Raw genomic sequence first — 72,089 nt, 5'->3', positions numbered from 1 at the left:
GCGCTCGCACTGAGTTCTTCTCTTCTTGTGCTCCGTTGTTATTGCACAGATTATTTCAAGAACATGTATCATATCCCACTTGGCCACCTCTCTACAATACAACCTTATTACATCCTTGTGCTACTGTTGCTTAAACAGAGGCTGTCAGCAGATATTGAAGTAAACATGATAATTCGTTGCATCTCAACGCTTCTTTTCTATAATCAGTGTTCTCTGGCTGCATAACCTGCGCTCTAACCTTGTATCATGAAAGCGTGCGAATGGAGATTCCCGTTTGCAAACTTATGCAAGACTTTTATAACACATTTTGGGCTTGTTTTACTGAGACCACTGCATTAAGACCCTACAGGTGAGCAAGAAACATCTTAAGCACTTTTATAGTGTGTCACATCTTAACCCAGAAATGTCATCTTAGCTAATGTATTATTTTTGACCCACGATATGGTAATGATGCCTAGTGTATGACCTTAAATACAGATACAAAAAGGTGCCGTTGTAAGATTTTTTTATAATTAAATGCAAACCCAGCTAGTCCCATCTGCAGATGGATTGATAAACATAGCGCATGCTTACTGGATGTGATTCAATACGTCTTTTCCACTTTGTAGGTTTTACTTGGTTCAAACAATATCCAATCGCACCAGATTCAATGCATTTTTGAAAAAGAGTTTGGCTTCTGCATTTCAACTGTTTTACAATAGTTTGATTTTTCAGTACGGCAGATATTTTTTAGTGTTTTAATAGGGGAGCATTAGCGCCAGCAACGCCATCTCAGTTTTCGACAAGCCAGTGGTGCTGAAACAAGCAACCCTGCTTTCGGCCACACAATTTCATTACACTTAATTGTTAATTTTTTTCCGAGCCGAGCTAAGCGTTTCGCGTACGAGAAACTCGTCACTATCTATGCAATACAGTAAGCTAAATAGTCGAGTTTTAGAGACACACAATACATTGATGGAATTTTTATTTTTTGGTTCAAGTCAAGCACGGAATTAGAGCAAGCTTAATTAACTTGCACACAAAGTCACTCACTCTGAAGGAGAGAGCAAGAAAACATTTATGAGCTAAGGGGGAGAAAGCCCTTCATTCCAAGAACCCTCGAGAATTATGTCATACTTGCTCAGAAAAGAAAACATGAGGTAAACAATCTTTGAGCAATTTCTCAAAAAATTTATCTTTCCGACAAAACTAAATCACTCCTTCTTCGGAATGCATTTTGGTCGGTCCTTTCATTTCTTATAACAGCATATACCCCAACGAGCTCTCCACGAGAACATGCATTTGTCGCTAGCATGTATAACACCAACAAAATTCTCTACTGTTTCGTTTTGTTTCTTTTTTCTCAATTTCCAGGTAACCAGCCATGTGGTAGACCGAAGCATTCGTGAACAACTGCCTCGACTGCTCCTGGTTGCACTGGCGCCACAATCACCCCTGGTACTCGAACGACGCCTGCTGGTGTATTGAACTCTGGCTGTGCTATTGGTTGTGTCGATTGTTGTCTCCAAATGGCGGGAAAAATGCAGGCATCAACAAAAATTGACCAAGGAAGAGGCTGTACTTGTTACATAATGCGTAACTGGTGAACTCTATTAGGCAAAGTCGTCCGTGGTAGCTTCTGTGGATTCAAATCATGCACAAAACTTCGAAAATACCATGAACTTCATTGCATCGACTCCCATAGCAAAGAAATAAAGAAATTCATCGCAGACGTTCTGCCACCGTTGACGTATTGTTGTTAACACGCCCTAAGGTTTCGATCTCACCATGGAGTGATTTGGTGAGTGGTCGGGGGAAAAACGAGTAGAGTCCAATGTGGAAGCACAATTAATATTGTACATCTTGTAAGATGACATTCTGAGTGCCATACTATAGTTCCGTGATTCTTACAAGGTAATAGACTTTATATACCTAATTGGGAAAGCAACCAGTCACAGTTAACGCACTATTTTTAGAGTGCAGCGCCTACGCACCCGTTCCTGCCTTGAAGGCCGTCACGGTTGTCGTTGTAAACAATAGCATGACCGCCCTATCGGAAAAATTGCCATGGTGGATACTGGAAAACATGTTGGGCGTAGTGGAAATAATAGTGGGCATGGCGGAAATTATGATGGATATGGTGAGATGTAGTGGAAAATATGGTGGTTATGCCGGGACATACTGGGTGGTATAGTGTACAGATGACGGGTAAAGTGGAAATGATGGTGGAAAGCAGAGGCTAGATAGTGGGCAATAATGGGACACTCTGCCCACCATTGCGATAACGCTGGGAAGCCCTAAGCATATAGTGGGTAGTGCTTATTATGGTGGGCCACATGGTGTACCAAGCTGAGAAACTCTTCCCACCATTGCGATAATGCTGGGAAGCACTAAGCAGATGATGGGTGCTGCTTGTTATGGTGGGCCGCATGGTGTACCAAGCTGAGAAGCTCAGCCCACCATTGCGATAATGCTGGGAAGCAGTAAGCAGATGATGGGTGGGCTTATAATGGCGGGCAATTTATATAGTGTACAAGCTGGGATTTGTAGACTACATGTTCTACCACCATGATTTCCACCAAAGGTTAGGTCTACCGACCGAGCCCGTACAATTGTGTTATCCGTGCTTCCGGGTTTCAGAATATATGATTTCGACGATTAAGAATGACAATACAGCACAGCCATGGTATCAATTAACCTAAATGAAGCATTTCTCATTGTGTACGGTGTCCGCTAGACAAACAAAAAACATCGATGCGACGCGATTCAAGCACTCCCAGAGAACGTACGTCTCTTCTCACCGACAGCCGCCGGTCGCACTCGCCGGCACTTCTCTAGCTTTTGTGCGAGAACTCAGACGTGGCAATTCGTATGCTTGGGGAACCAATATGATAGCGTAATGTTTCCAGCACACCACATTCGTTTTGGCCGAGCCGTTATGTAGCTGTTGCTTTAGTGAAAGAGCCACAGCATTTCGCTGGCACGACCGCCCTCTAGATTGCGCGAAAAGCATCCCAATACTCAATCAAATAAATTAGGCGGGCGTATCTATGGAATGAGCCTAGAAGCGTCACAAACCGTGAGCAGATGTCGCCCTTTAGAACGAGCGCGAAGCGGATGATAAACTTGGCAGACCCCACCGGTAAACTGCAGCTGCTCCCCAGTTCACTTGGTTTTTTCTTGCAGTTATGAATTGTAAAACAATAGCACTGGTGCCATTAACACAATGGCAATCGTTACAGGCAGCAGTTGCTTGTGTTTAATAAATGTGCAACTTTTAGTAGCAGGTGCAGATCTCGCCTATGTTGTGTACACGACAAACATAACTGAAGTTGAACCGTAAATTTGTATGACAACTAACTATTTCACACAAAACTAACCTCATGTTGGTATGGCGCAGTGGTTAGTGTCTTCGGGTAGGAATCAGCAGGTTGCACGTTCGATTCTCCACGGCACGTTGTTTTTTTACGGGACGAGGGTTTTTTTATACCGTTTTTACAGAATTCTTTTTTATTTTTTGTGGCAGCTTGTCACGGTGATTCTCACGCCATTTTGCGCTCAAGCGTTGCCGGCACTGCAGCACCCACGATACCCACCATGCGCCGTGGTGGGCGTTTCCCACCATTCACCCACTACATTAATCCACTATAATGGTGGGTGGTGGTTTACACCATGCCCACCATTCGTTTTTTTCCGATAGGGCGAGGACGAAAGAGAGCAAAACTAAGACTCGCATAAGGAGTTTTCTCATCTAAGGGCCTGCAATGACTTATGCATGCTATTCTGACAGCATGCCTTTCACGCATGGGGCTGAGGGATTAAGTTCACCTGCGAGGGAACTGCGTGGTTGAAGCGAAACAGTGTGTGTGGAACACTCCAGCGGACTTTCAAGGACCCCTTATAGTCCGGCGAAGCGTTCACATCAGAAAGCATCGGCGTTAGTGGGTGCAGGCCAGGCTCCCCACGTTATGTTTACGCGAAAGCCGAGCATTCTATACTCCCACTAGCGCCGCGCCTCGTTGCCGTCAGGCTTGCACATTTTCTCAGATTATTGCAAACCAAAATCAGTTAACGGGCGGTGCATAGCTCTCGGAATTGGGCAGAATCGTTATTGTCGCAATTTTCTTTCTTCGATGTGTTTGAAAACAAACACACACAGTTTCGTAAATGTTGATGAAAACGACAACGTCAAAATAATATTTTTCACTCACACGACATCTGGCAACTTGGCGCAGTGTATATGTCGTATTTTTATGCTTAAGAACTTGCTCCAACTATAATAAAAGGATTCTAAATTTATCAGCCGAAATTGCACCTTTTCTGTACACTTTTTCAACCTCTTCCTTTAGAGGGACTGTGAAGCTATGGTACAACTGTCCAGCTTTTCTCAGAGCAGTGAAATCATTTACATCCGTTTTCACTGCAGTAAACAGGTGACCCAGGCAACAATGGTTTGGGCTTTGTGTGCCACTACCTTTTTTGTGCGACTCTTGTACAGAAATGGTGAGAAAAAATTGTTGAAATTAGCGAAAGTAATGGCGTTACCTATATTTATTGTTTCAAGTACAGTCATCGTAACATGATACTGAACTCTATTTGAAGCATTGAAGCACTTGTTGAGCAGTTTGCGGCGCAAGCTCATCCTAAACAAGTATTTCGGGAACACTTTTACATAGAATTTTAGCGAAAGTTAAATCCAATTTCGACCTCCGTTGATCTTTACTGCTTGCCGGCTTTCTTTCCATCCTGTGAAAATTCGATTCACGACTCCATTACAACCTGCCTATAACGTGTAATTATTCCGTTACGGCCAAATACCCATCTCTAGGAGAATAAAACTTGTCCATTTCTTCCTTTTACTGTGAAGTTGTCGTGGTATTCAAAATAATAACAGGGTCCTAGTGAAAATGTCCAGCTTGATCTATTTGAAGTCGCACTAAATGAAAAAAAAAACAGCACCCCAGTACAGCTTCCACTGAAAGCCCACTGGTTGATCTCCTATATCTAGTCAGGTGATCAACACCTCTTTGAATATAAGAGTGACGTGTCACGCGTTGAAATGTAAACTCCCGCTGTCGCGCACACTGTACCTTCTATATCTATGAACGTCACCTTCAATTTCGTGACCTCCAAGTTAGTTTCGTCTACTTCCAAATACGCTGCAAGTACGCCGCATGAATGTCTTAGATACTACATTTCATTTCGCTAACCTAAAACGCCTATAGCGCTCCGTGAACACCAAGACAACCACAACGCTCAAGAATTACAGGACTGGCTCATAACCTCAAAAGGTACAATCACTTACGCAAACCTAATTTGGAATCTCCCAGTTTTCATGAAAAAGTACTTGTGAAAGCAGAAAACAATCATTTGTCCTTCCAGATGATGCGACAAGCGTCCGGCAAAAAAAAGCGTTGCCAGTGAGCGTCACTTTTTGTGTATATGTAGTTTGGTATAGAACATCGGCCAAAGAGCGGGAGTTGAATTTCTGTTGTTTCGCTCCAACAAATACAAGTTCTTTTGTAACGTTAGCAATCAAGAGCTAATGAAGGATGTGTGAAATAATTTCCACGCAAAGATGACCATAAAATTTGCTTTTAACACAATCCTTGACGTTCCGATATAGAAAAAGTAATGGTTGCTTTCCTAAGGCAGGTAGTTCTGTTATGCACGGTGTTATATAGAACACCATGAAATGCATGAACACAACTGACGCATGCGCCATGGTCTCCTTGGCCGAAGTCGCTGCGACATTCGTATTCACTGTGCACCTTGGCAAGAGGGAACCCTGAAGCTATAACTGACGAGTTTCCAGAAGAAGACAGGTCAATCGGGATCTTTTTTCAATCACTGTTAGGCACACTTTGAGTGTTCGTCGGCCGATTGAAGTCTCCACAAACTGAGGACGTACAACAGGTACTGGATGCTCATGTCCTTAGCTTGCAAGCCTTCAATAAGCACCATGACTGGACGGTCTACAGCGGAACGTTATACGGGCTTGTCGTGGTGGTCTAGTGACTAAAGTACTCTGCTGCTGACCAGCAGGTCGCGGCATTGAATCCCGGCTGCGACAGCTGCATTTGCGATGGCGGCGAAAATGATCTAGGCACGTGTGCTCAGATTTTGGTGCACGTCAAGAACCCCAGGTGGTCAAAATTTCGTGAGTCGTCCACTTAGGCGTCTCACATATTCATATGGTGGTTTTGGGACGTTAAATTACCCGCATTATTCCTCAATAAAGCATGCCTAAACAAGCGAGGATGAACTCTGCTTGAAGGCGTACTATCTTGATCACAGATGAGAGAGCCATGTGGTAGGGGCTCCTCGTATGTGCCAACAGGCATAACACTTTCTTTGCAAGAACTGCTTCTCATATATAGCAACGTGTTTACTTTTATAATATTACTCATTTGCACGAGTTCTAAGTTTATCGGTAGTTCACCGGAGTGTGTGGTTTGTCTATATAATTTGCCCATGCGTGTGCACGCACTTTTTTATACACACACACTCAATTTGGATGGACAATAGTTATTGTAAAAATTGCGAATATTTCTCGACAGTTTCATTTTATATAAATAACAAGAATATCGACATTTCGCTGCTACAAATTAAATGTGGCGATAACCTAAAATGGGGACCATGCCGGAAGGGGTTATCGGCCACTTTTCCAATACAGTAGAACACTTTTATCTTTACTGGAGTGCCACCACTGTACACGCGTCAGCCCATTGTGGAACAATCCTTTTTTTGTCTCTTTCTCTTCTCTTTCCTCTGTTTTTCTCATCTTTATTCTTCCTCTTTCCATTACCCCAGTGTAAGGTAGCAGACCAGACATGTGCCTGGTTAACTTCCCTGCCTGTTCTCTTGTTGTTCTTGTCCTCCCCTCTCTTCCTTGCAAAGCAGCATGGTAGTCCTAGTATGTCCCAGCCAAAGCGACGACATTGCATGTCTAAGAGATCAATTTCGCTCTGAAGGGTTATTGAAGGTATTTCGACAATTACGTCCACTGATGCCCCAAACAAAGAATAACATACTACGAGTATTCGGTGCCCTATATTCAAGGTAGGGATGCAAGTGACTACGAACTCCAGCTGCAGTGTTACTTAGTTCTGAATGAGCATAGCATTTATTTGAAAGATTGCTAAGTGTTAGCTACTGATACATTATGGTATATTAGGCTATCCAAGTAATAAGGACAACATTCAACTACTCATTCTGGCAATTCACAAGCTCATAGCTTAAGAAAAAAAAGTGGATGGGCATCTGGCCGTTTACATTGAAGCACGCCTCTGTGAATTGTGGTCGTAGAGTTGCCGAGTATTTGCTAAATGTTCTAGCGCACTAACTCACGCAATCAACGAGGCAGCGGCAAGTGGCTGCAGGGGCTAGCAATGCTTATGTGCGACATTGTGTACACCCACAAAGAAAGAGCGAAGCTATCTTAACAGAGCACGGATCCACATTGATTACTGACTAGACCACTGTTTTTTTTTTCATCTGTATTCAAGCTTGTTTCCGTAGTGTAAGTTGTCATTTGATTCCGATATACATAGACTCAATTCTGAAGTAAATAAAACAGCTGTAAACTAACGCCTTGTTTTTCCTTGTTCCTTTTGTTCATATCTCAGATGCGCTGTAATTTACCATAGGTCAGGAACACCTTTATACGTTCACGTATAAAATCGAGGATAATTGCTACGTTACATTTCGACCCTAAACATGTGTTCACTGCCTTGCGCTCAATGGCGGCGATAGACAACGGCAGCAGCGGCAACGGTGCACATCACCCAAATCGGCTGTTGCTTTTGAGCTCATAACTGTTTACACTGCCAAAAAACTATGAGCGATATCGATCATTCATTTTAAAAAGCACGTTTACGCTACTCACCTTTACGAGCCTATTCTGCCGACAACACGCGGTTCAAAATGTCACGTAATATCAGGTGCCATGGCAGACGTTGGTGACAAAGGCTTAATTAAAGGGTGAACTCACGTCACGTTAATTTTTGGGGCATAATTTGGGATTTTTTCACAAACTGGCACATTTTCAGTTGACTCCTCAGTGAACAGCGTGCTATGGGATTGACTATATGCGGCAGAAGACTAAAGCTGTCTTTCTCCCTCAGCTAATAACACAGACCACGGGAAGTGATGCAACGCTTCATCGAAAGTGTCATGCGTATTATTTTACAGTGGCATGGCCAATCTCTTCGCTGTAACTGATGTAGGGGATTTTCCTTCAAATTGGCTGGTATCCGCGTAGATGAGAAATGGCATTTTCGCACGATGGTTTTGCCACGTCACCAGGATCTCAACATGTTCTCTATTGTGAACGGCGCAGTTGGGCACTGGCAAAATTAATTCTAGGGATTTCGAATTAGACCCCTAAATGTATTTGATTGATTTGTAGGGTTTAACGTCCCAAAACCATCATATAACTATGAGAGACGCCGTAGTGGAGGGCTCCGGAAATTTCGACCACCTGGGGTTCTTTAACGTGCACCCAAATCTGAGCACACGGGCCTAAAACATTTCCGCCTCCATCAGAAATGCAGCCGCCGCAGCCGGGATTTGAACCCGCGACCTGCGGGTCAGCAGCCGAGTACCTTAGCCACTACACCACCGCGGCGGGGCTAGACCACTAAATGTAAGTATTTACGGATCTCACATGATACATTAACATCTGCCATAGACTACGGAGACAATTTATCATGGAAGTGAGTGCGCATATGCAGGCGAAAAAGGCCCGAACCAAACGCTTAGTGGGGTAACCCACGTGCTGGCCACATGAAGCAGTTTCATATGTCTGTTACGTCTGGCAGAAATTTTTCCGAGGTCTACCCACGTTGAGTCTACGTCTTTCGAGCGGTTATATCATCGCATTACGCCAGATGAAAGTTTCTCATCAATCACACGACTCCTTGTGACGATAATGACCAGGTCATCCCTCATTTTGACAGCGTGATGTTTTCGTCGAGCAGCTAACACTGGCACCACTCCCACGCTTCATATTCATTTTTGTTGCGTTTTCGTAGTGTGCGATTTCATGTTGACCATTTTAGAAAATAACTTGGGCCCCTTGATCAACTCTTAGGCACTCGAAGCTGTCAACAACAAGGGTGTTATCAATAAGTATTAAGTGCGTTAAAGTTACAATAAAACTGTTCATGGTATTTTTTCGAAATGTGTGATTCGTAAAAGACAGTTGAGCGCAATATTTTTAAGCTTCGAAAAAGATTTTTCAAAGAATTTTCGCCCAGTTTTCTTTGTTCACATTCGCATTACAGTTACTTCTAGTGATATCCCCTATACTTTTCTTGGCATGGTTGCCTGTTAGATCTAATTATTATTATGTCCAAAGAAGAAAAAGAGCCCTTACTTGTACACTTGTTTTTTTTTTCATTCATACCGAAGGTCTTGTTTTAGGAGACCTCGTAGATTCAGGAAGTATAAGAAGCATTATTGGTCAGCGGCCAGCTATTAATAAGTTCTTGTGTTACGTAGTGCCAAACAGGCAAATTAAAAGGGTTCCACACTCGCCATCGTGGCTACTGGCGGCACTGGGTGACACTCTGATATTTATTGCACAAATATACCCCATACAATGGACGGGAAGATAGCCGCCGTTAGCTCAGTTGATAGAGCATCGGACGCGTAATTCGAAGGCCGCAGCTTCGGATCCTACCGATGGAAAATTATCTTCTCGTCCTCTTTTCTTTGTTCACATTCACGTTAAAATTTCTTGTAATAACATCTAATATATACTTTCCCTGCGATTACTGTCCGCTAGTTCTAGTTATTATCGTATCTAACAAATAAAAGAGGCTTTTATATTCAGAATTGCCTTCAATCATAGCCTGGGTCTCGTTCTGGTAGACATCATGCCTTGAGGTGGTATGCAAGGGAATATTGGTCAGCTGCCACCTTTCAAAAAAAACCACGCAATACGTGACGCCAAACAGGTAATAAAGAGTGTTCCACACTCACCGTAATGACAATAGGTGGAGCTGACTGACTCTTCCACGTTTAAAATACTCAAATGCCTCTAAAGTGAACCGAATGATGATCGCCATCGCAGCGCAATAGTAGAGCATCGGACGCGTTATTAGATGGTCTTAGGTACGGATACTGACGGTGGCAAGGTATCTTTTCGGTCTCTTTTTTTTTCTTGACAATTACATTACAAATAATTCTAAAACAACATCCCCTATACCTTCCCTGGCATTTATGTCAGTTGTCATTAATACTATGTCCAACAAAGAAAACGATCCTTGAATCTACTCTTTCCTTGTTCCCTAGCAAGTATTATAAGTTGAGTCGGAAATTCCTGTTTCACTGCTAGCCACTATAAAAATTTCTGATTGAAATTTTTCTGTTAGCTTACTTTGGTTTTCTCGTTTTTTGTGTGTGATCTTCTACTTCGCTTTGGACCTGTTATGGCCTGCTGTATCGAGAAATATATAAATTTTAAAAGTATGACCACTTACTCCTCAAAGAATCCAGCTTGATTTCTTTTTGTCGAGTAAGATGAAAATCATAGTACCACTGGTCCTACCGTCTTCTCGGCCGCCATTCCCAGCGGGTGGCGACTCAGTGCGGTGACTACGTCGGAGAAATGCATCGCGGCGTGTCGAGACCAGCTTCGGATTTGCGGGTGAGGCGAAACGCAAAACCAGCACCACGTGTTCATCCATGCATACGTGTACACATCTAAGGCGCCACGGTATAGTTCCTACGCCGTTGAAGTAATTGTCGAGCACGGCACTATAACCTGCACGCCACCACGAAGACAAGATGGCAAACTGACGAGACCAATGTCACAGCGAGGACGACAGCCGGTTCCCTTGGCAACGGTTGGCACACGGAGCATACTCTGCATGGCTTCCATCTCCGAGTGGTTGGTCTTTTTGCGGACTAACTGGTATGCGCACGCCACACGTACATTCGTGATTTCCTTTTAAAAGGTCCCGTGCGACGATCGGATATTTCATCACGCCTTTCTATTGGGCTCAGTTACTCCACTTCCAGGTAATGTTGGTTTCAAATGTGCGCTAGAAAAAGCGTTCGCAGCTTTAAAAAAAAAAGTCCGCTTGTCGAAACGTCATCTCCAGTGACCCCCATATACAGAAATTGTTGATCTGATCAAGCTTGCGTTTTTCTCCGAAATTCGGCCGTTTCTAGATTACCTAAGAAAAAGGGCACTGGCACATTGATACGCAATAGATGATTCTAAATTCAGTTAAGATTATATAAATGGCCGCCACGAAGAAGCATGGACCACAGACAGTATTATACATTAGCCCGCTGCAACCACTTCAATGAGTAAAAGATAAGAATGAGGTGGTAATCTTAATAACGCCCAAGCTTAGTTGAAGAACACAGACCTAATATCTATGAAGAACGGAAAACTACCATTTAGGTTAAATTTGACTTGTTTGAATGTGGTTGTACGAGTAAGAAGTGTTCGATAAGTATTTCATATCGCTATATGGAAGGAGCACCAAGTACACAGATACATAATACGGGTATGTCTTTGGATGTTGGTCGCCCCTAGAAATTGTAACGTTATCTGAGCGTGATTATGCACCAACTCAATGCCATGAAAGAAAAGTGAGCTACTTTTTATTAGTATGCATTCTTACACTTGCGTAATTCAATCGTAAAAGTAAAATCGTATACTTACGTACTTCGAGCGTACTTTTAAACGACCCAATTGACCGCATATTACAAAAAAAAATGCGACCACGAAGCGAGAACATTTTCGTATCGTTGAAAACAAATGCTCGTTCTTCTTCGTGTACGGCAAGTTATCGAAATTGTCACCATGCGAGCATGTGACCACATTTACTGTAAAACAGCCCTTTACAACAAATCTTGAGTGTTAACATGTACCGAAAAAATCTTGAATAATAAATAGCCGTAGCGTGATTAAGGAGAGTGTCGCGTATCTCATATCCGAGTTGTTTGCATAAAAGTAAATTTTTCCATAATAATCGATTTGTCTTCCTTATTAAAGACATTGCTACGGTCGATGTAAAAAACTAGATGAATTTACAAAACTGACCTTTCCTAGAGTGCTCGGCCGCCGACCCGGAAGTCACGGGCTGGATCCCTGCCGTAGCAATAGTATTTCGATGGCGACGGAATGGCAGAGGCCTGCGTGCTATGCAATGTTAAAGCGCGTTAATGAACTCTGCAGACGGTTGAAATTTCCGGAGCCATCCGCAACCGCATCTGTCATAATCATATCGTGGTTTTGAGACATGAGACCCCAGATAATATATAAACTGTTCTTTTTTCCCATGAAAGGTAGTGACGCTATAATAATGCCTTGAGAAAAGTTGACGTCACTTGCACTTGTTTCTACGCCCACTTTCATCAGCGCCTTCCCGGCCTGTGTGAATCGACCTTGCCCTATATCAGTATGTGCAGCATACGTGCGGTCCTCCAACCAAACACACGCTACTTGTATGGCGCACGCCTTCAGATAAACGGTACTGCACTCCGATCTTTTCTTGCAGCCAGAATACGATCCCGAAGACTACACGCCGCGCGAGGGCTGGCACCAACCTCTCTCCCTCTTGCTGCTAAGTGTGGCTCTCTACGAAACCGGCGCTCACCGGTGAAAACTGGCGATAGCCGTGCTGCAATATCGTGCTCACTCAGGCCACGGCCGGGATGGCCTGAGAGCATCAGATAGAGACTTGCATGCTGACCGGCAGTTGAAACGCCTTATACAAAGCGTAAAGATGCCAGTACTCGCGGCAACAACGCTGAGGTCACTGAGGGTCTAGGGTCAAGTTAAAGAACTAGGGTCAATGCACTAGCTTTTCTTAGGCGTCATGGCTAAATCTGTCGGCCTGCTATCACGAAAGAGTGGCCGTGAGGCCGGCGCCCAAAGTGGTCGAGTGTCACTCTTCACTCGTTCAACGCTGCACACGCATCGACTGTTCACATTCATCAGTAACCGTTAATTAGTTTGGGATAAACCTGCAGCGCCAAAGTAAAAACGCGGACAGAGCAAGCGGCCACGTCACGACACGCCTTATGGCCCATCGTAACTTGCTCTGTCCGTGTTTTCGATTGATTAATGTGTAGGGTGTAACGTCCCAAAACCACCATATGATTATCAGAGATGTCGTAGTGCAGGGCTCCGGAAATTTCAACAACCTGGGGTTCTTTAACGTGCACCCAAATCAAAGCACACAGGCCTACAGCATTTCCGCCTCCATTGGAAATGCCGCAGCCGCAGCCGGGATTCGATCGCGCGACCTGCGGGTGAGCAGCCGAGTACCTTAGCCACAAGACCACCGCGGCAGGGCTCTGGCCATGTTTTCAGTGCGCTAGAAGTATCAACATGTGCCACCACGAGCAAGCCCTCTCTTACAATGTTCTGTGTGAATAAGTTATTTAGAATTACATACAGCATAATGATCCACGAGGAATAGAACAGTTATATTTTTACTTTATTTTCGAATGACACGTAAGCGAAGATGTGGCACTTACGTGTGTTCTTGTGGACACCACGAGAAAGCCAAGCTAATACAAATTAAAAAAGAATTACCGCAAAAGTATTTCCAATACTCTACAACATTTTATAGAAGGACGTTATGGAGCGAAATTGATCTTCATTGATGAAAGGTTTAACGCCTTTTTTTGCGTCAGTCTGCCAATGGCATCTTCGGCGGGCTGCACCGGTGGCGTTTTCTGTGCACTCGTGCCATGTCATACGTTCCTCTGGACACCACGCGTGTGCTGCTGCATATTTGCCTGGGCCGGCCATGACATGAGTGTACGCCACTCGTGTCGTACTATATACTTTCGCAATAAGGTCACCACTAGTATACAGTACTGTGCCTTTACTTTAATAATGCCCACTTTACGGCTTCGTAAAAGCATTCAATGAAATTATCGTCAAGGCTCGATATAGGTGCATCGGCCTCTACGATCTTCATACTGTACGTTTTGTCAAAACTCATTGCGATTCTCGCCACCCTCTCGCAAATGCTATAGCATTGATATATGCTACCAGCGATATGCTTGTGTATTTAAAACCCCATCCCTAGTTTTTCTCTGCTAACTAATGCACGTTAGCATAGAACGTGTTCCTTCTTCAGCAGTGTATAAGCCTCACGTGTCCTCCTAACTTCGCTGAGCCCGATTACATCGCTCTTAACACCTTCTAATTCCTTGAATAGCACTGCTATACTAGCCTCACTAGGTAGCATCTTAGGGTAGAACGTAGCCAAATTCAGATTCCAACGAGATATTCATGAGTATACAGGAAGTAAATGGCAAACGGCCACGACAATCTTCTTCATCTGACGATTTTGCTTTGATGCCCTGCCCTGTGGCAGAGGGCACTGCCAGTTGCTATGGCCGTTGTCAACACACAGAGAATTCGTTTCCACAAATCCTTATAGGCTAAGCTTTTTTGTCGATACAGTCGGCAGTTCTCAAATAATATGCATGTTCACTCTTGATCCCAACTTTCGGGCTCATGAGATGGGGACTCTGGGAAAATACGCAACAGCTGTAGTCTTATGCATGCCGCGACTGAACGCATCTGACAGTGTAACGTGATCAGGTAGTCTGTTGTAAAGTGAGTGCATGTGACAACGTTCAAACAACCTCCTTCTGAAATCACCAATTAGACAATAATGATGCAGCTCGTTGCATAAAAAAGTAACACATCTTACAATCTCACATTTTTCGTTAACCTGACTGGAATGGGGGCTTGCCATCTCTGTTTTAATTGCCTAAATAGCTTTATTAGAGAAGTTGTTAAAACTGCATATCTTAATGATAAATATTTTATTGTACCAGTCATGAAAACTGCAAGGAATATTATCAAGTACTACACTCTGTTAAGCCGTATTACCATCGAAGCTCTTCACTACATGACCCAGAAGTGGCGCAAATTTTTTAAAAACGCTCATTTATAAACCTTGTCTTTAAATCCGAAATATGTGCTCAGCAAATTGTTCTTTGCTTTGACACACGCTCCTTCCCCATTTTTTGATTTAGCAGCATGGAACATGCGTTTTACGAGCGCCTTCTTGCTTTACCGAAGTGCATCGACTTGTAGCATATCGCCCGTGCATTTTAATGAACATGTAGTCAGCAGTGTAGATTACTGAATTTGCGTGATGTATACGTTTTAATGCGATGGCGTTCAAGAGCTTGGTTTGCAGAATATCCAGTAACGGCAGCACTGGCGGTGGTGTCCTTGATTGTGAGCCAAAGGCACCATTGGCCGTGAGAGAAAATTTCAGATAGATGCAAGGAAGTGTGGAGTGGCAGGGTGCTTGCACTTTGGCTTTCGATATTAAGCGCACTTTAGAGTCTCAACCGAAAAGCGAGAAGTGAAAGTTAGCTAGCGTTAAAAAAAGCGATAGTGTATGCGTGCGCGTGTGTTTGTCGCGTAACTGATTGGGTGTGTCTGAATGTGTGCGCCTCAGTACGAATTTTTGTGTGCGTGTGCCCATTTGTGTGTGTGTGTGTGTGTGTGTGTTGTGTATGTGTGTGTTTGTGTGTTTGTGTTAGCGCGCGCCCGGATATCGCTATCGCATTCAACTCTTAAGGGAAACGCCTAAGGATTCCACCATTATTTGTTCAAGTACAGTATGAATACGCAGAGCTTTAGCTATATAGAGGTTTGCTCTCAAGTCCGTGTTGCGGGACACCTTACGACTGAGACCCTAGCATCTGAAGCAAATGCTGGAGCCGGTGGACAGAAGCTGTATGATGTACAGATTTTATGAACAACAATAAATACCTCAGGCAGGCTGAGTAAAATTTTGATAGCAGTACCTATTTTTGCCAAGTGCATCTTGTCAACTTTGGCGTGTTTTAAGCAGGTCCTTGTCGCCGTGGACAAGTATAGGTCCAGCTATCGAGACGTCGACCAGCTTTCTGAGGCCTTTATTGCCGGTCATAGAATATCTATTGCTCACCCTGGTATCTGAATTCACTCGTGTTCAGCACTCCATCTAGTCACTCATTACTCTTGGCAACACTTCTTGACCGTGTTAATGGTGTTTGGCCCTGTGCAGACCCACTCTAACTAAAAAAAAACGTTGTTCACACTCCTACTTATGTGGATCATGACCGCATGGGACCTGGGCCTACTTCCACACATTTATGTATTCGCTGTATATTTTCATTTTATTGTTCTTTTATGTTGCTTTCTGAGATATGAGTTCGATTCGTGACCACGCAGACGAATTCTTATGAAGGCGAAATGGAACATCACCAGTGAACGTAGATACCGCTGAAAACCCCTGGAATGTTTCTGGTATTTTAACTCCGAATCATTCATTTAACTTAAATATGAAATGTCAATTTGTTGGGCTTCCAGCTCAAACTTATATCTGAGAATAAAGATTGATAGCTGAATAACTGACGCATTTGCCGAGTGAATTCATAACTGGCTTTCCACTCCAGTCATTCTTCTGCCACGGATATACTTGCGCAAAAGCCTCCCCTTCCTCGACCTTTCTTACGATTGCGAGGTCGGAAATTAACTTTTATTGGCCTCCAGCCAGCAGAAGCAGTTGTGGGATTCAAGATCTCCTTCATGGCGTCTCGCAATCTCTCCACCATTCGCACTCCATGATAGGCGATTGCCCCTCGCAACATTGGACACCGAGAAAAAAAACGGACCGAAAGCACGCTATCTTTGACACGCGCTCGTGTTAACGAGAAGTGATGTCTCGCAGAGCCGCCGCGGCCAGTTGAAGGAACGTTGGGCCGGGCGTCGCACCACGTAACTACGCTTGGTCCACTGTCATCGGCTAAACGCAATGCGTTTCCGGGATATATAGGAAGATTGTGTTGGTGTGTAGTGTGCGAAGTGTGTTTCCTCGCTATCATATTGCATATCAAGTTCTGCGGCTTCTTTTGTGTGTGTCCCAGTGCAAAACAAGACGTAGTGGAGTTGTTGCCATGGGGTTCTTCGCCCACATCCTGTACGTCCTCGCCTTCGCTTTGGTAGCGTCCTCCAGGCCCGGTGAGTAAGCCTTCACGCTGGACAATTCCAGGCATTCACAGCGTGAAAACGAGTCGCCAGTAGTCTAGATAACGCTTGCAAGATAACGTTGGGGTGCTGAAGCTGACGAAACGTACCATTCTTGGATAAAAATAAGCTAGTGTGAAGTTGTCACTGTTTTCGCCAGCGGGTGCCCCTTTTTCATGTAGTTGCTGGATATATCAGAACGATGTGTGAGCAGCATTTTTGCTTGGTCAGGCAACAGTCGAATAGCTGAAAAGAATATGTATCAACACTCTGACTGAACGCGCCTGTCAAAAAGTTATGGCACAAAAAAACCGTATGCATGAACGGAAGAAGTTTCAGGCCCTAGCATTCAGCATAGATCAAGCAAACATCAGGTAGTTGAGTCACTATGTATTGTGCAGTCCTGTACACCTTGTGGGTGTGTTCAAAAATGAACAATGCTTGAGAACAGCAGCGTTCACATGGAAGATCGTTTTTATTGGTTTACAAACAAATTCTCGAAAGGCAAGGGTTATAACACTTTCGTGAAGAGAAAATTCTATCAATATTCTTACCAATGGGACTGCTTTTCGAAAAATGCTTCTGTTGTTCAAAATATGCGCTTGGGTCAGTCGTGAAACAGATGGTACGTTACCGCATAACCTTGTTGGAGCTGTTAGACGTACACAATTTCAGGCGGAGCAAAGATTAGAGAGTATTTATATGTTGTTCAAGCTTCGGATATAGTTTGGTCTCAACGCGACGATCAATTAAGAATAAAATCTGTTTTGTTGTTTCCTCTGCCCGTCTGTTCAAACCCCAATCAAGTTAGTGGGCAAGCAGCGCAATCTCTGGTACACAGCCAGCCCAAACGGACTAGCACTAGCGCTTCTGGCTGGACTTTTGTTGATGCCCCCTCCCCACCAGCTCGTGCAAGCAATTCACGCAGCTATCACTTCAGTCCTTCTAAGATATACTACATGCCGTTCTGAAGCGTTGAAAGAAAAGGTATTTAAAATATTTCTGTTGTAATTTTTAACAGATCTGCATTTCGAACCGACTGCGTTCAATGCCACGTGCCGCTTTAAACCTGCAGTTGTAGAAAATAACTACGTCTGGTAGAATCAAAATGCCCGCCTTTTGTGCAGTAATATCAATGAACGTAAGAAGCGTAGAGTAATTTGTAATTCACTTTCCTATTACAATGCCCAACATTTCAATAAAGCTGAGAGCTAGCGAAATGTGTAAAAACATTCGTACTCAAAACGAATATAGATTCTATTGAAATATATAGCTGTGTGTAACTGTAGAAGGACAACTTCTGCTGTTGTAATTTCGAAACTATCAATGTGCACACGTATCAGAGTTTATCTTTTGTAATGGGTGACCGAATGTCAATCATACTGTTTCACTTTTTCATTTGCCAATACTTCATATTTGGACCGAGAGCCCACTCTTCAGATTTCTGTTGGTTGTGCACACATGATACAGCCATGATAATTTAAATCAAATTGTCAAGAAATTGGCTTGAAACGGTGGTTACACAACACTAAGCTGCGTTTCGCCACTTCAACCCACACGGAAAACAAGCAGGTGGGAAGGGTGCTGCGTGACTAGTCGAAAAAGTTTGTATCTTGTCTCTCTATTCGAGACCACAGGGAAGGATTCTTCTTGCGCATTTAACGGTAGTGTTCATGCATTTCAATTTGACTGTGCCTCTTGAAGTTGCCCAGCCTACAAGCACGCCGAAGATGACATCAGTGGAGCAAATTCTGAAAACTTACGAGCGTAAAATTGGAGAACCCTTAAGCTTCGCCTTTATGAGCTGATTGTGATAGCGATATTTTATCCTCATTGCGTACTTCAGACACCTAATACAAGGAGATGGTGTCTAAAAATCTATCCCAGTTTCAAGGACTGATGCTGCCATGAAAAATAAGATAAAAAGCTCATGAAGACGTAACATGTCTATGGAATACAGCAAGCTTACAGCACACGAGTTGTGACTGCATAGGCTGGACCCGTCTCGTCGACTTCGCCCTCCATCCGGACTCTCTCGACTTGATACAACGCTGTTTTGTCGACAGTAGCTTGGTGTTGCTCACATCAAATTCTTTTCGCCTTTTGAATTGACATTGAAGACAGTGCTGATTGCGATCACCGCGGCAACGATGGAGCGGTAGAGCATGTTCTGGGTCACACTCGTTACTGCGCACACAGACTAGCGCTAGCAGCTGCGTTAGCGCGCCTTGATGACAGATCCTTGTCGGAACAGTCAGTGCACGAATGCCGAAGCGATCCACTTCACACAAAGTGTCACTAGAAACCCTATTGAAATTTTTGCGTGCCAGTTACCGATTGAATAGGCAATAGCATCTCCGCCCTCTTTTCTCTTTGCTATTCGCTTTCTTTCTCTTCCCCAATCCCACTCTCCTTATTGCATGGTAGCAAACCAAATGCTACAATGCTGGTTGACCCTCTTGCCTTTCTTTTTTCTCTTTCTTTGCCGCTTGAAATATTTTCGAATTTGCTATGCACCCACAACTTGGTCTTAAGAAAATAGGAGCCGTCGTAACATGTGTACCTTTTGAGGTGGCTGGCCAGCTTTAAATCATGAAGGCACTATATATAGCCACACGTTACGACGCGTAATACCAATGTATGCTTCTACAACAGATTATTACTGCAATATTACATGTTGCATTGTGAAGCATGCTTACAGCACGTTAGTAAAGTACGAAAGTTAGTTTCAGTGCATTTTCAAGCAGAGCAAGTTATTTTCAGTTTATTCCCAAGCATAAGCGCGGCTGTGTGGTAGAACACCCTTTTAGCTTTGAATGGGCGGCTTACTTTCAGTGTGATCGCGAGCACGCGTGCGGCTACGTATCAAATTTTTTTGGTAACCACCGTCCTTATGCAGCTCACGATGTTTAAACCAGCCAATAATCATCAGCTTCGCATATGACATGGTAATTTTGATATATTGCGTCATTTACGTCATTAATAGAAAGAGGGGAGAAAGTTTCCTACCTGACTGTGAGAACTCATTATAAATTCCTGGTCGCGCACTGCGCTCTAATGTTCAGTTTGCGGATTCTGAGGAGCCTCGACTACCTATTGGCAGCAATTCCCGACATTGCTGAAAAGGTGTTGCAGGGCCCTCGTCAGTTAGTTTTGCAGCATTCTTGTCCTTTATTCATGTCGGTCTTTTTTTTACGAAGGTTAGCAGTGCAAACGAACACACCCAAATAATTACTGCAAGCACATGTTTTTCTTGTTTACCACTCATTGCACACGCCTATAGCTATAGATTTACTCTTCTCAGCAAGCAGTGTCTAAGCATAATGTCTTGAAACACCACAAATGACAGCAATTTCTATAAAAGCGCCTACTCTTGGTCACATGATGATTTTATTGTGGCCTCTAAGGGGCATCTTAGTTTTTTCTTGTGTTTAACTAAACCTATAGCCAAATATGTAAATGAAATAGCGCTACCTTTCAGCTTGCTCATAATAACTCCATATAGCTCTTAAGACAAGCAACAATGAGAGCATTATGCCCATCCTGATTATAGTTTCAGTTATAGTAAATTTTTCGGCATTGATAGGAAAATGGACAGTCGTAAGCACGCGGTAAATGTGTATTTTTAGGATGCCAGAGAATTTCAGGTCTTCTAATCAAAACATGAAGTATGCTCAACGCTCTTACGTGCGAAAGGCCTACGAGAGCAGCCGCAACTTGGAGCCACCTTTTCACAAAACGCCTGTTTATTGTGTTAATTTCTTGCTGTAGTTGGTATCATGCAAAACGGGGCAATAAATTTGGAGTGGTTACTGCATGCTCCACTCATCAGATCTTATTATCAGAATGACATCGTAACACGCCACTTATTAACCTCATTTTCGAGGAAGGCAACCATACAACCAGGAATACAAAACTGTGCAATATCGGCAGTCTGTCACGATTATTATTTAGTACACGCGATGTGCGAATATCTGATGCACAGCTAATACTAAAGATTAGATTCATGCGTGTTAGGATAATAGGTAAATGAAGTGCGTTCAATATTGAATAGTTTATTCACAAGTTGCGAGGATGACCAGGCAAAAAAGCTGCACTGAGCAGCTTGAGGGGAACGTGGCCACCTCATACACTGGGCAGCTTCACAGCGGTCACACAAAAACATGGTATACATCATGAATGAACTAACTTAAAAAACACAAAAACAGTAAACATTCATGGTCGGAATAAATAAAAAAGGTGATTATAGAAACATTTGAAAAAAAGGGGAAATAACAAGCAAAATGCTAAAGACAGGGAAAAGGACAAACAAATAAGCCCTTAGCAGCACAAGCAATCACATAAATACGTCGCGTAGCTTTTTTAGCGACAGAGTTTATACACTGAGACCATTTTCTTTGTGTAGTTGATTTAGCACAGTAGGTAAACAAAATTGTAGCATTTGGTCACCGTATGTGGTTCTTTTTTTGTTAGCAATCCAAGGCTCGCAATGACGAAACTTATAAAAAGAATTATGTTGCTGTAAGAATGCCAATTTTGTTAAAGCGTTATCATTCTTAATTTTTTTTCTATTCTATACATGTGACATAGCCTGTATGTGTACAAAGATTCAATTCTTATTGTTCTAAGCTTTGTAAACAAAGCAGCAGTATGCCAAAGATATGGCACCCAAGGCGTATTGCTCTTTTTGTAATACCACCAGCTTGTGAATGTTTTCAGCTGAAGTCGTCCCCCAGACTAGAATTCCGTATTGAACTAGGGAAAGAAATATTGAATTATATAACATCATATTAATAGATGTGGGAAGATAGTTACAATGGCTACGAATAGTACCTATTGCTCTAGATAATTTGCTAACTAAGTGATTCACTTGGCAATCTCATGACATAGTTGCAGAGAAATATACGCCAGGCGATTTGAAAGACGATAGTGTTTCTATTTCAGTATTATTTAATTTAATGGGGGTTAGTTGAAATTGTTTCTTACGTGGATGAAACATCACTGCCTTTGTTTTTTCTACATTAATCTTAAGATAATTACTTGTAGCCCAGTTTTGTATACTTTCAAGCGTCTTATTGGCTCGATTTGACATTTCAGCACCTATGTCAACGTCAAATAACGGACTTGTGTCGTCTGCATAAATTACGCACTTAACAGAGGAATCAACATTGACTATGTCATTGATGTACAATATGAAGAGATACGGACCCAATATGCTCCCCTGTGGGACGCCGGTTCTTACAGATTTCCACTCCGATTGGTCCCCGGCTATAGCTATACGAACTGGGTTCTGTGCTGAAGGTAGGACGTAATAAGAGAGTGAGCTAAGCCGCAATATACAACGTTAATAGGTTCACTGGCCTCTGACCAGTAAAGTTAGACCTAGTTACTCCGATAACTGTAATTTGGCCCATTTCCTCAGATAATATTGTGTAATCGTCATTGTTTCAGACAAGCTGGCCGACAATTCTTGACGGATTAAGTTTATAAGGGTTACTTACGTATGGTCGTTTGTAGCCACCGACTACAATGTTTATTCCAGAAAATACGAAAGGCATGTATAGTAACGTTTGCATTTTTGGCCTGTGTAACATTGCCACAAGGAACACGGATGACGCCTGGTGGATTGGCCCATGGGTCTACGATGCACGTAAAGAGGAAGCGACAGCGTTTGTTGCGTCACACGGCGACTACATGGGGGCCTCGGAGGAGCCTGCCCGAGACGGCTAAGGAAAAAACAAAGGCTGCGACGCTCCTCGACTCTTCTCGCGGTGAGATCAAAGCCATCGCGGGTGATAGATACCCTGGGCGAGTAACAAGAGCCGTATCGTCGGAGTACTTCAACTAGGGGGAAGCGAGGGCTTAGAGTGTCGAGGGATAGCAACTCGCAAACACGCCGGTCAAGGCCTGACTGACTGCGTCAGCCAATCGCATGCTTCCGCTACTACGTCGTCGATTCCAGTGGTCGGAAAGGTTGTTTCGAGTTATCAGAAAATTGTACTCTTCAATCTTTGTCGTTCTCTTTCTTTAATTTAAGATGATGTTAGAATTCTTCCGTGATTCTAGTATCATCGCCGTCAGGAGACACTTCGTAAACAGGTGTCTAGTTTTCCTAACGCAATCTGTTCTCCGTCTTTCAGTAGATCTGATGTTACCCGATCTTCACCAGCAGCTTTGCCTCTTCACATTCCTTCCAAGCCTTTCCTGACTTCTTCTGTAATTACTGGTTGGATATCATCTGCGGTAACTAGATGAATAAGAATGGGGTGGAGCGCATTCAGCAAGCACTCTGAAATCATGAATAGATTACCACTATTCCAGAAGAGCAAAGTATAACAACTGCATCTTACCGGTACTTACCTACGGAGCAGAACCCTGAAGGATTACAAAGAGAGTTCCAGATAGGTTGAGGACGATGCAGCGAGTAATAGAATAGAAAAATAATAGGTGTTACTTTAAAGGACATGAAGAGAGCAGAGTGTATTAGGGAACAAACGGGTGTTAAAGACATCATAGTCGAAATCAAAAAGAAATGGTCATGCGCAAGGCACGTAGCGCGAAAGCAAGATAACATCTGGACATTAAGGATAGCAGACCGGATACCCAGAAAACTTATGTGAGTTAGGGGAGGACAGAACGTTGGATGGGCAGAAGAAATTAGGAAGTTTGCAGGTATAAAGTGACAGAAGCAAGCACAGGACCAAGTTGACTGGTGGATTATGGGAGAGGCCTTTGTCCTGCAGTGGATGTAGTCACGATTATGATGATGATAGGCGTTACAACACATGTTCCCATGTGGTGTTAAAGCGCAGCACAGTGCAGGAGTGCAGAGACAATTATATAATTCTGAAGCGACTGCAAATGACCGAGGTCACACAATTCTGGCAGGCAGTGATGAATTGCGCGGAGAATAGGAGGCCGAGTCGTAGGACGCCTTTTCTTGTTATCTAGTGTGTGTTAGCTGGCTATGTATGAACCACGTACCTTTTACAGTCATGTGAAAACACTATTTAAGGGGCCGTGGATGCTGTTTCAATAAAGATAGTCAACCTGCTGACCTTGGCTATAAAAAAACTACACCGAAGCTCTACCATTTTCACTAAGAGATGCATCACTGGCAAGGGGGCGCGCAATGACATACAAGTGGTGATGGCACCGAGGGCTTTCAACATTTTGTGACGTCGTATATTTAGACAGCGAATGGTAGGAGACCTCACTGCCGCATTATTTTTTAACTGTAAACATCAAATAACTTTCGTGTTGAGGCTGAGAGAGCCACATGGTTAACATAGCAAAATTCAGACAGTTTTATTTAGCCTACGTGAGGAAATACACCAACAAACATTTGCCATGGCTCAGTCTGCAGATAGCAGCCAGCTGATAAAAGCGCAGTATGTTCGATACAGTTTCTACAGAAAAAAGGTGCATAGGACTGGCAATGTCACAGTGGTGAAGCTATGAGTTTTAAAAAACGCCGCGTCAGCAGGAGCCGGTCAGTTTAGCAATTTACATAGCCACAATGGGCCGCCTCGCGAGTTGTACCCATTGTCCTGGAAGAGGGACATCTCATCTCGAGAACATTCCTCTCCATGTGGCAGATACCTGTAGTAATTTTACGTTACGTTGAGCACTAGCCTTTTGAAACTAAACTGCTTAGGACTAAGACAAGACTTTTACAGAGATAGAACCACTTACTGAGGTGTTAGAGAGTCATAGAGCTATTTATTAGTTTAAGTATGACATTTCACGTCATATATTCTTTCAGGTGCGGATGCATGTTACCGGCCAAACTTCAAGCAAGATTATTAACGTGATAGCATCAAAGAGCTAGTTTCGCAGAAATTCCGATGTTGGATTCGCTGTCGGTGTCGTTTATTGAAAGTGAGAAATCATTATGTTCTGCGTGACCAAAATTAAAATGTGGACATCTTTAAAAAAACTCTGGGTCTGAGCGAAGATGAAATCCGGGTCGTTCGTGTGGCAAGCAAGTGTCCTATCGCAGAGCCACGCATCCCTTTTAGGGGCGAAGCTTCTTAAAGCGGCACCCGCTCGTCCCTCGTAGTAGTACGTAACATGTCTTACGCTTTGAACTGCAAGGTGGTACCGGTGGGACATTTCTTCTGTGCGTTGTTGAACAATAAACAACTCGCAGTGTGCGCATTAACTAAAAGCCGAAATCACCTGTCTCTCCTTCCCCATTAGCAGCCATTGGCATGTACATTGAGCATTGTCTGACAAGAAAGGGTTCTACGTTTTCATCGCTGGGCGTAACCTCCTTGGTTTCAGAAAGGTTTAGCGAGCGTTGGGACGCAGTGCCACGAATACAGGGAACTAGTATAAACCATGAACTCGACGTGGTTAAATGTGGGAAGTAGACACGAAGCGCAAGCCGTACGAAAGTGTGTGTGTGCCACCTCTCGTTTAGTCCTTGGAATGTCCGCTGAATGGTGGTCCTTCTATATGCGGAATATATGATGAAATGATGCGAGATCGTGGTACTTGCAGTGTTGACTAGATGGACGAACGGACACACAAACAGATGCATTGAAGGACACACCGATGACTGCACGGAAGGATAGAAGCATGGACGGACGCAGGGGCGGATGCATGGACGAACGCTGGGACGGACGCACGGATGGACGTGCGGACGCACGAACAGACGCACGCAGAACGGGCGGATGGACGCATGGACGGTCACATAGACGGACGCACAGACGGACGGAGGCAAGAACGAATGTACGGACGGATGCTTTGCCCCACTCTCCATCATTCACCCGTGGATATACTGCCATTTTTTTTTCTTACATGGTACTTGATACAAATGCAGTTTATTATAGGCATGGCGTAAAACATACCCAAGGCTGTTTTGACAAATTTACAATAGGCTATACCAAAGAAATTCTATACAACACTGTGTCTAAAAGGATAATTGAGCAACGCTCTTCAAGAACTCTGTATACCACTCTGGCTGAAACTGCAGTTGTTGATAAAAGTCTTTTAGCTGCACACTCACTTCTACAAAGCGGGATCGATAAGACACCGCTGCATCCGCATGCCTGTCGAACGAGTGAGGTTTTCATAAACCATGCATACCGAGCATGTCGACTGGCATATCGTTGCATTTGGGTGGCACAATATAACGGATGCTTTAGGAACTTAAATTCAGTGTTTTTAAAGCCCCCTGCAAATCCTCCTCAAAAACAGATAACACCCTTACAACTCTTTTAGCAGTGTTCTGCTGTTTGTGGAACTTCACAGAGGCAGAAATTAATTGAGGATACAAACATGAATTAGGTGTTCAACCTAATTTTTACAGGTAATGTTTCTGTATGCACTTTGTAGAAAAATGTCTTGCTTATTGATGAAATAGGCAATTTCATCACACGTAGCAGCACGTGATCACCAGACAAGCCTACGTATAGCGAATGACACAATAGGGTCATATCCAATACGTCTTACTACAGATCCCTTCTTTAGCGACATAACAAATATTCATTGGAAAATCTGGCTGTCAGAAAACGCACGGTTTTATATATATTACGCATAAATTCCTGAAATTAACGGGGCGATGCGAAATTATAGACACCACTACATTTCGAAAAACATCCGCGGAGCAAGTAGCTATAGCTAATGCTCGACAGCAAACGGGAATTCATCTACAGTGACTCCAGGCCGGCCATCAAAGCCTTCGAACGCGGAGTCATCTCCGACCAGGCGTTACGTTTCCTGTGCAAAGCGGACCCGAGTGCCCTGAAGCACCACACTGTCATCTGGTTCTCCGCCCATCTTGGCCAGGTACCGGGTGCCCTATCCAACCTCAACGAGATCGCCCATGATGCAGCGCGCTTTTACCGACCGCACTTACTGCCACAGGGCAACCCCATCTTGCTGGGTTAGACATCAATCGGGATGCACCAATTACGTACAATGAAATTGCAAAGCACTTTTACCTGGAACGCCGCATTTTGCACCCCCACATCCGAAACTTAACCGACCGAAGGCATTAACCCTACGCCTATTACAGACACACACGTACCCAAACTTTGCCACGCTTCACGTTTATTATCCCGATGCATACCCCAGCGACACATGACCATCATGTGGACACACAGCGACACTCGCACACTTGCTCTGGGAATGTAGAACAACTCCTCCCGACTCTACCTCAAGCAAGTGGAGGGGTCCCTCAGGAGCTCACTTCTCGCCAACCAGCAATGGGCTGTCCAGCAGGCCCACGAAGCGGCCGCAAGGTACTCCCCTGTCAGTCCCTACGTGGGAGACGCCCGCTACGTGCTAAGCGCGTCCTGCAGGACTGAAATGAAGTTTTTTTTTATTATTCCATTCCATTGCGCGAAATGGTTTTAAAAGAATGTTCGAAGCAGTGGATAAGCACACGCCGTCACGAAAATAGGAGAAACGCCATACCAGTTGTCTATAAAGAGGTGTATCAAGCCAAGAGCACCTGTGCAAACTGGTCTAAAAACGTTGTCTCGACTTATTGTTTCATAGGTTGATGACCAAACGAAGGTAGAAAATATGCGGTGAAACTTCTATATGTAAACGCTTGAACCACAAATTGTTCGGAAAGCGGGGTCTAAGAAATCTTCGAAATGCAATGAAAAGAAGTTGCACCTTTGACGCAAAGGCAAAGCAATGAACGCGATAACAAGCAAATGAAAAGTAACGCGCAGAATAGCAAGCAGATCAAAACGTGCCCCGCGTTTCTCTCGCGTAAATGACGCAAAAAACGTATTCTCAGGTACAAGTGAACGCGAATAAGCGTCCCGGTTGTTACTTCGCTGTGTCTGAAGAGCGCACCCTTTTCGCAAACGGAGGCTGTGCAACGATTGCCATGACCTTTGTCCGCCCCGTAACTACACCAGAATCGTCCCAGTGATATCCAACGCGTACCAAGACGTATAATCCTCCCCACCGTGAAAAAAGGGCACGCGAGAGATCGCCCACTCTACTCCCCTTCTCCATGCGGGCCAAATTACCCGCGAGAGATGAGAGCCGCCGCACGCTCATTGCGCCATCTTGTTGATAATGCATAAAACAAAATAGCCCCTCCCGAGATGCGCGCCAGCGGTAAGTGGTAAATGCGAATAGCCTGCCATTGGAACGTAGGAGGACGTACCTCTAGGTGTCTCAGTGGTTAACGCCTTGCATTCATGACGCGGAAGTCCTATGTTCGATTCCGCGCACCGGAATCTTCTTATCTGGATTTTTTTCGTGGTTTCATACATATAGATACGTATACATATACGGTGCAAGACATCCAGGCCGACGCCAATGTGGGCGGCGAAATCCAGCCGAGAGTGTTCATATAATTGCTATCGCAATAAGACTTCCTCTGCTCTGAAATGCAGCAAGAGTAACTTTCATATTTTACCATACACGCGTGTCCTGTATTCAAGCTTCACAACGCAACATGAAATAATGCAGTAATAATTTGTGGTACAAGCTTACATTGTGATATAGCGTCATAACATGCGATTTTCATGAACTCAAGGTTTATAGCAGGCCACCCACTACACAACACACGTTACTGTGCCTTTTTCTTTAAGGCCACGTAGTGGGTGCTTAGCAAGTTTGATAAGATTTTACGAGCACAATTGCCCATGGTTCGAAGCACACTACTCGTTACACAGAATGCCGCCGTATGCGAAAGTTTCCCAGACACAAGCCGTTTTGAACTCAGTAAGCACTAGGCATAGAATATACCACTATCGCGTTCGAATCTTAAAAGCGAAGCTTGGGGGTCCACAATTCCTTTTTCTCATGATCGTTTTCCCGTTTCCTCGTATACATATGATAGCGAAATAATGACAATAGAACTAGGAAAACCTATGCATTTATGCATAATATTTATATTTTCAAACGGGTGTCTTTTAGGGTACATAGTGCAAGAGTGTGTTTGCATTTCGCCGCTATGTAGCCCCAGCCACCGAAACATGACTTCGAAGATGCTTCATCGAAATTGTCAGAGAGACACCCTAGTGACTAGATTACCACAGTCATTTCGGCAAAGCTACCGGGGTGACTGCGAGCAAGAATATTTTATTACATCTCGAATATTTTATTACTAGCTGTGAGACGGCTGGGCCTCATGCAGACCAAGTGAAGTTCTATAGGTGACCACATAGCGAGGACGACAACAGTAAGTGACGAAGACGGGCGTTCAATTGGGCGCATTTGGAACAGTCATGACTGACCTTTTTATATGCATCGTCTTCTGTTTTTCCATCGCCTTAGTTTTGATTGCTGACGAACATTGAACTAATCTAAGCATTTCCCAATACTCGTATTAGCCATGACAGGCTACTGTTTGCACCATGGTTTTTGCATACATCACCTAGATATCGGGCCTTATAAGATTTTTGAACCCAAATCATTTGCTTACATTCATCTTGATGGCCAGTGCATCTGTAGTCTATGTTCCCTTGTCCATGCGTTTACCCTCGTAGCTTAGCAGTCAAAGAGAGACAGAGAGACAAAAATACAGGAAATGCAGGGAGCTTAATCAGGGTCACCAAGTTGGCTACACTACACAGTGGAAGAGAGAAACGGGAGGAAAAGAAGAGAGAAAAAGGAAACATTCAGAGGAGGACTAGTACTCTTGCATAGCGGCAGCGTTCAATACGCAAGTCAAGAGGGTAGTAAACTGCAAACTGTCAAAAACACGGCGGATCCCTCTGTGTAACGATCGGCATAACACGAAAGTGAAACGCATCTTCACACGAAAGTTATTTGTGCGATTCTTGTGCGTTGTTTTGCCCCAAGGGCGAAGTAAATTAAGCTACAGCAACAAATTGCGACGTCACGCCACTTGAAACTCACATTGCACCTCAAGCAGGAAGCACGCACAAAATGAGCACACATAGGATGAGCACGGACAAGCAACTGTCACTGCTCAAGACTTATCGCGCGCTGCTCACACAGAACGAAAGATGCACAAAACGAAGGCACACGTATACGCCTAGACGAGCACCGAAAAATCTCACAAATCTTACTTCATCGTGTGAGCGGCACGTTTTTTCTAAAGGTGGTGGCGGCAGTGAGCGAAGTGACTTGCTGGCTCTATTTATCCGCTGTAAATTGAAGGCTAACTTGCGGTGGAAGCACAGAAGGTGCAAAGTGCCTGAATTTTGAGATAAGAGAGTGCTCGACTGGCTGACCACGCCTGAGAACATCTGTACGGACTTCGACCTCCCCATATATATGGAGGCCTGCGCGAACCGCAAGGCCTGGGGTGACGCGGGGATCAACCTTCAGAGCACGCGCGCAACATCCGACCCTCATGACAACTGGGTAGTGATAACGAAAACGCGCTGAAGTTGCTGAGCTGTGAGGAGCTGAGCTGTGTTTTACATACATCGTGAACCACTAGCGGTTAACGGTGTCAACAAATGGCTTGCTTTTAACAGTCTAAGCAACTTGCGCGTAATGTTCTAGTGGCGTCGGAGTGTTGTGCTCAACACCTCGCTAAGGATCTTTTCCTTCTCGTTTTTGTTTTCTGCAATTGGTCAATATAGATTTTAGAACGTCATATTCGTGATGAAAATACTTCAGCAGAGCCATGGTGGACCCTGGTATAAAGCACTTTCGCGCTAATAATATGGTTGAACCTGGACTGTCTTAGACGAAGTAGACAGCAATCTATCATGTCACTATGGCAGAACACGCCTTTCTGCGTCCCCACGTGGTCAGTGAGCACGTTAAAACCTCGTGCGCTAGAGCTAAACTTGAAAGGTGATTGATTGATTGATTGATTGATTGATTGATTGATTGATTGATTGATTGATTGATTGATTGATTGATTGAAACAATTTATTTCCATACAAAAGGGAGGTTCAGTTCTTAGGGGCTCCACATTAGGCAGACTCCCTAATTCACGACTTACTGGTAACAGCCGCCAGCTTAGCTCTCTGTGCCAGGGTATTTCGCGCTTCAAGGTCCAACCAACTGAGCAGGGTTGTTTGTCACTCTTCTCGAGTTTGGTTACAGTTGGGGGAAAATATGACGAGGACGCGCATGCATTTTCGTCGTCAACAACATTCCCCAATGATGAAAAAGTGTTTATTGCTTTATTTCAGCGAACAAGACTTGCAATGAGGTACTCGAACAACAAGTGCACGACGCCGGCTGCCGGCTGCTTGGACGCCTGCCGGACCGTTGGCTGCTCCGCTTCGACTCGGTCGGTGGCAGCAACGAGTCTGTGCCGGTGCTGGCCCTCGTGTTTGGTCTGGCCGACCCAACCACCCACATTGAGAGCAGCATGTGCTGGTCCGAGCTGACCGCAGCACTGGCAATGCAGGGCATGGCCAAGGTGGCGCTGCCAGCGTCCACAGCGCGTGTATTCTTCGCCGCCAAGGCCAAGATCAGGGCAGAAGTGAGCAAAGCTATCAAGAGAGCTCTCTGGTGAAAGCTCGTGTGACTGTGGCGTTGTTAGATTGCGCACAAAAAAACTCAGCGACGAAACAAATTTGTAGGCCTTGTTATCAGCTGCGCATTGTCACATAACTCTACACAGCAGAGCAAGTTGGCAAAAGTGATATACGCCCATCTGGGAACAAGCAAATGAATACCCATGCCTTGAGGGTCTCTAATCTGTAAAACAGTCTACAAGTTTGATTTCTACTGGCCTTCTAATAAAAGCAGTATTGAAAATCAAAGAAAGTACAGTAGCGATCAAAAAAGCCCCTCCTCTCGAGTAGTCTAGAAAATGTCGGAAGCTTGGCAGCTACTGGAAACTCAGCGGACCGGTGTTGTAATAGTTGCGCCTTTTTTCTTTGGCTAAGTCACATTGACGCTTCATTCTCAGCTTCTAGAAAGGGCTACAATACAAGGAAATAACGTCTACAGGTAAACAAAACAGCACGAAATGTAAAGGGCCACAGTGGGATAAGTACGCAAACACCATGTGAGATTCATCATATCGATGAATTCGTGTTTACTTATTCTTTTATCTACAAGGTGATATACTACTGCTATGTATCTGCAAGGCAAAAAAATAGTTTATTCATAAATAGAAGCATGTTTACCCGATATCTATTATTGCTTCTTTAACAAAATCTATACCATAAGTCACCTAAAATCTATCGACGACAGCGCGTAACAGCATGGAAGGCTATAATTTTTTACGGCTTTTGAATTTTGAATTGTTGCCGCAAGCTAAGCTCCCATTGATATATAAATGCTTGCAGACATGGTACGCATAGTTGATGCATCATAGTATTCACACGATAACATTAAAGAGCTTGTTTTGCCGAATTTCCGACGTCGGCGTCATTGGTTTTTGAGCAAAATGGGCAGCAAAGGCGAAGAAATGAACGCAATAGCAACAAATTGAAAGGTCACACGCAGAATGGCAAGCAGATCTATATGTTCCCCGCGTTTATCACGCACAAATGACGCACGAAACGTACTCTCAGGTAGAGATACATGCCAATAAGCGTATAAGTTGTTACTTCGCTGTGTCTGAAAAGCGTGCCCTTTTCGCAAACGGCGACTGCAACGACTGCAGTGACCTTTGTGTGCCCGGTAACTACAACATCATCGTTCTGGTGAAACCCCAAAGCCAGCCAAGACGTACGATTGCCCCCACCGCGAAATAAGCAGGCGTGTTGGCGTCCACCCTGCTCCCTCTCCGAGAGGCAAAGTACGCGTAGGAGATTAGAGCGTGCGCCGCCACATCGTGACGATATGGCGACGCACGCTCATTGCGCCTTCTTGCTGGTAATGCCAAAAACACAATAGTTCTCCCGAGAGGCCCGCCACCAGCAGTAAGTGGTAGATATAATTAGCTTGCCTTTTGAAGGTTAAAAGAAGTGCTTCTTCGTGGCTCAGTAGTCAACGCCTTGCACTTGCACCTCAGAGGTCCCATGTTCGATAACGCGTGCCAGAATCTTTTTCTAAATTATTTTTCTATCTTGTGTTTTTTATATATAGATACGGGTAAATATATGGTGAATGATAGTGACGCCAAAGGACAATGACATCGACGCCGGCGGCATAATCCAGCCGCAAGTGTCCATATATTTGCTATCACAAGAAATATTATCATGTTGTGGGTGACGTCCAATTGAGAAAGATTCAAATAAAATAAATAATGAAAAATGGCTGGTTCGAGTGAAGTTCGCACCCAGGCCGTTTGTATGGAAAGCAGGTGTTCTACCACGCGTCCGTGCGTCTACTGCAAAGTGCAGTTAAAATAAATTCTTCGGCTTTGAAATGCAGTGAAAATAACGTTCATGCTTTATAAACACAGGCGTCCTGCACACAATCTTAATAATACAACATGTATTTTCGCAGTACTTTTGCGTGGTACAAGCGTTCACTGCCATCACACTTCAGAACATATGATTAACGACATCGTTGTTTAAAGCCCGCCATTCATTACAACAAGAAGAAAGAAAATACTTTAATAAATTATCTGGTGCACTACTACACGCGCCGTAACGCGTGTGCTCTTTGTAATGGGTGGATGACAAACCTCCCCTCGTGGGGAATAGCCATCCACCCATTACAAAAAGCACACAAGTTGATTGATTTGTGGGGTTTAACGTCCCAAAACCACCATTTGATTATGAGAGACGCCGTAGTGGAGGGCTCCGAAAATTTTGACCACCTGGGGTTCTTTAACGTGCACCCAAATCTCAGTACACGGGCCTACAACATTTCCGCCTCCATCGGAAATGCAGCAGCCGAAGCCGGGAATCGAACCCGCGACCTGCGGGTCAGCAGCCGAGTACCTTAGCCACTAGGCCACCGCGGCGGGGCGAAAGACACACAAGTTACTGCACGTAATCCTTGAAGACCTCGTAGTGGGTGCATGGCATGTTCGAACGCATTTCATGCACATAATTTTTAGTGGTTTAAAAACATGCTAACCATTACACAGAATGCATATATATGCAGTCTCTTTATTCACACAAGCCACTTTCACCTTTATCAATTACATTGTAGTAGTCCAAAATGTAAACTTCTTGAGTAACATATTAAGATAAAAAGTAGGCGCTATTTAGTGGAAGTACACACTTCAGAAGGGATATCGCTATCACGTACAACTCTTCGAAGTGAAGCTTAAGGACCCCACAATTCTTTTTTGTCGTATTCGACAAAAAAGAATTGTGGGGTTCTTAAGCATTACATTTCATTTAAAAATGTATTTTTGTGAAGCGTGAAATAATTTTGGAGTCATTAAAATGATTCTTAGAAAAGCAGCGCAGAAGTTTTAATGACAGTGCGAGTCGAAAAATTAGGAGGCAATTTTTATAGGAAGGCTTGCTGCGGGATAGTTGGCTCACAATTCCTAAAAGCATTGCGCGACATTGGCGGGTAACGCATAAAGACAACCGCATATGACAGCACAAGCAAACAGTTGTAGTTTGCTCGAATTTTTTTTTGTGTGTGTGTGTGTCAAGTCTGAGTCGAACTGGACTCTTGAATTCCGTGCTGCGTGTGCACAACCTCCTCAGCGACCACTTTTTGCTTGTAGTCGGCGCTGAGGGGGTCGTGCCCACAAAGCATAGAATGCAGTTTTCTTAATCAGATGAGCCGATTAGAGGCTGCTGGCTTTCCTCGATCGGTTATTACGGCCATAGCTGAATCGCTTCTGTAAAAGCTTAAACAAGGAACACAGGAAGTGATGACTACTACCCAGCCCTCAACGGTTGCGTCACAAGTATTACCGTATATCCATAAGTTCTCGCACAATTTCAAGAAAGTCACGAGCAAGCATGGTGTACAGATGGTGTTCTCAGCACCCGAGAAAAGTGGCAAATTGTACCAACGTATTTGCGATAGGAATAAGCGCAGCTGCCAGAAGTAGCATGAGAGGCCCTATGGAAAATGTTCCATGGCAGTCGTGTACTCGATACCCTCATGCTGCGGCAAAATGAAAATCGACCACACCAAAAGATGCATTCATGAGTGGTTAGGGAACACGCCAAAAATTAACAAAAAGAGATGACAAGCATGCGCACCTGGTTGCGCATGTCATTTTGTGTGGTTAATGTTACTACGTGCATGTGCCCCATGTGTATATTCAAGCCTTGGTGGCGTTAATAAATCAGTTCGAAGTGAGCGCTGAGCGTGTGAGATGCGTGTGGGTTTGTGCGCGTGAATGTGTCGTGGGTGTTCACTCATCAGTTTTTTTAAATGTTCTACCAACTATCCCAAGAACAAGTTCCTTTAATTGTTGGGTGTACTTGTTGGATCGACGTTTTCAACTGATGACATAATCTTTCGAAGTGTTGTGGTAACGTTATATAGTTTAACGTCCTGATGATGTCACAACTATTCTTGATAACGTCCCAAAAGTTCTATTGTGTGTTATTTGTTTTTGTCATTTTTCGCGCCGCTTGAAGTTAATCGCACAAATTTTAGTCGTATGTTGCGTCATCATAAAAGTGAATGGGATTATATAATTGTCACGCCATGAGGAAACCATGCTGAACTGGTATAACCGCTGCTGGAAGTATGGGTGCCACGTGTTATCAGTTCGTAGACAGACGCCGTCGCATCACAAAGGTATAGCATTCACAGTTTAGCCGTGTCATATCATAGGGCACGCGTTGGTTTTCCAAGGTGTATTTGATAACTATCCTACTATTTTACCTGTCACCTGGAAAACCTAGTTCGTTAACCAACAAGTTAGTAAACGTGCTGAACAGGACCAACGTACGTCGTAAGCTTCTCTCTACTTTAGCGAGCGTGTTGAGCGTCAGGGGCATAACCTGAACGCTAACACACGTGGTGACGTGGAGCCTGAAAATGTTTCTTATAAGCAGGTCCAGACATAGTTCATAATAGGGCGTACGTTGGCAACAATAAATATCACGTCATGGTATGGACAGCTATAATTAGACTTATTCTGAGCGCTCAAGTTGCTAAGTCCTTTGAAAGTATCACTCGGTCATGTACAGCCAAGACAGAGTTCATCAGCTTCATTTAATGTAGGGACAAAGCTTGTTGTACTTCATAATAAAACTTTTGCGCGCACAACGCTAAGACGCAAACTCGAGTTGTTCCTCCAGTTCATGCAGTCCTTTGTTTAATTATTACAATGTTCTGTATGTTTATCCCAATGAGACAACAAGAGAGATAGTAGAAGCGTCGCATATCTCTATATTTGAAGGCATGTGCGTCGGTCACCGATTCGTAGCTGTGAGTGACAACGAAATTGACATGTGCGACAAAATATGCTAGTACAACGTTTTTGTAGAAGCTTTTGTCATTTTTATTTGAAGGCCTATACCATGTGATTCTCCTCATTCGCAGTGATCGTTAGGAGCTGTAGCGACTCTGTATTTTCTTGTTTTTTTTATTGAATAAAGTTCCGTCGACAGTCTGCGCTGGTCCTTGTGTACCTTTCACTTGTGTCTTCGTGCTGCGTGCGCAAAATTTTCATATGCAGTGAAACCAGCTAGCCTGCTTCTTCTTATTGTTACTGCACTTCATTAAAGTATTTTTTCTTACTGATTTTTCTTTACGTATAGCTATCATGGCCGGGACCTGAGGTGGATGATCTCAACGTGGGAAACTGGGAGCTCATGGACAGCTCTCACGACGAGGTGGAAACTACAAAGGAAGCCGACTTCCTCCTGCAGGTATGAAAGAGACATTTGCTGCAGCTTCTGTTTCCAGGTTTTTCCTAAAGTTGGCTGGTTCTTTTCGGCCTTCCGCCTATTTTTTCCGTATAAATGTGAAATAAACATTGCGATCTTTTGAATCATGTATCTACCCATGTTTTAAGTTACGGAACACATTGCCTAATACTTACTTACTGAAGTTGGATATCAAATATGCGCAATATTTGTTTTTTATTCATAATGTTCACGGATATAAACGAAGCCACGAGATCAAGAGGGGTGGGCGTAGAGAAGGGGCTTAAATTGTCGCCGGTGGCTGAATCGTTTGACAGACAGCCAACAGATAGACAGAGACCGAAATTTATGTTTTTAAATATCCAAAAAAAAAAGACTATCGTTTTCAAAAATCAGTGCTAAAAATGGTCAGGCACTGCGTGCATCCTCCATATGGAACAAAATTTCGTGTCTTCACAAACAGATATCAAGACTACCATTCACTTGTGATGACGATTATGATACTGATTGCAATACGTCATAATTCATTAGCCCTATTTAAGTATATTAAGACTCCAATTAAACTCCGAGTGGCAGCTTCTGTCATTACAGTAAAAGGGTCAATCCAGAGCGCTGCTGCTTTTGAAAAATATTACTGGAAATATGCTATGATACTCTTATTGTAAACAAGACTGACGGTACCGCAGCACCTGTAAAGGTATAATTTATGGTAAGTTGTGCTGAAGTGTTATCACAAGCTGTGTCGAGCCATGTTTTGCTGCCCTGAAGTTATAAATACCTGTATTTTTTTTCAATAGTTCATGGTATACTGATATAAAAAAAGCTTAGCACTGTACAAGGACCGAAAGCTGGAAAAGTTGGTGACAGCACTTGAACAAATTTCAACTCAGCGCACGACTACGTGGACACAAAAGAACGGACAAACCACTGTGCCGACTCGCCACTGAATCGTTATTGGAAAACATGAACGAAAAAAAAGAACACTTCCAAATTTACACCCACGTGACCTGCCGTTCTTTTGTTTTAGTGTGGTCAAGTGGGTGCAAACGTAGAAGTGTTCCTTTTTTTTTCGTTCGTCTTATCCAATAAAAAAGTCCGTTGTGAGTCAGCTTCTCTTGCGTCTACGTAGTCATGCGCTGAGTTAAAATATATTCAAGTGTAGCCATTGTTCAGGCAAGATGGGAGCTCGAAGATGAAAAATTTGTGAACGCGGCTTGTCGCTGAGTCGGATGCTTCGACAAGTGTACTTGTATTCTTCAAGGCTGCAACCATAGCAGGATTTATTAAAACTGGACCTCATGTCGAAACGTCGGATTCTGAGGCAATCCATATTCACTAACTTTTTTTCCCTAGCCCTCGCGTTATTTTCGGGCGAATGTTTCCAGAAGACCAAAAGGAGAGGAGGTGGGGTGACCTATCGCGACTACTTCGACTATAGTTGTTTTTCTTTTTATATACTGTAAAATTTATAGCATCAACGCCACCAACATTATACTTCTGGCCCGGAAGCTATTCACATAGTTAAGGGTCAATCTGGCCCTGTAGCAGGGCTGCGTAAGCTAAGTAACATGTAGTCTACAAAAATACATGCACAAAAGCTACCAGCAACCTCAAGGTATTGTGAAATCTTCAATAAATGAAGACTTGAAAATTTTTCTGACTTCATATACTCTTTGCAAAGACATGCAAAAGCAATGAAGCTTCTAATAAATTGATATTTTACCACTTAACTAGCTACTGCCATGTTTTAGGACAATGGTGCATCAAAGTGCTTTTTGCACAAGCGATAAGTAGCAAATAGTTGAAGAAATGCAAATGTACCAGATTATTCGCTTAAATATATATTTCATTGATACAAGCGTAGAACACAAACCTAAAAGTACGTTCCCCAATTATTACCTTGTCTGAACAAGCTAAGTCGATGAAAGGCGCATAACAACCACAGCACAATTCCGTTTTGAAAACCGTAACTGCACATAACCTTTGAAGCGTACTCTCTGTGCTGGAACACATGCATGGTCAACCTCAACGCCAAGGTACAGTTTGCTGTTCGGGTTTCTCTGTAAGTGTGCTGTCTCCGCGCTGGTGTGAATGTATTATTGTATAGTAAACTAGTCCTAATAACGGTAAGGTACGTAGACACCATAAATGAGTCAGGTGGTATCTATGGCCACACGACGATGCTTTTCGTCGAAATATTGACCAACAGGATCTGAGAAAACTTGACAGTCGACAAATTTTTCCAACTGCTTACCGATTTTCTTCCAGGTGACACGTGAAGCGGCCCTTACAGCAATCGAACGTCAGCTACCTCGCCTCCTGCTGAGGGCTTTGAAGCCCCGAACCCCGACGATACTGTAGTAATACAGCCGAAGTTTGGGCGTAACGAGCCCTGCATGATGCTACATACATGACTGGATCACATTCAGGATGAATTGTCACTTCGTTGACTTTGCGCAGCGCACTTACACATTAGTGAGTAAGTGTCCTCTACTCTGCATACAACACCATTTCAGTGCACTTGATCCATGTAATAAGGCAGTTTTATCCATGTAATAAGGCAATAAGATGTTTTTTGACCGGTAGTGAATACCGGAAGCGCAGATTGTTTTCTTATTACGTCTATTGACAGAAACTCTAACGTTACTTCTTGAGGAATACCTTTTTTGTGCATTTAAACATGATTGAGTCGTGCATGACCAAAATAAACAGTTGTAGAGTAACAAGGAGTATCCAGAGAACGAGGAATACCAAAAAAGCGACTGCCGAGAAGTCTGCAAAAGTATTCATTTTTTCGAAAGTCTAAATTTAGCGAAGGCATTCCTCACATGCAGTGAGAGCTGATCAAATATGATTTTGCCGTCTCTGCTGAACAAGGTGGCGATGCTTCCAAACATGCGTTCGAAATAAATGCAGAGAGATATCTGCTCACAAGAAAAGCCCTGACGAACCAAGATCGTTCGTCTTTTTCATTTGATGTTTGCGATGATTGCCAACTCATGCTACCGTGTATCTTGCTCTGTTAATGAGGACAATGAAATCTAGATCCATTCACGTCACAAAATGGTGGCGCGTTTTCTCGAGTGGCAGTGGTTCGAAACTGAATCTCTACTATTTGCATGCGCTGTTACTCTATTTGAAAATTTTTTTTTCTCATATTTATCATCATTGCTTAGTGTACTTGAATACATGCATGAATTTTACTGGGACAAACGTTTCCGCAGCTACATGCTCCGTTCTGGTTTGCTTCTCTGGGTCAGTGGCCAAGAGGTGCCCCACCCGTTCTCCCCACCCCCAAAAAAGAAAATTCTGGCTACGCCCTGCTCTGTGCTTATATACCACGCTACTTCATGTACTGTGCCTTGTTTCCCGATGACGTACAGCAAGTAAATGCACCACAAGACTCAGCTGGGATTGCTGTTTGATATCCCTCAGCGAAACACTATTCTCTTTCTCTGCACAGGGTATTCTACTGCATAAGTAATAAAATTTTTGAACATACATCTACCAGAAAGAAATCTACATTTATTATTTCTTTTTGAGCAGATGGTAGTGGTGCTCATTCATAGCCATGAGCCCGTTTTAGTAACCTCCATCAAGGGTTCTTCGCAAATGAACTTCGTGGAGAATACTGTCTGTGAATATCATAAAGGCTTGCAAGAAATCAATGCATTTGCTTAGCATTTTATTGTGATGTTTGCGTGTTGGTGTCAACTCGTGCTATGCAATCAAACACACCAATACATGTGGTGTTTTAGGCTCTCTGACAAGGCTGAATGTCCGAAGCAACAAAACCCAAGAACGCTTCATAAAGTATTTTTGTGGGAAGAAAAAGTTTCCAGACACGGCGTGAAGCCATCTTTGTACAAAGCGCCCTCTGCTCTGATACCAGCTTTACACGAACGGGAGTAAGCATAGATGTCTTGCAAACCTATTTTCCTTCAGTACATTTGAAAGGCGAAAATCCATACAAGTGTCGTCAAATCATGCTAAGGGCCTCATGCCTGCTATTATATACAACTTTTCTGACAGCAAGAGCAACCATGGCGGTTAAGCTAGGTTAGAACACAAGGGCGTGTCAGACACCACATACCGTTGCCACTGCTCTGTCAAGAAGCCGGCATTGCACATGCTTTATTCGAAGAGCGCATTTCTCACGCATCTGCTACCATCATCCGACGTAATGCGACGTGTGGAGATTGTTGGGTTGGTAACATGATGTATCACCACTTTTCTTGAAATGGCATGCATAAAGGGCCTCAGAGCTGCGCACTAAACGAATACAAAACATTGTTAATTGCGGTTTTTTTCATGATTTCTAACAATATCTAAATATGCACCATTCCTAGCTACTCTCTACATGTGCATCACCATTGAGATTAGGATGCTGTACAACTGGCATGGAGGTGCTATTTATAATAAGCCATATAATTTTACGTGACATGGTTTTCTTCAAAGTGAGAAACCATTAACGTACCACGAATATTAACGGACTTGTAGGGAACATGCACAGTTGCCACTAAATGGCTGAGTTTGTGTGTAGAAGGTTACTACTTGCAAGTGAGATTTCTACAGGTGTATGAAGCCTCTTACCTCAGAGCTGTGGCTGTTCGGTTCGTATTTTCGCACCATATTGTGAGGCTATTACGCTGTGTATGAAATTATATTTCCTGTATTCTTGCTGTTTAACCAATACAACGTTTCTTGTAGTACATTGTATAGTACTTTGTCTTCTATTCAACTCATCACCTTAATATTTCAGAAATGTGCATAATCAATGCAGTAATGCCTGAATATTTACGAAATGACAATCTTGCACTCTCCGTTGATTTTCATGAGCCAATAAAGTCTGATGATTTCGTACTCCCCTGTCTTCTTTTTTCGAGCATCCACTTATAATAAAGTGCATTTTACCCAACAGTAAAACACTGAAAAATAAAAATTTGCACATCAGAATACTTTTGAGAGCTGAGATTCGGTTTAAATTTGATTGATTGAATCAGCCCTGCGATACGTTTTTCCCAAGGACAATGAAAGGGTCATGTCTATATACGACATGGTATTGCCTGCAAATTCAAATCCATTGACTTCCTCTGATTTACAACGTCCTGAAATGACCATGCGAGGTTTGCTTATTGTTAGAACCCTTAGCGTCGGCGTGCTTTGGCCATGTCTCAAAATTTAGAGGAATCTTTTCATAAAGATACTCGCACTTACCCAAAGGTTGGCTGCAGTGATAATCCTTGTTTAGCCATTTCTCAATTTTAGAACTTTTCATGCGTACATCTCGTAGTTTAATATCAATTCTCATTACGATGTCCCATCCACGAATAGTTTGTATAAATGCTTCGTCCACAAAGGTAAGTGTGTTGAAGCAGTACACACAAGCGCTGGAGGCACCTATAAACTAAATACTTGTATATTGCCTCAGTAAAACTGGCATGCTCACCACGACAGCAGGTGCGCCTTCTCTCCACCTCCCTAGTAGGTCCGTGTAAGAAACTACGTGGTGTGCCTCGACGTATCTGTTGTCACTCCTTTTGAAGAAGGAGTGACAGCGGATACGTCGAGGCACACGAAAACAACGGTCGGGAAAGCAGCCTGGTTTATTTTTGGTTCCAGCCGTTTGAAAGCCATAAAGCATGAAATCTTTCTTTTGCATCTTTTACGATTAGCAGCTGTGGGGTTCTTCGTTGCAGCTTAGCTGCTGACGACAGATGTTTATTTTTCAAAAAAATAACATTCACTTGTCAGGCACTCCAGCATAAGTTAACGCCTGTACTGAAGTTCCAGAATCAGTTTTTGTAGAATAGCCACAAAATTTGGCTTGGCCGCAACACTGACCCGAAAGATCTCCTGCAGACACAATGTCTATTCAGCAACGTTCCGTACAGGCTTCTTCAAGAGAACATCATTATATCTATGGAAACAATCTATACCGGTGGAGCCCTGTTGGGAAAGTCGTAGTGGTGCCATGATGTTCTTCACAACTTGTTCGCATGTCTTGACAGTCCAGAGTCGATTATCGTGAGCAATAATTCCGGCAATTGCGGGATTACTTCGGTCGTGATGAGTTCATTCATAATCTGCAATCAATCATTCAAACTCTTAACGCAGCCAGCAACAGCCATAGTTATTTTGGTCTGGCACAAGAAAGAAAAGATACGAGTACTGATCAACACAATTAATATAGTCTATACAGAAAACAAACCAAAGTAGATAAAACAAAACAATGTAAACAAAAATTCAGGCCAACAGGGCGAATATACACTAACATAATGCGAAAATCTACAAATACTGAATCAAATGGCACACAACAATGCACAAGGTAGGTTGAAGTGCTAACGAGAAAAAGTTATCAACAATGTGCGGTAGCATGATAAAACACCCCAAAGCTTTGAGTAAAACAAGGATGGATAGCTATGAAAAACAAGTACTTAAAAAAAACTAACAATTGTTGAGCTCACATATACTGGCTCATGAAATATACTTAACCCTTCCAACTCGCTCAAACTCAGATTCACCAAATGTTTTTTTTTAACCGAGCTAACTCTGACTGAGATTGACAAAACTTTTTCCCAGCCGGACTCACTTAGACTCACCCCCGTATTCACAAACTATCCTCGAGTCGACTTTCCCCCTTCACTTGACAGAGTTGAGCACTGCACCGCCACTCGGTGGAAAATGGCGCTGCGCTGTTCAAGAATCCCAGCAGATTATCGCTGATACGCAGTGACTTGTCGTGACTAGAGACGGCGCTCCCATCGGCTTTCTCAAGTGAAGGTGGAGCGTTAAGTGAAGGGACGTTCTAGAATACGGGGATCAGACTCATCAAAATATTACACCCTTGGAACCACTAAGACTCCGGTGCATGGCTCTATCTAGTGTCCAGTCCACGAGTCTTGTTGAGTTTATGTACTCATATGACTGTGGGCAGTTGAGCATAGAGGCAGTCATCCATAAGAAACGGTTTAATTGTCTGATGAAGAACTCCAAAAACACTACCGCCGAGAAGTTACGGGCAGAATACGGCACTGGGTAGAGGCTTGAAAAAAAATAACAGTGCGATTTCATGGGCAGTGAACTGATGGCGATGATGGAAGTACGACTGGGTTAGAATCTCGTCAATTCCAATAAATGGATGCTTATAAAGCTTGTGCAGAAACTAAGGCCCTAGTAGGAACATTCAATCACTATTACATTAGATTTACTTTTATCATTTAGGTCAAAGGCATTTTGTCCCTTGTAGTTGTTAAGTTTTGTACACACGTCATTTATGCTATTTTAGATATCAGATATTAGTGCCATGAACTCGAGAAAACTTGGTGTTCTCCGTTAGACGGGAGACAATTTTAAGGAGGCTGATTAGGACGTCATAGCCTCCTAAAATGACCTACAAGGCATTGTAACGCCAAGCGACTTATTACTTTGAGTGTATGGTAGAGAACATGTCCACCGCGCAACGCGACAACGAGAATGATGATTTCAAAAACTGAAAGCAGCAATTTTTCTTTAAAAGTACCCTGTGAATATCTGCAGACATGTACCGCAAATATATCTAATGGTTTGCAAAGGAAATGGTGACTAAGCATCGAAGCTTGTGCGTGTTGGTTAAGTATTAAAAGGAACACACTGCAAAAAGAAGATGATCACCAGAAATGGCGTTGTTGTCCCTATCTTTTTTTAAGCTATGTTCCTCCCAAAATTGTGAATGAGGCGAATGCTTACGCGGTAATGTTAGCGCTGCATAACGATTTCATTTTAAAGTACAAAGTTATTTGTGTTTCATTCCAATGGCAACGTAATACTGGAGGTGATAAAGGACTCTTAATTTGAAGTTTCTTCCATTCTCTTTGTTTATGCTCAGAAATGCTTAAAACAGATATATACTTTACAAGCAGCAAACGGCTCATCGTAGGAATAATGGAGGCCTACAGAGCAAGAAAAGACCGGCATCCTAAGCCACCTTCACTGTTGCTACAGAAAAAAAAAATTGTTCTCTCGGGAATTTGATCGTTCTAGAAGAGGTGTTTTTTTTTTTTTTGCTTTCTTGCGTGCTTTTCTTGAACGTTTGTGGTGACACGCATGCGTCGTTTACTCTTCTGTGTTTATAGGTTATCTTCTTTGCTTAAACCGTTTCAGTTATGAGCAAGAGCTTTTTTCCATTTGTCTTCCTATTTCCATCTGGCTACCATTCATTGAATTAATTTTGTACGCTGAATTCAAACCTACTAGCCCTGTTGGGAACTCTTTTCCATTGCCTGTATTTACAGCAAGTTAAAACTGTCCCCAAGAATGATTACATATAGGTAGCCATTATGCAAGACCCTCCAGTAATGTAAAAAAATCTCAGCCTTCCAATTCAGTTCAACCATTTCTGCTACGCCATGCTACGTTGAGTTTGTACTGATTTCAAGTTAGCGTGCTTTATTGGTATTCACGAGTCATCACTACTCTAACTAGTACCACATGGAATAATTGGCTAACGCGATAAGCAAGTTTTGTGGGTCACATTGCGAAAGCTTGGTTTAGCAGCATTCTAGAGATCACTTCTAGCGGTCGCTGCAATGTCGTTCACAAACCTGTCTCATCTGGGTGGTCTCTTCAGGCATTTCATCTGTTGCCTTTTCGCACAAAACTCCGCAGCTGGACAAGGTAGCGTGGTCCACACGAGGTCCAGGCCACGAGATCTGCGCAAAGTACGCGACACACAGAAAACTCTGAAGGTGGAAGTCAGTCGTGCTAGAGCGACATCGCCGTGAAGGCGTTAGCGCAGGGTTGTACCTCCAACCCAGCATAAATGTTTTGGCCACTTAGACGCTTTCTGTCCGAGGAATTCAGAAATTCGTGGGTATTTCTTCTGGGCTTTCCGCTAGATGCAGGAAACACTACTCATTTTTTTGTAATTCTTAAGAATCGAATTTCAAGGAAGGCCATGATTGCGTGACGGCGTAGTTACACAAGTGGTAACCAATGTCGTGTAGTGGTGGTTAGTGGCGGTTTACTTTTGGCATCACTGGGCAAAACTTGCTGCTTCTTTGCTAAGTTTTCACTAGTGTCAGGTAACTTCACGTTACCTTGACTAATGTTGGTTGTCCGCTGTTAAAGCAAATAACACCAGCTTCATTCTATTTCATTTTCCTGATTGAGCACCACTTAGGGAGCGCAAGATGAAAATTAGAACCAGAAAAGGTGAATAAAATATATCTGTCTCGTAATATCTTGAAGTCAGCACGCTCTCTTGTGTACACAGGCAATGCTATAATGCGGGTTGCGGCTTTTAATTAACAACATTGTTTAGAGGGGCCCTGCGACACTTTTTGCGTGTGTCGTTATCATCACCTCTTCCAGAACTGTAGAACGCACTTATATAACGGCTCAAGTAGCAAATACCACAGAGAATACTGTTATATTTTCGTTGCGATGAAGAAAACACTTTCCTTTCAGAGTAAAACAACACACAAGTGCTATATTTGTGGCCAAAGTGAAGTTTCACCACGTGGGAGTGACGACATTAGCCAGACGTTTTGATGTTCATTATGCGAAAAAATATAACATACATATGGTTCCCACAAGGTCACACTATTTTGCGCTGAACATTGCTGAAATACCGTTTTATATTTCCTCATATATAAATGAAATTCAATTTCTATATATCAAATGTTGACGATTACTGCAAACCAACGCCAGGTGCGCAGCACAATGAACACAATAATGGGACACTTCCGGTATGTTTATCAAAGGCCCGTCACTAATACATTGAAAACCAATACAAAACGTTTCATTTGCTCGTCTTTTGAACTTTGAACTAATAAAGTTTTGAACTTTGAATACTAATAACTTTCGTTCTTGTGCATTAATTCTTATTATTACTTTTTGCGCTTATCTCAGTACGCAACGCTCTACACTCACTCCAGTCCTGAAGTACGCAGTAGAAAAATGTTGCGAGGTCACTTGAAATACGGATAATCAATAATATTTGAGGTTATCCTCATTATCCAATGCCAATCTATAGCAGCCAGCCATACCCAAAACTATGCAGGCTCGTCTGCAGATACTACTGGGATACAATATCACTTCACTGAAACAAGCTATAAGAAAATGAAATGGCGGACAAAATAAAAATGGATGGAATCAAATTATAACAAAATAAATATAGCGTGTATAAAATAAAATCTATAAAAACATGAACGAAAGTTGTTATACATGACAATAACAGTCATCAAGATAACTTTCCTGCGACCTCAAATATAAAAAATGGACGTAACAACAGCATTCGCAAAGAACAAAACCAATCATCAAATATGCACCACTGCAAGCGAATACACCGACAAGGTTATCCACCTTGTGTGCAGCTGCTTTGAGCTGTACAGGTGGTGCCTCTAACAGCGAATGATGTAACTAATACGCGCGGCTCATGGGAGCATTGCGCACAGCACCTGCTACTAGCCGTTGTTTTTTTGCAATTTATTTTTGATTCAGATTTTTTATTGACACTGCGGGCGATGCTCCACTAGACAGCTAGGACGTTTGTTAAGTTGATTGTTATATTTTACTTGCTTGAAAATGTCAGGCCCTTTTTTTATGGCCACATGCCCGTGATGCGATTCATGTGCTTCTAACGTGTATCAATTAAGTTGTTTGCATGACCTGTTAACACAAAAAAAAATAAAATATGTTTCAACCTAAAAAGGAATTTGTGTTTCATTGAATTTATTTATTTATTTATTTGAATTCAGTTCACGGAAAACACGAAGAAAGAGGGAACAGGGAGGGAACAGGGAGAGAACAGGCTGACAACTGCCATCTATAGGGTCACAAAGCTTGCCTGCTCCTTCGGGAAGGGGAGGCAGAAAGGAAATGGGGGAAGAAAGAAGGAGAGAGAAGAGAAAAGTTTTTTAAAAAGAAGGGAAAACACGTACACGCAAGAACAATTAAATAGTCGCATGGAAAACGTCTATAAAGGTAATGATCTGACACTCCACTGCAGCACGAAGGGGCGGGGCTTTCAACTGTTCATACTGTTTTAGTGAAAGTCGTCGAGAACTAAGACGAGCGCCTCCAAAAGCTGTTCTGCGCTTAGTGCTACTGGTGTCTGGCAACCGGCAATCAGTGATCTAATGACATTGATCAGCATCCTAAGTGAATTTATGAGCTGGGCATCACCTTCGACAGAGTCCGTTTTGTTTGCAATCTTAGACGGGGCCTAAGTATAGAAGCTGGTTCCGACGCTTTGCGAGAAGCGATCTTTTCAGAGACGGCCTCGGACATTTTCTGTGGAAGCGCCGGCCACGATGTTGCCGAGAGGGAGAAGTTCCGCTTCTGCTCTTCGCTCTGAGGTACATTTTAGTATTATACCTCGAAAGAGTAGGTACATCAGTTTTGCCTTTTACAGCGGGTAGATGCACACTGCTGTTGAGAGCCTTCTCTCCCAATGCTTTATCTTCGGCTCTTTTTTTTTTCAGAATCTTCAAGTTTTAGGGGCGAAGCTCCTTAGGGCGTGGGCTGTGCGTCCCCTGTAGCCTGTATGTAGCCACCTCTAGTTTAGTTCTTGCAGTGTTCACTAGATGGCGGTACCGTCCCCTGTATGTAGCCACCTCTAGTTTAGTTCTTGCAGTGTTCACTAGATGGCGGTACCGTCTCCTGTATGTAGCCACCTCTCGTTTAGTTCTGGTAGTGTTTACTAGATGGTGGTACTTGTAGCTGATGATGAAAAGATGCAAGATGTTATAAACTAGAAAGCGGTACTTGTAGTTGATGAAAGACGCGAGATCTTATAAAATAGGAATGATGTCACATATGGCGCGTGTCATTGGTTGAAGGCAATCGTTCGATTTAGTGCGGCGACGTACGCTAGGGGGAGCGTTGTAATAAAATCCGTTCGCTGTTGGCGCGCGCTCGGAGTCGCCGGATGGATAAGGCTGCACAGCGGAGAGAGCGCAAGGCGGCAGCAGCGCGCGCTCGCAGACAGAATCCCGATGTTCGAGCGCGCATACAGGAACCGCTCTCCCTTCATTTCACAGACCATAAAGCCGTCATAATGAAGGGACATCGCAAGCCATCCATCGTCTAAGAACAAATAAAAGTTGATTTGTGTATATACACACACAGCGTTTCTCACGTCTTTACATGATGATCGACTGGGCGAATTACACGGAAGATTCACAGTTTACCGATGAATCCCTCCGGAGCTTCGCCCATTCATCATCATTCACCCCGTGAATATGCCGTAATTTTTTTTCTTCAGTGTGGGATATTCTTTGTCCGTTGTCAAGTGCTCGCCGTTACAGTTATAGGGCACAGAGATGTCGAGCTGTCACAAAATTTGGCGTTGTGCTTTCTGCCATATTTGGCACAGACCATGTCCCAGCTTCAGTCATTTACGACACTGTAAGGACCTTGGTACGAAGGGTCGAACTGGGTATCGCACTAAACCAGCCTTTATGGGACTAAAAAACTTTTCGCATTCGAAAACAATCTTTACACACTTTGACGATCGTAGTCCGCAGACGCTGATGATTTTGCATGGAGGCGTGCAAACAGTAAGGCTCTTCAAAACGTTCTCTTGAAGTTCTAAGTCGACGTCAGATATAACACAAGCTGGTACATTCGTGCCCTGGGGTAAAAAAGCCCGCGTGTTGACACCACAGAGATGCGATAGACCAAGTAGGGTTTGCACCGTCTTCTGATCTGTTGTGTCAAGAGATATGATATTCTTCCGCGGGTTTACACGAACCTCTTGAACAAGACCAGGGGCCAAGTTGAAGAAAAAGTCATGTAGCTTCTGCTTGGAGATAGCATTGAGGCTTACCGCCACGTCAACAGGCACGTAGGCTGCAGTCCTGATCTTGATGTTGTATATGACAGGGTCCTCACTTGAGGACAATGTCGAAGACTTCCGTCTTGGACGACGATGCTTAGCAGGTATGAATGCTTCTGAGTTATGCGATGTAGCATTAGACTCAGAATCGGGACTTCCCGATGCCACTGAAAAGCTGAGGCGCTTTTTTGCGGCGGGAGGTCGGTCCCTGCTGAGACGCTTCCACTACCATGTCTTCCATAGCAAGCTTCACTGGCAAGGCATCCCAGCAAAGCAGAAGTCTTAAGCACCACTAGAGAAGGCGCTGGCTGTTGCTGATGCACATGTAAGCAGAAACTCCATGAAAAAGTACAACAATGCGCATAACGGTTGTATGCCTGCTTAAAAAACGCAGAAAATATACATTTTTAACATCGTCCAGCACATAACTATAAATAAATATGCCAGAAAAACAGAAAACTAACCTCTATAGCTTTGTAACAGGCATCCCACATTCTCATAATAATCAGCGAAAGTACTAAAGCAAATGACCAATGAGCATTGACACAGTTCTTTTCTTTATTTGATAGACCGTTTAAAATTTTGAGAAACCTCAAATTCCAATACAGCCACATATTTTTGCAATTTTAACCACTTTGATTACTGAAGCCAAAATTAATCCTCTATCAAACGCATTTCAAATTAGGCGCGATGTTACTGAGCTTCATATAGGAAATGCACACACATGTATAATGACATCGTATCTTCGGTTTTCCTTTGGTGCGTGAAAGTCGCCATGACATGTAGACAATTCTTCTGTGAATCTCATATATTTTGTTTCAGATTGTTTATATGCTGCACTCACCCGAAATTTTCAATACATCGAATTGTATTATGTCAGTAAATAAATATGCGTCACTGCTTTAACACAGGTGGCTACTTTTGGCTACTCTTACTACTTCTCGCTGATGTTGGATACTTCTTCGCTGCATTTAAAAACATATTTTTTTGGCAATTTCTACCCCTGACACATGTAATCCTGCCTTTAAAGTAGAATAGCGTTCCAAAAAGTGCTGTTGAACTTCACGCGGACTCTTCTTTGAAGTTCCGCAAGCATTGCGTTTATTCGGAGTTTGTAGCCACTACCACCTATATAGGACACCATGTCACCGAACTCGCGAAGGAGGTACTGACTTCCGCGTAAGTTTTACCATTGGTTTCGAAACTATATGTTTTTCCTGTGGTCACTCAGACATATCCCCCGCCCACTTATTCGTCATGTCTCTGACGTCGTGGCTACATCTCTTCTACGTGACTTATCGCAAGACGCGTTGATACAAAACAATGCCTACTTAACTCACCTTTACCGCAATTTTGACGCCTCTGGATAGAAAGATGCCTTCGCTGACTGCGGGCGATTCGGCAACGCCGACGAAAATGGATTCGATTTCCATTTGCACCGAGCAGCGCTCAATACGCATGCGGCGGACTTCCGGCATAAACAGACTCGCCGACAGGAGCCTGGACTCGTTGCGCTCGTGGGTTGAGTTGGGCTCTACACGGAACCCCCACTGACCGGGTGCGGATAAGCGTCGCCTCAAACGGTGGCTGGCCAAGCGAACTTGTCGCTTCAGGTCTTGGTTGCACGCATCACCCTCTGAGAAGTCGGTGTGTTTCTTCGCTTTCGCGGCGAAGAACGACCCATCTGCGGAATGAGAAAAAAGTAATGGCTTTTAACACGTTTTGCTTTTACGAAAGCAGGGAAGTTTGGGAAAGTGTCTTTTTTCATTTTACACCCTTAATGAGAATCAACACACAAACAAGCGAACGAAGGTATACAGAATGTTAATTTTAGTGTTTTCGCTGTATGTTAGTAGTTGTAGTATCAATGGTAAGAAATCGAAGTTTAGGGAAGGCAGCTAGCCACGGGCCGGGATACCTGCAATCCACGAAAAACATGAGTGAAAAACTAATAACTTGAGCTACGGTAGCACATACGTATATGTAATCTGTAGATCTAGCTGACGAGAAGAACACTTCAGCAGTACCAGAATTGGTAAGGCCTCGGGCTCGTTGTTGGTAAGCTCAGTTGGTAGAGCATCGGGTTCGGTTCCTGGTGGTGGCATGTTGTCCTTTAGTTAACTTTATTTTCATCGCCATTTTATCGCAATTAGTGCCAAGCAGTTAAAGACAATACCATTGAAGTCTTCTATACCTTCATTGGCTTCATTACCTGCTAGTTTTAGTAAAGCTTGTTCGGTTTGTGCAGTTTAGCATCCCCAATGAGTCAAGCCACGAGGAATTCCGTAGTGAAGAGCTGCTTATAATGCCAGCCGTGTAAGGTTCTTGAGTCTGCATTCACCTCGCACGGCATGCGAGCCTCAAGGACTGACTCCAGCTTTCACCAAAGTGAGAGCATGGTGGCCGGGATTGATCCCGACTCTTTCATCGCAGTAGTAAAGCACCGTAATCAGCAAGCCACTGAGGATGATAACCGGACCTTTCAACCGACATTTCATAAAACTAGTGGGTAATTTCTTTTCAGACTTTTCGCAGCGTTTTGATGTTGCGTAGTACTTCCCGTTTTGTACATTTCTTCATTTCTAATATTTGTAACTTTTTGTTTGTCATTGATGATTGCTATGTGCAGTTTCACGTGTCAAAACCACCATATGGTTGTGAGACGCTGTAGTGGAAGGCTCCGAAAATTTCAACTACCTGGGTTTCTTTAACGTGTGCCTAAATATGAACACACGGACCTACAGCATTTTCGCCTCCATCGAGAATGCAGCGGCCACAGCCGGGATTTGATCCAGTGACCTACGGGTCAGCAACCGAGTACCTTAGCCACTAAAACACCATTGCGGACTTTTTCGTTCTTCAACTGCAATCATCCTATTTATTAATGTTTAAATTGCTTCTGCTACTTTATTTTTTTTTTTCGACATAGGATCATCCTTTTTTTTTTCCAGTTTGGGCGAAGAAAGGTGCCATACAAAACGCATGTTTATAAGCTTGGCGCAAAATGAAAACATTAAATCTTTCGAACATGTTCGTTTCCTGAAAAAAATGTGAAATTTAGTCAGGCCCACCTCCACTACGTGCTCATTAGGGTGGTACCTTGATTGCCTAGCTAGATTTTTCATAGATGTTCTTTTTTGTACAGAAGTCAGTTATCGTGTGAGCGATAAGGTGAATTAGTTTATTCTATTATTTTTTTAACTCTTTGAACAATTGTTGTTTTATTACTCTCACTTTAGCTTATTGTCATTGTACATGTCGTTCCAGCTGTTCCATATTGCAAAGATGAAATTATTTGACAGTGGTGTCAATTATATTCAAAAACAAATGACAGTGTGAACTAAGGTAAACTAGTTTGAAGTCATTTGCATACTTTACCCATATATTCTGATTTTATAACAAGAATATCTGGAGTGAATGTTTATTAGGGAAATCAGGAGTATATATAATCAGATGGCAGAAAGTTTCACTAACGTTGGTTATCCAGGGAACACTGCATTGCCATCAGAATAGTTATAAAATCATTATTTAACATGAAACAACTAGGTTAAAGAAGGCTTTGTGTACTTGTAAAAAGAAATTATTACATAAGCTCCAAAGCAGAGCCTTAATATATTCAGCGATGCCAGATATGTATTGGAACACCATATTTTTTTAGGATTCTGAACCGGCTGAGTTATGCGCAAGAAACAAAGCGCATTATACCAATACAAAATAGAGTGGCCAGTGGTACGTTCTAAGACTAGGGAACATAAAGGGGCTGGCAGAAAATTTGGAAATCATCAAGTTAACGACCGCATAAAACGAACGCCTCACAAAAAGTAATAAACAGGTGGGACATGATGCAGAAACTCGATACATTCGCTGCGAAATTCAACAGCACACGAAAGAGAGCGTGCCACAATGCACGCGGGATAACTTGAAAGTATCTCCATTGCCTAAGGATGTGCACCCTGAGCGCCACAGGGCGCGACGGGTGCATATCCTTAGGCAATAGAGTTTAGGCCGGCTGCAAAGCAAAAAGAAGCTTTGCCTCCCTCTGGGTTTATGTTTAATTGCGAAGCATTTTTTTGCGAACTTCGGCGACTTTGAGCGTATCTATCTATCTATCTATCTATCTATCTATCTATCTATCTATCTATCTATCTATCTATCTATCTATCTATCTATCTATCTATCTATCAATTTATCTATCTAGCCGCCTACGATTTTAAGTTCTCCTGGCTGTTTGGATAATGGTAGCGATACCAAACTTGGTATCGCATAACATGACTGTATAACCAGCATATTTTGCTATTATACTATAAAAATAATCACATGTATGTCATGAATGTCAAGATTTACATTTCATGGTCTTGTTCCTCTTGCGGTGGTCTCGTTGACATGACATGTTGCAAAACTGGTATGGTATGACATGATTGCATGGCAAACACAAGCGACAGACCCTAACGTGAAAAGCAGGACATGCATGTCATGTAAGTCATGATTCATGACTACACGCCACGCTCATGATGCGCTCGAAGCCGTCTCGCTAGCTTCACATATACCAAATTCGGCTTTACGTGATGTGAATGGATGACGAAGGTATATAACTGGTGCAAACATGATAATCATGAAATGCACGTCATGGGACAGTATGACTGCAAGCCACACTCATGATGCCCTCGCAGCCGTTTCGCTAGCTTCATATACACCTAATTTATTATTACGGAACCTGAATGGACGACAAAAGGATGTGACAAGTGCAAGCACGATAATTATGTGATACGTGTCCTGTAAAAACATGACTACATGCTACGCTCATGATGCACTCGCGGCCGTCTCGCTGGCTTCACAAGTACCAAATTCAGTATTACGTGACACGAAAGGATGACATGCAAATAACATATCCAAACATGATAATCATGACGTGCTAGTCATGAATGAATGAATGAAACCATGTTTATTCCACTTTGTTCGCGCCGAAGGCGCTGCGGTGGACAGTCAGGGCACTATAGCAGGGGGGGGGGGGTAGAGCTGCCTCCGTTTTATTACCGGACGTCATGGAGGCAGCTAAGTGGGGGCCGCTTGAATGGCTTGAATCTTGTGGCTGTCGCGGAGCCGGTCGCCAACCGGTGGCGCGGCCGGGTCCTGGAGGAACATGATGAGTGCTCGCCAGAACTCGATGGCGCGATCAGGGGGCGAAGGCTCCGGGCAGGCCCATGTCCGGAGAGAAGAAGGCCAGGGTCCCCGTTTTATGGTGGCCAGGGCACGGAGCCTAGGCGGGTTGTACACAGGGCACTCCCAGCACAAGTGGTTGAGATCAGCCCGGCAGTTGCACGTGGAGCAGAGACCTGTCACGGGTGGTGGCGTGTCACCCCTGTGGAAACGGTTCAGCAAGAAAGGGGTAAGGAGTGTTCCTGCCTGAATTCTCCGAAGCAGGACAGACTCTCTCCGTGTGAATACCTTCGAAGGAAGCAATGGTATCGAGAGTGGATTACCCACTGCTGTGAGGTAGGCGGCGCGACGTTGTTTGGTAATGTGCTTATCTGCTATCGGATCTGCTAGCTCGGGTGGGGTAGCCAGAAAAGTGGAAGGAGTATCGGAAGCTCTGGCTAGCGCGGTGAGGAGATGAGCGCGCGCTAATCTGTGAGCCTTCTCGTTTCCGGGGATACCGCAATGCCCGGGGACCCAGTGGATGGTAACGTCATGACCACATTCGCGGAGCAGGCGCGTCTGGTGTCGGATCTTCTGGAGTACAGGATCTGTGTAAAGAACATTAGCGCATGCCCGATGGGCAGCCTGGGAGTCAGTGTACACACGATGGTGAACAGGGTCAGTTTGAGGTGACATTTCGAGGGCCCACTCCAAATAATCTAAGATGCCCACTAGCTCTGCTCGAGTGCTATACATCGCATCTGCTGAAGCATGATAACGTCGGCTCTGATTTCTGTTTGTCTGGTCGTACCACGCAGTGGCATAACAAGTGTTACTGGTACCGTCTGCAGGAAGTGCAGCGTCAGTGTATACGACGCGTTCAGTCATGGGGAGTGAACTCGTGGCCCTAGCATGTCTCTTGGCGTAGTTAAGGCGCCGTGCTCGCTGATTAGGGTCCATATTCAACGGAAGTGGCTTGCCGTCGGTGAGTACCGTGATTTCCCAAGGCGGCGTTTTGTTAGGCAGCATGGGCAGTGTGTTGATGTCATACCCGAGAAGCATAAGCGTGTATCGCCCGGCATTTGTTGCGCGAAGCCTCGTTTCCTGTGTGTGGATGTGCATGTCGATGAGCTCGGTCAGATTATTGAGCTTGCTGCAGCTCTTGAGCGCATCCAGGCGTGTGTACCTTGGTAGTCCGGTAACCATGCGTTTGGCCTCGTTAAGCAGCCGGTCGAGTTTGATTATCTGCGTACGGTTGACCGGATGATACGGCAGTCCATACATGATACGTGAGACGAGAAAAGCTTGAACAAACTGCCGCATTTCGCGTTCGTTTACTCCACGAGTGCGATTAGAGATTCTGCGTAAAGCATGAAGGATTTGTTTGCTAGTCTTCGTAACGCGTTGGAACCAAGTGCTCGCTGTGCAATTCTCGTCTAAGTGCATTCCTAATATTCGGATAGTGGATTTCCTCATTATAGGTTGATTGCCAATGTGAAGTTTAAAACACTTCTTTTCTTCCTGCTTGGCAAACGTGGTTCGGCCACCATGAATGACGACAAACTCTGTTTTGTCTGGAGCGGTGTGTAAACCTGCTTCCATTGCGTAGTCGTGAATAATGTTGAGGGCTCGTTGTAAGACATCCTCCTGCTCACCGACGGATCCTTGATGCGTCCACACGGTTACATCATCTGCATACACCGCGTGTTTCAGGCCCGGTACGTTCGCAAGGCGTCTTGGTAGCTGGTACATGGCTATGTTAAAGAGGGTGGGTGAAATCACCGAGCCCTGGGGAACACCTACGTGGTTGGTTCGTACGGTACTGGCGTCTTGGCCGATTTCGACTTGGTAGCTTCGCCCTTCGAGGAAGCCCGCTATGAAGTTATACATTTTCCCTTTAATCCCAAGGGCACGTGCTTTCGTCATGATGGTACTGTGTGGTACGCCATCGAATGCTTTGCGTATGTCCACTGCTACAACAGCCCGTGGGTGCACCGAGTTAGAGTCGAGGACGTCTTCTTTTAGGCGAAGGAGTACATCTTGAGTTGATAGGCCCGCGCGGAATCCGTACATTGTAGGGGCCAAAAGGTCGCGATCTTCAAGGTACCACATCAAGCGTGTGTTAACCATGCTCTCCATGACTTTGCAGACACACGAGGTTAAAGAGATCGGGCGGAGGTTGGATAAGGTATGGGGTGGTTTACCAGGCTTCGGTATGGGCTTGACTACCGAAAACTTCCATGTGGAGGGCAGTATTCCGGTATCCCAGACTGTATTAAACTCTTTGAGGAGAGCGTGTTTGTACTCAAGAGGCATATTGCGTAAATGAGCAACGCATACTCCATCGGCTCCTGGAGCACTACGTGTGTTAGCATGTTGCAAGGCATACTCCAGCTCGAGCATGGTGAAAGGGCTATTAAATGGCTCAGTGTCTTCAGAGCTTGCATCCTTCCGGTACGTATTGGCTGTGGGGCGAGATGTCTGCGGGAAAAACACTTCAGCAGCTTGTTCGGCGAGCTCCTGTGTGCTGATGCCCTCCCGGAGGGCCACACGAGCCGCGCCATTGTAGGTCTTGCGTTGGCCGAGGAGAGAGCGCAGGATGGTCCAGACCTTTGACGTGTGGGTCTGCCCATTCATGGTTTCACAAATTGCCATCCAGCGGTCTGACGCTAACGTGGTCGTATATGTCTCAATAGAACGCTGTATTTTGCGCAACCGTGCTTTGTGATGCGCAGCGTGGCGAGACCGCCTGTACTGGGCCAGAATACGTAGCCTTCTATTCCACAGAGTGAGAAGATGCCTATCAGGTTCTGGGTGGTCAAAAGGAACCCGTAGGTTCTTGGTGGCTTGCCGTTTCGCTGCGCATAGCTGAGAAAGCAGATGGTCAATATTCTTGGCTGGAGGCTGTTGCTGTAGTAAATCGCGATATTTGTCCCAGTGTGTGATGTGGCTTAGCCGTGTGCTGGCGCGTGACTTCGTCTTCGTAATGGCGTCACCTGTGCGAAATCGTATAAGTATGGGGAAGTGGTCGCTTCCCATGCAATCATCCAGCACCTCCCACTGAAATAGCTGTGGGCGGGTGCTCCAGGTAAGGTCTGGGGATGTGTCTGCTTGGTGAACTGTCTGTCCCAGCCTCGTGTGTGTTTGGGGCGTATTGAGAAGCGTCAGCCCGTACGCCGAGGCATCCTGCATGATGCGCCTGCCACGCGGGCTGCATTTGTTGTATCCCCAGGCGACATGCTGAGAGTTGAAGTCTCCGCACAACAATATGACATCTTGTGGATAAATCTTCCTGAAGTGCGGTATGAAGCTGAGATCAACCGGCGCCTTATTGGCTTTGTTCCTGGTGCTTTCAGGAACCACGTAAACGCAGAAGACAAGAATTGTACGCTGAGGTGAGACTTCCAGCCGGCAACCGACAACACTAAGAGTAGTGCTGCACCACGGTTGCGTATCTAGCTGCACGTGCGTAGTTCCTCGTCGCACGTATAATGCTGTCTTCGTGGATGAATCTTGTTCTTCAGTCGGGGCGTAGCCATCATAGCCCATTATTTTCAGCACAGGGCCGTTGACTTCTTGAAGGGCAATGACCAATGGACTGGTATCGTCTGTCTTGCTGGAGAGCCAAGTGGTCATTTCAGCCCTCTTGCGACGAAGCGAACGGCAATTCCACTGCAGGACAGTTGTCCATGGCGATGATTTTGATAAGCTAGCCATGGTAAGGCTTTGTTGCATGAGGAGCGATAGAGTTTGACGGTACCAGAGGTGTACGCATCACAAGTGCTCCTGCGGTTGTCGTCGAAGTTGTGCCAAGAGGGAGCATGCCGGAAAGCATGATGCGCTCCATGGTGGTCTGGACGCATTTTTCAATGGCCCGAGTGATAAGCTGTTCAACTCTTTCATGAATGGATTTCTCTATTTGAGCCATACGGTGTTCTAGTCGCCGCTCGAGTTCTTGGAAAGTCGTTGGGGCGGGAGGACGTGAATGGTCACTGGTAAGCGGAAGCCCCGTTGACTGAGCTACGCCCCTTCGAGGATGCTTCGTCCCTCCACCCGAGGCGGGCTGCGGCGCGCAGGACCCCAGTGTTGAGTTTGATGGATGTGGTATACCATTACTAGAAGCAGTTAGCGGCACGTTCGCTGGTCGAACTACGTCCGCGAAGGTGGTGCCCCCGGCGCCTTCTGACTGTGCAGCAGGTGGTGCTGGCGGCCCGGTGTAAAAACCCTGGCGTGTTGGTTTGAGCATGGGTCTTTGTAGGCCTTGTGTCGCGGAAGGGCGGCGCTGTTGCTCCTGCGTATTCACTCGCTTGCGTTGCCTTTTGGCAGCCGGCTTGCGTTTTTGTTCAATTTTCTTCTTTACTTCTCGTCTTTTTGGACAGTTCGTGGCTGTGGCCAGGTGAGACCCACCACAGCTGCGGCACTTTTGTTCTGTGTTCGGGCATTGCGTACCCTCTTCGTGTTGCCGCAGACCGCATGTCGAGCATCTAGCTGCCGAAATATTGGGGCATTGCTCCTTGCGATGCCCTATCTTGTGGCATATGTCACAAACGGTCACTCGTGCACGATACGGAAAAACACGGATCGTAAATGACCGCAGGCCAACCTTATAGGGTAAGCTGTTACCTTCAAATGTGACCATGGCAGTGCCTTTGTCACCAAGTGGGCGTGCCTGCAGGATTTTGCACTTGCGGCAATGTAATGAGTTCATTAGTTCCTCAGAGGTCATGTCTCCAGCATTGCGAATGATGCCTCTGATTTGATCGCGATTAACCGCTTCATATGCTTGAAAAGGTACTTCCTTTCCTCCGATTGGCAGAGACGCTATCGCGAGAAGGGCGTTGCACACCTCCGGTTCAGCCGCGTCGACTGCGAGCTGGTTGCTATAGCCTAAATAGCGAACCCGGAACTCTGGAAGTGGGTCTTCCTCAGGGATGTTGAGATGAGCCGAAATGCGGCGAGTTATTACTCTATCTAGTCGTATGAATTGCTCATCCATGATGCGGCATGGTTGCTTAGGCCGAAGAATGACGGTGTGCTGATAAGCGCGCGGGGCACCTGAGCTCGGCGTCACCGCGACCGCCGCATGGTTCTGCTGCTTTCGGCGATAGCTGACTGGTATCCAACCATCCTCTTCGTTTTGGTAACTAGCGGAAGCAAGGAGCGTGTGACGTGCACTTCTCATGTGGGAGTGATCCCTGGGTATGCTAGTGTGCTGTCGTTCGGGCGTCGGTATGAGCGAGCCTCGCGCACGTTTCTCTCCATTCGGTGCGGTAGAAATTATGCGAGCTTGATGAAAAGTATTTTCAGACTTGCCTTCAATGCTGTTCTGTTCCTCGAGCTCCCGGAGTGGGGCGAATGGGTTGGTGTCCGGCAGGAGCAGCACCCGTGAAGGCATGGTATCGGCAGCCGAATTGTTCGTTGAAGTCGGCGATGTCACCGAGGCAGTCAGGTTGTCTGAAGTCTGTAGGTCCATATCCTCAGGCAGCGGCACGTCGGCTGGGAGCACGCAGGACTCTGGAGAGGCCATGAAAGCTCGAAACCCGGCGGGTGATACTAGCGGCAATGGCCGCCGGCAGCTAGCCGGGCGGCGGTGCCGCCGACGAGCTCAGAAGGCAGCCTCCCAGTATCAGCTGCAGCCGGTAGATAACGAGCGAGCAAGCAGCTAGCGCAGCAACAGCTGCGGCGATGGCTTGGCAGCGAAGCGCCGGCCAAGTGTCGATATCGTCGGAGCGCGCTCGAAACACGTCCGTTCACATCGGACGCTCCCGAAGCAATCCCCGTGCTAGTCATCTAAAACATGACTACATGCTGCACTCATGATGCGCTCGGGGCCGTTTCACTAGATTCATATATGCCAATTTTGGCATTACGTCACGTGAATAGATGACGAAGGTATGTGACTGGTGCAAACATATTATTATTATGAGATGCGTGTCACGTAAGAGCATGACTACACGCCACACTCAACGCGCCAATACACTTAGACGTGACCCGGTGCGCGTGTGCTCCAGCGTCCATTTCATCGCGACATGCCAGCAATGCCACGCCAAATGCCGATCTGCCTGGCTTATACTCGCAGGCACGCGCCGTACAGCGTTGCTTTGACGCATGCGCGTTTGAGCACGGCCGGTGTCCCTTCGTCACGAAGCTAGGCAGACGTGGTGCATTCTGGGTAACGTGGTTGGTGCGAAATGCAACATGTCACTTTTCGCACCGGTTGCCGCCAGGCTGCGCCGACCGACGCTGATCGGGTCTGGCGTGTGTCTATAAAGTGTCCACGTTCACGCTTTGCTAGCGTAGCGTTGCTGCGTCCAGCGTGCGCTCGTCAACGTTGCGTCGCAGTATATTGGGCCCTTCATGATGGTCTCCCTGCCGTTTCGCTAGCTTCACATATTCCAAGTTTGGTATTACGGGACATGAATGTACGACGAAGGTATGCGACTGGTGCAAACATGATAATCATGAGGAGCATGTCATGTAACAACACGACCACATGCCATACTCATGATGCGCTCGCGGTCGTTTTTCTAGCTTTACAAATACGAAATCGGTATTGCATGACGTCAATAGACGGTGAAGCTAAATGACACGTCCTAACATGATAATTATGATATGCGTGTCATGTAAAACATGACTACATGCTATGCTGATAGCACGCTCGTGGCCGTTTACCTAGCTCCACATAAACCTAATTTGGTATCAGGTGGCGGGAATAGATGATCAAGGCAAATGACGTGCCGAAATATAATAATTATGCCTCGAAAGTTATGTACAACTTAATTTACCTCCGCCTCGTAACGTTGTTCTGATTTTAAACTGAGATATAAACCTTCCTCATTCGTGCTTCGCATATCATCGATTCCCACTGTACGAGGGATCTGCCAATTTTTTATTGCTATTGTTGTCTTTTTTAATGCAAAACAATTCTTAGCGAACATCAGCAAACTTGAGCGTGTCTATCAATCTATTTAGCAACCTATAGGGCTTTTAGCTCTCCTGGTCGTTTAGATATTTGTATCGTTACCAAACTTGGTATGGCATAACATGACTGTATGAAGAGCATATTGGGCTAGTCATAACAAGAAAATCATGACATGTATGTCATGAATGGCATGCTTTACAACTTATGGTCCTGCAGCTCTTGAGGTGGTTTCGTTCACATGCAACGTTGCAAAACTGGTATGGCATGACATGATTGCCTGGCAAAGAGAAGCGGCAGACCCTAACACGAAAATCATTACATCCGTGTCATGTAACAACATGACTGCATGCTACGCTTATGACGCGCTCGCGAACGTTTTGTTAGCGTTACATATATCAAATTTGCTATTACAATACGTCAACGTATGACGAAGGTATGTGACTGGTGCGAACATGATAACCATGATATCCGTGTGATGTAACAACACTACTACATGCCACGCTCATGATGCGCTGGCTGCCGTTTCGCTAGCTTTACATATACCAAACTCGGTAGTGTGCGACGCGAACACACGACAGAGATAAATGACACATCAAAACATGATAATCATGACATGCGAGTCTTGTAACAACATGACTACATGCAACACTCATGATGTGCTCGCGGCTGTTTCGCTAGCTTCACATATGCAAAAGTTGGTACTATGTGACGTCAATGAATGACGAAGGTATGTGACCGGTGCAAATATGATAACTATGAGATGCGTGTCATGTGAAAACTTCACTACATGACACAGTCAAGGCACCAATAATACACTTCGACTTCACGTGGTGCGCGTGCTCGCCGGCGTTCATTTAGTCACGTCACGCCGGCGTAGCCACGCCAGGCGGCGGTCCTGCCATATACTCGTAGGCGTGCTTCGCGCTGCGTTGCTTGGACGCATGCGCGTTTCAGGGCATCCGGCGTTCTACCGTCACGAAAAGAGGGAGACACAGTGTTGTCTGTGGTGTACGCTTCGGCGTGAACTGCACCAAGTTGCATTTCGCGCCTGTTGCCGTCGAACAGCGCCGACGGACGCTGGTCGCTCCTGGCGTCAGACTATAGAGTGCTCGCGCTTTGGTAACGTAGCGTCGCTGTGCCCACCATGTGCGTGCGTCAACGCTACATAGGAGTATATTGGGCCCTTCATGATGCGCTCGCGGCCGTTTTTCTTGCTCCACATATACCAAATATGGTGTTACGTGACATCAATGGATGATGAAATATATGACTGGTGCAAACATGATAATCCTGACACGCGTGTTATGTAAGAACATGACAACAAACCACGCTCATGGCGTCCTCTCAGCCGTTTCGCTAGCTCCGCATATACTAAAGTTGGTGTCACGTCACGTGAACAGACGGCGAAGGTAAACGACACATCCAAACATGATAATTATGACACGGAAGTCATGTACGGCATCCTTTACTTCCAACTCGTAACGTTGTGCTCCTTTTAATGTGACATATCAACATTTCTCATTCGTACTTCGCATATCATCGATTCCCACGGTACGTGGCATCTGCATTTTTTTTTTCATTGAGATAACAAGTACATGAACACAGTCGGCTGGATTTGGCTGGAGGCGGCCGCGTCATCCACCGCATATGTATACGTTTCAATATGTATGAAGACGCAAGAAAGAAAAAAAATTCAGAATGAGGACTCCGGCGCGATGGATCTAACGTGGGACCTCCGCGTCGTGAAAGCGAGGCGTTAACCACTGAGCCACCGAGGGGTACCTCCTTCAACGTTCAAACGGCAAGCTATTTATATACCACCATGGTCCTTCAGTAATTTTTACTGGTAACAAAACTTCGGGCCAAATTGGTATAGGGACAGAGCCTTCCACTAGGGTGGCCATTGCAGACGAAGGGGCTTTCATCGCAGAGGCTCAAAGGGCGTGCTGCGGGTGTGTGAAGAGGTTTATTTGGTGGAGACTTTGCGGACATATTTCTGTGGGGTTCTATGGGCAGGTCATCAATCACGTGCCGGCAGCGCACTCGCACCTGTTCGTAGCGACAAAAAATGTCTGTTAGGTTACGGCAGTTGTCTATTCCTTTAAATTGTGGAGATATCGGCGTGCAGCCACGTCCCGCACGCTGACAGCAAACACTACTTGATCAGGTCTTCAAGTAGCTTTTTAGATGCGGAGCATCTTATACTCGCGCCTTGTAGTGCGCCGTCCGCACCGCTTCTCGAACATTCGACAGCTGACGCGCGCGCATGCGCCGTCGCGCCGTCGCCCACTCTTCCACCATCTGTGCATCCCTTCCTCCTCTACACACCGCGCGCGCTTCACTCCTCCATCATCTGTGCACCCTTCCTCCTCTACACACCGCGTTCGACATCTACAATTCTCCTGATTCTTTAGTGGACGCGCATGTGGCGTCGCGCTTCGAGAACATTCAACAGCTGACAGTGCAGGCGCCGTCGTGCTGTATATACCGGGTGTTCAAAATTAAGCTTTATGATTTTTTTAAAATTAGGCGCTCGAAGGCACGTGAGAACCACTTGTGCAAATAAGTTAAGCGGCCAGGGGGACAGAAAGTTAGATGATAATTATCGCTGTCAGCAGCCCAATTAACTAAAATTTAATAATTAACTTTTTACTGGCTGCGGTAAGTTGGCATGTTTATATTGAAAAAATGTAGGCAGTGGTGTTTGTACACAGTTTCAGTTGGAAGATTTTTTCTAGCACGCCTGTGTTCCGAGATATCCGGCTCCAAAGTTTAATTGTCTTTCGCACGATTACGCATGCAAGAGGGTGAGGGTCCGCGCAAAGCTCCTCCCTAAAGTGACGCATCTGTTGCGTGTGGTGTTTAGTGTGTGAAGAGGGTGGAAGCGTAGGCATAGGTGATAGCAATTACCCTTGCCCTCTTCGGCCGTCGAAATCAAAAATCGAAGAACGCTTGCAACCAGTGTCGTAACACGCAACTGCAGAGCCTCTAACGATAGTGGCAGATACCATGCCGAGATAATGGTGCGAGCGGAGAATCTGGATGCCAGTGCGCGTGCGTAATAATCACTAGAGAAGCATGCGTGGTCGTTGCCTGGGCTACGCGAATAGCGTGACTGCTGATGTCCGAGTACTGTAACTTTTATTGAAACAAGAGCAACAACTCCACCAATAATAACTGAAACAGTTTTATCCTTGCTAACGCATATTTCCTGCTGCTACATAAGCATATTTCGGTCATGCACAAATCTCATCGAAACTCTTCACCTCTCAAGACGTCAATGCCCCAAAAAGTGTTCAAAATGCCTGCCTTCGGCAGCAACGCAAAGCATGAACCGCTGTCGCGTCGACTCGATGACTCGGCGCAGTACTTCTGCAGGAATACTCGCACAGGCAGATGTTATCCTGTCCTTCATGTCATTAACATCGCTGGGCTCTGTTACGTAAACTCGATCTTTAACGTAGCCCCAAAGGAAAAAGTCGAGCGGAGAAAGGTCAGGTGATCTTGGTGGCCAAAACATCGCTCCTGCGCGCCCAATCCACTGTTGTGGAAAACGTCTGTCCAACCAGTTCTTCGCCCTGGTAGAAAAATGTGGTGGTGCTCCATCGTGCTGAAACCATACTTGGCGCAGGTCATTCAGGGAAAGACTGCAGACAAGATCATCAATGACAACACCTAATATTTCTTCTGTGTACATCTTTCCGTTCAAGTTGTCCTCAAAAAAGTGAGGTCCGATGATCCTGTCCCCGAGTATGCCGCACCACACATTCACACTCCAGCGAACTTGATGCTTGTGCTGCCTCAGCCAGTGTGGGTTTTCTTGTGCCCAATAATGGGCGTTGTGAAGATTAACACTTCCATTTCGGCAAAACCGAGCTTCATCAGTCCAAATTATTCTGTGCAAAAAGTCATTTTCTTGATCAGTTTTGATGAGGCCCCAATTGCAGAAGTCAACTCGCCTTTCAAAGTCCGCCTCATTTAGGTCCTGATGAAGGTAAACGTGATATGGATGGAACTTGTGCTTTCTTAAAACATTTGTGACTGTTCCGATGCTGCGACCGCACTGATCGGCAATCTGTCGGATGCTGAGCTCTGGCATCGAGGTTACGCACGCGACAACGTCGATTTCAAAGTCTTCATCGACGATTGCCTTCCTGGTCCGTCTCGGAAGGTGGACAGAGCCTGTTGTGCAGAAGCGTCGAAACAGGTTTGTGAAAGTGGGCCTTGTTGGAAGGGGACGGTGTGGGTGGCGAGACGCGTAAAGCTCCATTGCTAACGAAGCGTTGCCATTCATTTCAGCCATTGCAAGCACCACGTCTACTTTTACTTTGGTAGAATACCTCACGCCAGAAGCAGCCATATTAGCTCGAAAGGACTCCACGTGGATTTCCTTGGTAGACCTTCAATGCAGAGACGCTGTGCTCTAACCGGAGGCACCCTAGTGCAGGACGGTCCTGCTAACGCGTTCACAAGAAGATGTCTCAGTGTGATCTAAAGTCACGAAAAAACGTCGCGAAAAATGGTCTCCTGTTATCGCGTTCATCAGGATCATGCGTAAGGCTCATGGCGCACCGCGCTGTCACATTTTGATTTCGCCGGCCGAAGAGGGCAAGGGTAATTGCTATCACCTATGCCTACGCTTCCACCCTCTTCACACACTAAACACCACACGCAACAGATGCGTCACTTTAGGGAGGAGCTTTGCGCGGACCCTCACCCTCTTGCATGCGTAATCGTGCGAAAGACAATTAAACTTTGGAGCCGGATATCTCGGAACACAGGCGTGCTAGAAAAAATCTTCCAACTGAAACTGTGTACAAACACCACTGCCTACATTTTTTCAATATAAACATGCCAACTTACCGCAGCCAGTAAAAAGTTAATTATTAAATTTTAGTTAATTGGGCTGCTGACAGCGATAATTATCATCTAACTTTCTGTCCCCCTGGCCGCTTAACTTATTTGCACAAGTGGTTCTCACGTGCCTTCGAGCGCCTAATTTTAAAAAAATCATAAAGCTTAATTTTGAACACCCGGTATACTCAAGGTCGGCGCTCGCTCGCTCAGTTGCCGCTCGTCGGTTGGTTTGTACGGCGCGTCGACGTCCAAGGTCGCGGTGAAATGAATTCCAACGAATCCACAAACACAATGATCGACGTCCCTTCGACCAGCGCCGCCCTTTCGCATACGTGTGTACGTGTTCACTCATTTAACACCCCCTCCTACAACCACGTTAACCAATTTAGCCATCGACCCAAGTAAGTCGCAATTTAACACCCCATTTCACAACCACGTTAACCAATTTACCCATCGACCCAAGTAAGTCGCACTTTAACACCCCGTTAACCAATTATATGGTCCGCATCCTCCTCAGTGTTCCCCCGAGGGAAGCTGCGGGCAATTTTTTTATTTAGCTCGAGGCTGTAGCTGACGTTAGCGCAAGAACTGCGACCAACATTGCCAATGCCGCACCGCGGTAGTCTAGTGGTTCAGGTACTCGGCTGCTGACCCGCAGGTCGCGGGATCGAATCCCGGCTGTGGCGGCTGCGTTTCCGGGTGCACGTTAAAGAATCCCAAGTGGTCGAAGTTTCCGGAGCCTGTCACTACAGCGTCTCTTATAATCTTATGGTGGTTCTGGGACGTTAAACCCCACATATCAATCAACATTGCCATTACTCACACGCACGTACGTATTGTCGGGGACGTTCATGCGGGCCCTCTGCGCATCATTTGCCCCACTAGAATCCTGCGAAGAGCTCCCGAGGCCGCTTCACCAGCTGCCTGTGTAGCAACTGCCGAGGTGTCATCTTTTTTTTTTTTTTTTTTTTTTGACAGGTAAGTCGGGAGACCTTCAAATATTCGCGAAATTGCGCTGGCCCTCAGCTTCGCTCTTCGGCGCGGAAAACTAACAATGGTACCTTCTATAACGCATTCGTCTTCACGAATAATGTCCTCGTTACAGAAATGTCTTTCATATACCCGAACGTTCGGTGAGCTGAACGAGAATGTGGCGGTTTATTCACGTGGTATCGACCGCTTCCACTGCTTACGGTTTTCGGTGTCACTGGGAAACACGAACAGACACCTTTTCAACAGTTCCTTTGTAGCCAGAGCAACAGTGCGGCACACAGCATGTCTTTGGCATCGTTCGTGAAGCTGCTGCTAACTTTCCGTCGCCTACGAAAACAGTCACAAACACAGGCAGCACCGAACACATGCGTAAAACGACACCAACAAAGCCAACACAGAACGACGTCGGTTCGGTCGCCTCGACGAGCGTCTTCGTTGCCGGAGCGAGCTTGCGGCGCACAGGATGTCTTCTGCATTCTTCGTCACGCAACCGATAACTATTCGTTACGTTTGAAAACGACAAGACGCGAACAAAGCACCGCGCACATGCGATAAAGCACGACGCACACAAGAACAACACACCTCGCCCGGCCGTATTCTAGCTGAGAGGCGCCGCAGTGGCCTCGACGAGTACCACGCGTGCCCCTTTTAACACTCGTGGCACCACCCCGCGGTCCACGTTTGCGACACCCAAAGTGACGGGGTAGTTTCGGGACCAGTAAAAAGTATTGAGGGACTATGATGCCACTTACCGCTGTTGGCGGGCTTCTCGGAGCTGGGGGAGGAGGGGAGAATTATCGTGTTTTCAGCATAATCAGCAAGATGGCGCATTGAGCGCGTTGTGGCTCCCATCTCTCCCGCGTACTTTGACCCGCGCAGAAAAGGGGTGTGGAGTGGACGATCTCTCTCGCGTCCTTAGCTCCCGGTAAGGAGGATCACGCGTCTTGGTTGTCGTTAGGCTTGCACAGGAACGATTCTGTTGTAGTTACGGGGTGCACAAAGGTAACTGCAATCGTTGCGCAGTCTCCGTTTGCGAAAACGGCGCGCTTTTCAGACACAGCGAAGTATCAATTGCGACGCTTATTCGCGTTCATCTGGAGCTGTGAGTACGTTTTGTGCGTCATTTGTGCGTGAGAAGTGTGGAGCACGTTTTGATCTGCTTGCCATTCTGCGCACGACCTTCCAATTTGTAGCTATCGCGTTCATTGCTTCGGCCTTGCGGCAAAGCTGTGACTTTTTTTCGCTCTCTTTTACCAATAATTAACGCCTTCGTATTTCTCAAGAATGAAATTCATCAAGGACCACGGTGTATCCATGATGTACACCATTATTAAGCCAAAAGGTAATAAAGTAAACGAAAGTACCGAGAATATTGTGTATTGTGGTGAAAGCACTGTTATTTAGGTGTGAAAAAACAAAAGTAGACGACAAGGTAACTTGCCGCGGGCAAGTACCGAACCCTAAAACTTTAGATAACACTTACGGTACTCCCATAAAGGCCGCTGTAGCGCAATCGGTACATGCAGAGCATCGTACGCGTTATTCGAGGGTTGCATGTACAAGGCAGTGACCACATCCCACTTAAAACAACACATATTTCTCCGTATTTTTTTTTTTGGTTCACTGTGTGCTTCATTTTGTTTTTGTTGTAGTAACTAAAGAGCACGAGTAGTGGATATTCGAAAGTTTGAAAGAAAAGACGCTCTCAAAGTACGTGATTAGAAGACCGTGCGTTTCACCTGATGCCACCCGCTTTTGTATTCTGCCGTTAGCGTGGTGGACAAAGGATGGCGCATGTCGTAATTGCCTGAGGCAGCGTACTGCGGTGCAAGTGGTCGTAGGTTCGCATCTTCAGTGCCACGCTTCAAAAAAGTTCCTTTCAATTACCTCTACTTGTCACTGTTACAAACATATGCATAAATATACGTATACGGGACATAAGAGTTGCGGAAAAACTAAGCTGAAAGCGTCCTTATAATTCTAGCAGTAATAATATCTCGATTCAAAACAACTTATCTAATGTGTCCATTCTATGACAGTTTCTTTCTAATGTCATATTTCTTTCTTTGTTCGTTGTAGTAGCTTTTTGTTGTTGCAAGCAACTGGTGGAGAGCAAATCTGCGTGTCATTAATAGCGCAACCGATGAAAAATTCATGGAAGAAATATATAACTTTCACAAGAGGTATTGACATCAATGCGAATAGCGAGGTTTCAAGCACTTAAATCAAGCCTAATTATTTCGTATTCCATTTCTTTAGCACAGCATTCCCACAAAAAGTCATTTTTGGTCATGGTTCATGAGCTCATCTCAAAAACATTGTCAGTGGAAAGCAACGCACCCAGGTAATTTACATTGCGCTTTTATTTGTGTGAGAAAAAATTCAATATATATCCAAATTTTCAAACACTATGAATGCATGTTGTTAACAGACTTGTTTAACCTATTCACTAAAGAGCAAATTTTTCAACTCTCGCACTACGTTCAAAGCACCTATACATAGTCAGGTTCCTAGTCATCAGCTGTTGGAGCAGCGAGCGTCGACCGGCGCCTTTGGTTACCACACAGGTGATGGCGAAAGAACACCGCTTGTAACCATCTGATGAGGACCAACTGGACATTACCGCGGCCATTAGATCCACATGAACCGAAGCCCCCAGTCAAATATGGCTGCCCCCTGGCCAGTGATGTAATTGTTCGATAAATTTCACTTGAAGCAAGGTAATATTGCACATTTTCGAACACCTTGCGTGAACAGTGCAGTTGCGTACATTACTGAAAACGCCTGATATGCTTCTTCACCGAGAAAACATGTCCGCACCACGCACAGGTTGCAGTCTATCTCGAATATATCAAGTGGCCATCCTTCGTTCTGTAGCCTGTATGTTCTGAACTAACACTGGCATTTGCCTTGATTCATATGTGCGGTTTAACGTCCCAAAACCACCATATGATTCTGAAAGACACCGTAGTGGGGGGCTACGGAAATTTCGACCACCTGGGGTTCTTTACGTGCACGCTTATCTCATAACACTGGCATTCACCTTAGATTTGTATCCCGTAGATTGCATAACTTTGTATTCGGGATTATTCGGGGCCACTTCTGAGATATATGCTCAAATTATCAATGTTGCGGCCTTCCTGAGTAGTCATGTACGCTGCCGGAATCTCGCCGAACGTAGATTATCTGCTGGCTTGAACTTTTTTTTTTCTCAATAGCTTAGGCGAGTTGTTGCCGTTGCTTTATCTATCATTTTATCAGGAACTTCGAATGTTAATGCAAGGCAAACAAAGCAAATATGAGATTATCTTGTTTAAATCAAACATGCCTTGGTACTCTTTGTAAACATATAATTGCTTTTTCGATGAACATAAAGTGCAAACAGATATGCAACAAGGTTTTAGCAATAGCCGCTTGACAATCACGCAGCTCGTTGAGATCATACATACATTCACTAGCACTACAAACAAGGGAAAACAAACAGATGCCATATTGATGAATTTTAGCAAAGCATTCGATAAGGTCTCTCATGTTAAACTTCTTCATGTGCTGCACGCTGTGTTAAAAAATGACAAAAATTGTGGAACCCTGAAACTTCGCCTTTAAATGTTGAACGCAATAGTGAAATCCGGCCCCTAGTGCGCCCTTCTACCGCTAAGTGCATACCTAATATTATGTTCTGTTACACACACACACACACACACACACACACGCGCGCGCGCAAGCAGTAGATCGTACCAGCGTGCGTGCGCGCGAATAGTACATACATGTTATTATGTAAAGCAAGAGGCGCATGGCCTCGAAGATACATGCCGCGCGCTCGCTATCTCAGAGGCCATAAGGAGTATCACAATGCCTCACAGATAGCAGCACATTATCTAGCGTGTGCTGTTTGCTTGATCAACGCCTCTGGAAAAGCATGATATGTTTTGCGCTAGATGGACATAGTTGTCCATTTTTAGAGCTCTTTGAAAGTTAGTGCGTGTTTTCAGCGGCGATGGCTGCACTATGCCGGCCTTTTTCGACGTAGTTTGAGGCCTCCCAAATGCGCTTAAAAGTCTCCGAATAGGCTCGTTTTCGTCGAGACACCTATCGAACTAAATGCGTTACAGCGGCCCTGAAACACGTTTTCAAGTAACCAAGGAATGAGTTCAGTAGGAGGACTTATTGCCTCACGAATTCAACGCCGCAAAAATTTCAAGAATCCGTCCATCACGAGTGGAGTTACAAACGTTTCTGGCCTGGTGCAATTGCATTTTCTTTTTCTCGTCCCGACGAAAGCGCTGGAAGCTATAAGCAGGGAGGGGTGGCCGGGAAACTGCATCATCCACACCTCGAGACCTTTAGCAATTTTTTTCTTCTTTTTTCTTCGAATGCGCAGCTTTTCAGTGTGATCGCGCTTGCACGCATAGGCAAGTAGCGGCTTCCCGCGGCGTTCTCTCTAACAAGCTTTTTCGCTCACGGGCAATTTTTCGTTCACAGCCAACGGGGACGACGCCGACAGCGTAATTTCTGTGACACGAGCTCTCTAACTCTATCGCGTTAAAATGATAGGATGGATTGCAGCCTACTTAACTGGCCACCGTCAGTTCGTTGATGTGGATGGAACAGTGTCAGATATAGTTCCTGTCAAGTCTGGCGTCCCACAGAGATTCGTTCAAAGACCAGTTTTCTTTTTCTTATATAAGAACGATATTGTCGGTAACTTATTAATAAAAGTCAGGCTTTACACGGGCGACTGCGTGCTACATAAGG

General features: G+C 44.8%; 2 protein-coding genes across 3 annotated transcripts; one reads left to right on the top strand and one right to left on the bottom strand.

Moving 5' to 3' along the window:
• The first annotated feature begins 16,647 nt into the window (after positions 1-16,647).
• Positions 16,648-41,469, top strand: LOC119179657 (uncharacterized). Of its 2 annotated transcripts, XM_037430779.2 has the most exons (5): positions 16,665-16,818; positions 16,897-16,990; positions 31,093-31,388; positions 36,499-36,609; positions 38,875-41,469. In XM_037430779.2, the coding sequence occupies exons 2-5, from the start codon at positions 16,927-16,929 to the stop codon at positions 38,965-38,967; spliced, it is 564 nt and encodes a 187-aa protein (XP_037286676.2). In that variant the 5' UTR covers positions 16,665-16,818; positions 16,897-16,926; the 3' UTR covers positions 38,968-41,469. The 2 variants fall into 2 exon arrangements, with proteins under 2 accessions (XP_037286675.2, XP_037286676.2); XM_037430778.2 differs by having other exon boundaries at positions 16,648-16,990.
• Positions 41,470-42,460: 991 nt separating this feature from the next.
• On the bottom strand, positions 42,461-51,531 carry LOC142767867 (uncharacterized). Its single transcript, XM_075870114.1, has 4 exons — positions 51,432-51,531; positions 50,767-51,110; positions 45,189-45,296; positions 42,461-42,692 (listed from the first exon to the last, which is right to left on the bottom strand). Exons 1-4 carry the CDS (start codon positions 51,529-51,531, stop codon positions 42,591-42,593), a joined length of 654 nt encoding a protein of 217 aa, XP_075726229.1. The 3' UTR covers positions 42,461-42,590.
• Between the last annotated feature and the right edge of the window lie 20,558 nt (positions 51,532-72,089).

The sequence above is a fragment of the Rhipicephalus microplus genome, chromosome 7, assembly GCF_043290135.1.
Source record: "Rhipicephalus microplus isolate Deutch F79 chromosome 7, USDA_Rmic, whole genome shotgun sequence".
Taxonomy (NCBI): Eukaryota; Metazoa; Arthropoda; class Arachnida; order Ixodida; family Ixodidae; genus Rhipicephalus; species Rhipicephalus microplus.
The sequence above is the reverse complement of the archived record's forward strand: the minus strand, read 5'-3'. Positions and strand labels throughout refer to the sequence as shown.

Bases quoted from the DNA above. Each gene is read 5' to 3' on its own strand.
- LOC119179657 (XM_037430778.2), top strand. From the start codon at position 16,927: ATGGGGTTCTTCGCCCACATCCTGTACGTCCTCGCCTTCGCTTTGGTA. The intron at 31,389-36,498 runs GTGAGCAAAGCT...CTTTACGTATAG, and splicing joins AGGCCAAGATCAGGGCAGAA to CTATCATGGCCGGGACCTGA. The intron at 36,610-38,874 runs GTATGAAAGAGA...ATTTTCTTCCAG, and splicing joins AAGCCGACTTCCTCCTGCAG to GTGACACGTGAAGCGGCCCT.
- LOC142767867 (XM_075870114.1), bottom strand. From the start codon at position 51,531: ATGCCACCACCAGGAACCGAACCCGATGCTCTACCAACTGAGCTTACC. The intron at 51,111-51,431 runs GTCAGCTAGATC...CTCATTCCGCAG, and splicing joins ACTGCTGAAGTGTTCTTCTC to ATGGGTCGTTCTTCGCCGCG. The intron at 45,297-50,766 runs GTGAGTTAAGTA...TACTTTGCGCAG, and splicing joins GCGTCAAAATTGCGGTAAAG to ATCTCGTGGCCTGGACCTCG.